Here is a 72,089-nt window from a genome sequence, read left to right on the forward strand (position 1 = left end):
CAACTGCTGGGGACTGAAACCTTTAAACCATGAGCCAAATACAACTTTCCACTTTAAGGTTTTACTTCATTGTCTTTATCTTCTTTGTATCTATTTCTTATTTTTATTAGTATATGTTGGTTTTACATAATGACTGCATTCATCATGGGGAGCGGGTACAGGTGCATACACACCTTGATTCTTTTTACTTTTCCTACTCTTCTCTCCATCTCTAGAGCCCCTCCCAATTTGCAAAAGACCTATTTCCTTGTTTCCTATTACCATCTATTATTTTGTTCTTTAAATCATTCATACTTTGGAGAAATCGTGTGATGCTAAGCTTGTTTGCCTGACTAATTTTACTTAATATTATGATCTTAAGGTACATCCATTTTCATATAAATGACTCGAATTTATCCTTTTTGATAGACCAGTAATACTTTGTCGCATGCAGATACCACATATTCTCATCCACGCATTTGTTGATGGACTTAGAGATTGCCTCCAAGATTTAGCTATTGTGAACTGTGCTGCTATAAACATGGGCATGTGTGTATCACCATATGATGACTTTAACCCTTTTGGGAAGATGCATACAAAGAGAATAGCTGGCTTGAGTGGAATACGTATTTTTAGTTTTTTGAGGAATCTCCATTTGAATGTACACACACACAGTTGCACTAGTTTACGCCCCCACTGACAATGTAGAAGTGTCCCTTTCCCCCCACATCCTTGCCAGTATTTGTTATTACTTGATTTCTTGATGATAGTCATTATCTCTGGAGTAACTTTTCATTTCATAAGCTACCTCAGGGGTTATGGTTGTTATGGTTGTTATGGTTGTTATGGTAACAAAGAGCTGACAAGCACACAGTTTTCTGTCTATCCTTGGCACACACTGTTACATCCTCTGATGCTGGCTGTCAGTTTTCCCACTCAATCTTCTTGCATACGTGCTGGCTGCCCCGTTCCAGCTTGGAGCAAAGACACCCAGGCAGCTTCTGCGTTCAGACAGCTCACCCCTCTTTCCTGGTTGCTGACTGCCTGGCACACATATACTTTCCTGTGGAGTGGTGGACAGTTGACTGAACTATCACATTCAGGTCTGAAGGGTTAGCCAGGTCTTGGGTTAGCCAGAAATACAGTCTTCAAGTTCATGACATCTTGATAGCTTTACTCTCAAGTAGGTTGCTGTATATGCATTCTCAAAGAATTTTGGCTTGGTGGCCTCTCTACTGTGTAAACGACCACAGACAAAGGTGAACTTGGTCTTTTTTTGGCTTGACAGACACTCACTTTTGTTACCTAGAGGACATTTATAAACTGTCCCTTAGAAAATTTGTAGGCATGAAGGAAGCACAGAGATGTGGAACTTTTCACTGACCTAGCAACTAGGGAAGAAGGTATAACTATCCGATAGACTGTCTGATAGACTGTTCAAAATCTGCCAACCCCAGACTCAGGACTATTGTGGGTCCTCGGGTCAGAGATGTCAGGGAATCAATTTCTTGGCATGTGAAGGTGAACATTGTAATTCACCCACTGGAATCATCACCAGGATGAAGCGGTGTGGGATGCGAATCTGGTGAGTCTTGCTCAGGGGATGTTAGATTCTTTGCTCTTCTCATCTCAGGAGAATGTGCTTTCTGTGGTGCTGTTGACAAATGTTCTTGAAAATAAAAAGCCTAAGCAACCTAATGTGCTTCTGTACATGAGGCAGCCCAGCTGCTGTTACACTCAGAGACAAACACTCTGCCATCACGGCTCTTCCTGCCAGCAGCTGTGCTCGGGTCTACTTGGGTCGGGGAAGACCTTGCCTGCCCTTCTTCAGAGCTGTCTTGCACGTGGTGTCCCCAGGGCTGCACGCAGCAAGGAAATGAGCAAAAGCAAGCAACACCTGGCGCGCTAAACAAATATCATCATCTCACAAATGACTTGTCTCTGGAATAATGATTCTCGCACATGTAGAGCTGAGAGAAGTCATCATCAGAACCTGGCACTGGAGAATAAATACCTAAAAGGCAATCGGAGGATCTACTGCCAGCTCAGCTCTTTCTGCAGCTAAATTCCATTCGGGGAAGGAAGAGTAGGGGTTGATTCCTGGGCTTTTAGCCACAGAGACACAGAGCCCACCTCTTGCCGCACTTTTGAAGACCCACCTCTACAAACCTGGAAGCAAGTTAGGCAGAGTTTGAGTGGTGCTCTGGGGTGCTGAGTGTGTGCAGGGCTAAGACAGCATCTCCCACCTGGCTCGTTAGCCCTGGGTATGGACCTTGCTAGTGTGCTGCTCCTGGGGAAGTATGCAGCTCCTGAGGGCTCCGTGGAGCATTATGCAAAGCCATGGATGTAAATAACTAAGACAGATGGTGTAGACCTTGCCTGCTTATTATGCCCAGCGCACACATGAAGAAAGATGTTAAGGAATCATTTGTAACATTTAGGTGGCTCCAATTAACCTGTTATTATGGTTTAGGTCTAGAATGTCCCCTAAAAATCTCACATGTTCAGAGGTGGGTCTTTTAAAAGGTAACTGGATGACAGGGCCACTATGCTCATCAGCAAATTGGTCCTTCAATGGGTTCGTCACTAAATGTGCTGTTGGAAGGTGGGGCTTGGTTGGGAGATGGATCCCTGGCGCACGACCTGGAAGGGTGCATCTCTCTGCTTAGCTCCTTGTTTCTCTCTGTCTCCGTTTCCTGGCTGCCATGGGTTGAGCAGCTTTCCTGTGCCAAGCTCTACCACTCTGCTATTTCTGTCTGCGAGCCAGCTAACCGTGGACTAAACCCACTGGAAATCACACCTCCTACAACTTGTGAGTGTTCAGGATTCTGTCTCACTGATAGGAAAGTGACTAAAACAACTTCAGTGGAATCCTCCAGATTTTGGTGGAGAAGTTTGTCTTTTGCATCCATTTTTGTTCCCTTTCCTCTTCACAAGATTTTCTCTTTCTTGAGTCCAGCCTCATATGAGGCACACATCACCTCACACCACCCCAGGTCACGAAGGACCCTCTCTTTAAGGTCCTAGACAAGCTTGCTACTGCCACACATTGCAAATCATGACACCGAGAGCCATAGATGTGTTTGGCTTGGCTTGTCCAGAAATTTGAATCATTTGTGGCACTGAAGAGATTTCATACAAATGCACAAGTTTCAGTTTCTCTGCCAAAAAAAACCTTCACAGGTTTGGCAAGAAGGGATTGACTTTTTCATATCGGCAGCAATTGGCTGTGTCTCAGGGGCAGCTGTTTCTTTTAGATGGGCTCTTGCCGCTCCATTTGCTGCTTGGTATCGTTGCCTCCTCACGTAGGCCGCATTTACTGCCAAGCACTTGACTCTCTTCCTCCACTTGTATTTTCCTGGCTTTGCAGTTTCCTGTGTTTGTAGTATCGGCTTCCAAATTTCCTGCCTCATATTAGTTGATTTTCTATTACTATAACTAAATGAGTGGGACTACATGACTTATAAAGAAAAGAGGTTTGTTCAAGTCATAGTTCTGGAGGCTGAAAGTCCAAGATTGGAGGGTTCCATCCTCATTGACTTGGCTGCTGGTTGTCATCTGGTAGAGCATATGTGAAAGGAAGAAATTACATGGGAATTCAGGAAGCCAAAGAGGGAGTTAGGGTTCAGGCATGCTCTTTTACAACAGATGTCAGGAGAAACTATCAGGGTCCCATGAGAGCGACATCGGTTCCTTTCATAGGCAGCATTCTCGTTGGTCCAACTATCTCTCAGGAGGCCTCACTTCTTAAGGGTTTCACCAACTGTTTACATCACTGTACTGGGGACCAAGCTTCCAACACACGAGGGTACAATCCATACGCAAGCCGTTGTACCTGCACCCATCTACACACTGTCAACTTGTGCCTGTTTCCTTGGGTTACCCTTTTTCAAATGACAATCACAGGAATAAAGTCACAGAGAGATGCTTGGTATTTAAGGGTATCTCTGTCAGTTAACCAGGACCACAAAAATACTGTTTAAAAAGCAATCACATCCTCTTAGCAGTACTTGAGAGAAGGCATTTAGGTCCTTGGTCATGGGATGAAGGTTGGCCCCAGGCTGGGTGCAGGCTGGAGTGGCCCTGCTCCTCCTGGGACAGTGGGCTAGACTGGATGTGTTCTTCCCAAGGTGGTGGCAGAGATGCACCATGGGAAGTGGAATTGGTATTCCTACTTTTTTGCCTCCTTCTATGACCAACAAGTCACATGAGCAAACCCAAGATCAGGTGGTGGGGAAATGTCTCTGTCCATAGTTTAGGGCACTACAAATTTACAAATTGACCTTGGTAAAGAGGTCGCTGTACCTGAAGAGAGGCCTGACCTCTCTTGGTCTTCAGAGGTGATCTCTGCTCTTGGACTATCATACCTGGAAGAAGCATTATTGTTTGCCTGGGGACTTGAGTCACTGGACAAACTAACAAGGGGGCTTATGATGCAGGCTTTTGGTGAGGTATTTGTATGAGTAATGCCTACTGAGGGACTAGACACTAATGGTCAGTCTTGTGGACAGCATGTGACTGAGCTCCAATCAAAACTCTGGAAAGCTCCCTCCAGTGAGCTTGTCTGCTTAAAGATATTCCATGCACATTGTCACACATTACAGTCAGGGGGACCCATCGCCCATGACTCCACAGGTAGAGGACATCTGGCCTCTCCATGACTATTCTTCAGGTTCTGCTCTAATGGCTCTTCCTTAGCTGAATTTCATCTTTATCCTTTCTCTGCAATAAACTGTCAGCAGGAGTATCGCAACTCCCAGTGACTCCTGGGAGTCCTTTGCATGAATTTGCAGACCTGGTGGTGGCTTGGGAACCCTCATACTTGAATTGATATGGAGAGTGAAGGTGGCCTTGAGATTATTCTCTAGCTGTGCTACTGGCCTGAACTCTCACACTCAGAAACAAGGAGGCGCAAACATGAAAGCTGCTCCAGTTTGATCTTGAATGCTTTTTGAAGGTCTATGTATTAAATAGTCCCCACATTGGCACTCTTGGGAAATGGTGGCACCTCTAAGAGGTAGCATCTAGTGGGCGACCTTAGGTCGTGGAGGGCTTGTCTTTGAAGGAGAGTGTAAGGCTCCAGATCCTAGCCATGAGGTAGTTTGTTCTGTGATGTGCTTCCTGCCATAATGTGCCACCTCATCACAGATCCAAAGCAATGGGGCCAACCTATCATGAGATAAAAGCTCTAAGACAACAAGCCAAAGCAACCTTCCTCTTTATAAGCTATTTATCTGAGGTATTTTATTACAGTACTGTAAAGCTGACTGGCACAGAAGCTGATAATTCAAATTATTATGGTATCCCTATCAAATATGTCTTTTTTCATCCATTCAGCAAACATCTATCAATCAGCTACCATGTTACCAATGCTATTCTAGGGCCTGAGACAAGAAGTGAAACATATGTGGCTTTAGCTTCTAGAGGAGGGCACAAAATATCAAGTAGACAAAGACATGAGATACTTTCAGATTGTGAGGTATACTATGGAGATCAATAAATAAAGTTATGGGAAGTGGTAAAGGTCAGTTCTTTATAGGGGGTAGTTAAGACTCTTTTAGAAAGGTGACATTTTAAAGGGCCTGAGAAAAATGTGGAAGTTGAACAGTGTTTCAGGACAAGAAGGTTCTAGAAAAAGGGAGAAACAAGCCCACAGTTGTGTTCACACACAACAGTGTGTGAATGGAGGGCTCCGGCATAGATCTCACCACGTTCATAGCACTTATCCAATGGGAAGTTCTCTTCCCCTGGTCTCTGGAGGGCCCAAGCTGAGCCAGTGGGAACCCAGAGGGCCTCAAATCAACCCCAGAAGATTTTCTCTGGGTTTTGTTTGTGTGTCTTTCTTCCCTATGCTCAACATCAGAATCCCCTCTGTGTCTCTTTTCTTCCTTCACAGAGGATGAGCAGTGTCTAATTACTGCTGCTTTCTCAAGAAAGAAAAAAAATGAGAAGAAATAAAATTATAAGAAATCAGACTTATTTCTATTTATCTGGTTTATTAAATGAGCAAATAACTCCCTAGCTGGAAAGTACAGAGTGACTAAGAAATAACCCGCAGGAAAAAACCTAGTGGGAATTTTTTTTTTCATTAGAAAACAGTTCCTAAGACCACACCTTTGGCCTTTTTTTCAGCCCTTCTGTGGTTCTCAAAGGCCCATGGGTGCTAGGATGGCCACACTGACAGGAGTGTGAAGGTCCTTCAGCCCTGAGGGAAGGGTTGTGGGAATGGGGGCCCCAGATCTTGGGGATGAGGGTTGCTGGGAGGCTGTGCCTAGAGGGTGCTAACCGCAGAAGCTGAGCTAGATGAGGGCTCCCTGAGTGGGAGATGTGGGGTAGACTCTTTGCCAGGACTAGGGCTTCCTTCCTTTCTTTCTTTCTTTCTTTCTCTTTCTCTTTCTCTTTGTTTTTGTATTTGTGAGATGAGTCTCTCTATGCAGTTTAGGCTGGCTTTGAGTTCACTTTGTAGCCCAAGCTGGTCTCGAACTTGCAGTGGTCCTCCTGCTTCAGATTCCCAAGTGCTGGGATTACAGGCGTGTGCCACCATGCCTCGCTTCTAGTGCCCTTTTCCCTGAGGCCCTTTTCTAAAAGGAGGCTTGGAATGCAGATTTGGGGCAACAGGGAACTTCCCTTTTGGTAGGACTTCCTCATCCATCCCTCGGGCCAGTCAAGCGAGGAGGCAGGAAGCTCAGTACAGTTTGCATATTTGTGATGTGCTCAGCATTTGGCGGATGTAAGGACAAGACCAGAATCGCGTTCACTATGGGCCTTCTTTAAAGGGCAAGCTTTGCTCTCACTTCCTTTTTCTTGGTAGTCTGTCTCCTCCTTCCCCAAATCATCTCTTTTTTAGTTATTTCTCTCCTGGCCTTCTGGGGAACTTCCCTCCATCCCACACCCCGCACCCCTTAGAACTCACACCACAACTCCAGAGAGAAACTATGCACAATGAGAGGCAACCATGGCTCACTCTAAGAAACAGTCCTCAACTGTGACCTTCTGGAGAAGCCTCTCTCCCAGAGTACCATGTCCCTCAGTAAACATGTAATAGTGGACTAACTCTTCCTCCTTCAACGTCCATCCTCACAGTCCATAGCTTGGAAGGGTCCGGTGAGAACTTATAACATTCTAGAACTTTCTTCCCAGTTGTGACCAGACTCTCAAATGGCTGCATTCAAAATGTCACGACGGGTTCCCTTGGTGTAGTCTCTGAAACAAAGTCACTAAGCCTCAGTCCTGATGTAAGAAGCAGACAAGAGGACTTGACAGTGAACACAGGCTGTCTCGGTTTTTTTACCCAAGGTTAATGAGTGTTGTCCTTGGCAGTGAGAATGTGTAACCACAATATTTCCTAATGATTTTGGGTTTTTCTTTCTGTGTGTTTTTTCTCTACAAAGCAAGAAGAACTGAATAATAGTTTCAGAAGGGCAAAAAGTATTTCCTCCGTGTTCACTTTTCTTTTCCAGTGAAAGTAGACATCCACACATCTGTGAACTACTCCCATGTTCAAAGAGGACCCCACTGGTGGCCTGGCAGCTGTCAGTTTCCTCTTCAGACACGGGCTGTGAAACGCTCCAGTGTCTCCTTGTAACATAGTCTGAAACTAAGCTGGAAATCCTTCCCAAGAACGGTCATCACCAGAAATCCCTTCAAACTCTGTAGGAGGGGATAGTACGAGCATGAGGGAGACTACAATAAGTGCAAAAATATCCTCTGATGCATCTGGTTTGAGAGGGGACACGCTTTCAGGTTATTCAGCAGTAGATCGGATTCTTCTTTTCCCAACAATATGGGTTTTCATGTACCATGAAAACGTATTTTGAAAATTTCTAGCAATGCCTAATAGAGTCTAACACAAGCATAGCTATACCTGTAAGAAAGTAAGGGATATCTGGAGAGCCAACATGAAGAAGCTGTGACTCCCAGGAGCCGACCCCGGGGCCACTGGGAGTGATGTGCGAGGGATGCATGGCTGGCCTTGAGGCCAGGTTGGCAATCGGGGTTAAGGTGGTAATGACCTGACCAGCAGAGATGCATGAGCAGATCTAGGGTTTCCTCGAGGAGGAAGTTGGAGCTGAAACCCCAAGGGATGAACACAAACAATTGCCATCCAGTGTGGTAGTGCAGACCTGTAATCCCACCTATTAGACACTGAGGGCAGGAGACCTGAAGGTCAGAAAGCAGCTTGGGCGACTTAATGAGACCCTTTCTCAAAATAAAAATAAAAAAGGGCTGACGAAGTCCAGTGGTAGGGTGGCCCTGGGTTCAGTCCTGCATACTGCAAAACAAACAAGCCATCAGATTCCTCACTCATTTAGGGGGGCCATAAGGAAGTTTGTTTGAAGAAAGAAAAAATGAATCCCTTAAAATCCACAGTCATATTTGTGCCCTCACATGGATATAATTTTTAAGTTTCTATTACAAGTTGTCTAGGATCCACCCCAGAAAGGAATTACTGCTAAAGCTGATGACACCTGGGGGCACCTGGTTTAAACACATCATAAAACATGTCTGGGGCCACCTCCTCAACCCAGGGCTTCTAGCATCCCCACACAGAAGTCCCAACTGAAGACTAATGTACAGTTCAAAGAAGCAAATGCATGAAGAAACACGGGAGGAGAAAGAAGAGTTAGCAAAAAGGAAAAAAAAAGAGCAAACAAAATCAAAAGCAATATTGAAACCATCAAAACTTCTGATAAAATGTAATTATCATATCAATTATAAAATGAGTACATTTAAAATGATAAAAGTAATAAAAATTAATAAAGGACACAAAAATAAGACCCTATCCAAAAAGACCATTTGGAGTTAAGACATGAACTGTAACTCAGAAATGAAACCATTCTAGTTTAAAACTGATTGTGATGAACTAAAGGTCACATATCGTGATTCAATGATGAGATAATGGAAGGATAGATCTGAGGAATATTCAGAAGCCTGTGCAGAAAGGGAGAGAAGGGGCACGTGGAGGAGGACTTAGTGACAAGGATGTGGGATGTGAAGGTCCAGCAGGTGTCACTGGAAGTTCTAGAAGCAGAATATAAAGGTGTGGTACTGGAGGTAAGGCAGTAGGTCAAGATGGAATATAGGAGAACAAATAAAAGCTGTGACTCCAGCAGGTCGACAGGCTAAGTAACAGAAAACCTTCTACTAGACACAGTACAGTGTAACTAAAACATTAGCAGGTGTAAAGGTCAAGATCCTACCATTTATAGATAAAAGGCTGACTGCCTACAGAGAAATGAGCATCAGAGTTTGTGAACTCTGAGACAGCAACAAAAGAAATAAGATGATATAATAATATAATCAAAGTACAGGGAGAAAAACATCGTCTTATAGCTAAAAAATCATTTTCAAATGTGGGTAAAATATAAAATGTGGATATATATATATATATATATATGTTGGATCATGGGTCATGGATGTGAGATACTGGACTAGCACATGACTGATTTAGCATAGTTCTGGGTAAGGATGATGGTGTGGGTGGCACCAACCAATAGGTTTGTAGCCTGCATGGAATAAAAAGGGAAAGAAGGGAAGCTCACTGCTTCCTGCTTGCCATGCCGTGCACTGTTTCCCCTCTGCTATGCTCCTCTGGCATGCGGCTCCAGCTGACTGTGAATTGAAATCTCTAATAAACAGTTCTTCCTTAAAACTGTGGGTATTGAGCAGTGTGTCTCAGTGATGAGAAACACAGACAGACACTATAAAATTTTTGCTAAAAAATTTACTTAAGAATATACTTCAGAAGAAACTGACCCCAAAAGAAAGAAGATGCAACATACTAAGTTTGAACAGATATCTAATACACAGAGCACTAGTTGGGGAGTGTTAAAACAAGATGAAGTGAAGACACTGGTTGTAATGGTATGTGAAATGGGGACAGAGGGCATCAGGGAGGCATCAGGCTTCTGGGACTTTTGGGCAGAAGGGTAGCAATACTGATTGATCATAGAATTTATGAAAGAAGTCTGTGTTTTAGAATATACCAAGGGTAATCACTGAGGAGAGAAATTGTGTATATGACTTCCAAATCAGTAGGAACAACAGCATTGAATATATAAAATTGATCAACAAAATGGTTGCGAGAAGGGAAAAAAGCAGAGAAATATTGGGTTCAATGAAAATCAAAAAATGAGATGACTGAAATAAATCCAAGCACAGCATAATTCAAAGAATAAGCTCTCAATTAGAAACACAGACTGTCAGTCATATTGAATCAGAAAGTCTAACTTTGTACTTAAAAAAAGTCTAACTATGTACTTAAAAAAAGACATTTGATATAAAGATGAATTAATGTATGTTGAATGTAAAAGCGTGGAAAATACCAGCAAAATATCAGTTCAAAGAAAGTGAGGTAGGAATCTTAGGAACTGACAAGGTTGTCTTTCAGGTAAAAAGGAATATTTAGAAAAAAATAAGTCACTAAATGAGGATAGAAAAAATTACTCACTGGAAAGATGTAATATAAGCACATAAGCATAGCATCAAATTAAATAAGCTAAAAAGTGACAGAATGTCAAAGATAAATTAACAATTATCCAGTTAGAGAGGCAAAATTGAACATAGCCCTTATAGGATGTGAGGTTTATAATGACAAAAAAACAAAACAAAACAAAACAAAAAAAACCCACAGAAGATCTGAGTGGCCCAATGAGCAAACTAGGTCGAAAAGAACTATGTCAAGAATACACATTCTTTCCAGGAATGCATGACATCAAAATGTCAGTCACATAGTAGACCACAGAGCAATTCCTGACAGACATGCAACCAAGAATTGAAGAGACTATGCTCTTAAGGGTCTTCATGGGTTAGACAAATAACAGCAACAGTTAAAATCAAATCATGTATGTGGAAAATTTTAAATAATTAATGATTAAAGAAGTATCTGAGTGTGGAATCCAAGAATACCTGGTTAACACTAATAAGAAAGTCAATTTACAGTCACTGGATACCTAGGAAAATACAGTTTGGAAAATATATGTGTGAAAGGAGCAACCAGAACAGTGAAAGTATTTAGCAATAAGTCAATCGAAAGATGTGAAAAACTTCTGTATGAAATCTTTAAAAGTCTTGGAGATCTAAATGAATGGAAAGATGCCTAGTACTGGTGGACTGTGGAAATATGTCAATTTTATACAACTGTCAACTTGAATGTATTCATATTAAAATTCAAACTAAAGTTTTACTTTGTTTTTTGTTTTTGGGTTGGGAGGTGACTAATTTATGCGAGGTAAAGAATCAAGAATTCCAGGACAGTTCTGAAGAGGGACTTCAACCAATAAGCTCCCCACTCTACCACCTTTGCAAGAAAGTGTCATAGGAGCACAGAACGGTAGCGTAGCACACAACCATCAACAGGGCCCACGTGTATGTAAATTTGTAATACGGCAGAGATTTCATTTCACATACACAGAGAAAAAAGGATTTCTGGAAGCAGCTTTGGAACAACTTGCTATGTACATGGCAAAAATTAGGATAGATGTCTACTTATTTAAAACCATATTTAAGGAATTAAAGACCAATCTAAGAAAAAGCATGACTTTAAAAGATTTGGAAGAAAATAAGGGGGAATGTTCTTGTGTTCTCAGGATAGGAAAGGACTTGTTAAACACAACTCTGAAAGCACAAGCCATAAATTAAGAGAGAAGGATACATTGAATTATATTAAAATATTTCTGGAGATGCTTTTGTACATTAAAGATAACAAACAAAGTGGAAAATACAAATCTTAAACCTGGAGCGGGAATTTGGCAGGCATATAAGAAAGAAAAGCTTTGGCACAGAATTTTTAAACTTCTCATGGAAAAGGTCAAAGGATTTGAATGGGCAGCATGAGAAAATGACACCCAGTGGCCTCAGAAATTCTATAACCTGTGTAACATAAATTAAGCAGAAAGCACTTAACAGCTCATACTCAACTAGATTGGGAAAAATGAATAAAAACCACTCCGACCAGGCTAAGATCTGAGGGGATATAATCAGGTCCAAAGGCCAGCTGTCAATATGGAGTACAGGCTAGCACACGGGTGCCGGGCAGGGCTGGCCCAGCCTGGGCTCTCCAGCAGCACAGTGTAAAACAGAGGAAGCCTAGACACCCAGATGCGACCCAGCCTGGGGCATCCAGAGGACCTAAAGCCTTTCAGTAAGGTTTCCTTTCTCAGGAATATATCACATATTGTTGTGTTCCATTCTGTTATTTTCTAGACTTATTTTTGTATGCCTAAAATTTTCCTAATGAAGAAGTTTAATTGAGTGAGCGTTAGGGGGGAAAGGCATTCACGTACAACTGGTCATTTGGTACATGCTTATGATTTATATCTAGATGTCCCCACAGGCCTTATGTGCTCATAAGTGAGGTTTCTGGGAGGGGATTGGAGCTTGGGGGCGTGATACTCATCACTGGTTTAGTGCTCCATGAGTTTATAGGCAAATGTGGTGTTGGGGAGGTGGGTCACTGGGGTGTGGCCTGGAAGGGTGTATCTTCTGCCCTGCTCCCTTAACCGCTCTGCCACCTGCTACCCTGCCATGGACTGTTTTCCTCCACCACGCCCCTCTTCCAGGAGCCAGCTAGGTGCGGACTGAAACCTCTACAAACTGTGAGCCAAAATAAACCTTTCCTCCTTTAATTCGTGAGTGTTGGGTGTGGTGTCTCGGAGATTAAAGAGTGACTAAGACACTACAGCAAGGGTAGATTAAACCTCTCCACCGTGACACAACTCTTTTTAATGGACACTACTCCTTTAGGATGGACTAAGCTGAAAAACAGATTTGCTGTGATGATGTAAAGCGGGTGCAAGTATTGCGGCTAAAAAACATCTTAAAGCAAAAGTTTATCTACACAAAGCGCCACATGCAATCACAGCTTTTATTAGAGCTATTAGTAACAACAACAACAGTAACAACAACACAGAAAGCCTAAATGTTCCACACTATCTAATTGCTTCTAGTATGCAGTACAACTGAGCAATGGAACATAACGTGGACATCGAAAATATGGTGCTGAAAATTTCAGTGTTGTGGAATAGCTTCCAAAATATTAAGCTAAGATAAAACAGGATGCGGAATAATAGGAAAATTAAATCATTAAAATATCTACGCACTGAAGTCAATCTACCAGAATGTTAACGGAGCTCACTATTGGAAAGACTATAGGTGACTCACTGTTTCCTAGAATTCTTTGCCTTTTCCAAAAACCGTGTGTGTGTGTGTGTGTGTGTGTGTGTGTGTGTGTGTGTGTCTGTGTGTGTGTGTGTGTGTGTGTGTGTGTGTGTGTGTGTGTACATATTATTTTTTAGTAGGAGCGGTTTTCCTTTGCAGAAATCATTTCAACCGACTGCAAGAGAGCCCCCGGAAGGCAGACAGACTGCAGACTCTTCCCATTCCCATGGATGTGTGTTGACTGACTGTCGCAGAACCTGGTGAAAAGTGTGGATTTGGGTTCGCGAGTGACGTCAGCATGGACTGCCTGGGTTTTGGTGGGGGAAGCTGCCCACCCTCTCTGATCCTCGTTTCGCTTCCGTAAAATGGGCCCAGCCGGCTGGATGGCTTGGTTCCCAGCTTCGTGTCGAGGGTCCCGGGCCGGGGTCACGCGTGCGGGCGCAGGGCGCAGGGCGCAGGGCGCAGAGCCCCACGCGCGGGCGTTCCGCGGGGATGGCTGTGACCGCCGCCCAGCCGCAGCGGCGACGCCGAGCGGACTCGGGCGGGCGCCCGGGCGGGAGGGCGCGGGGGCGGGCGCGGAGGCGGGGACTCGGGCCGGGGCGCCGGCGGGCGGCGGGCGGGGATCCCCCGGCGGCGCGAGGAAGTCCCCGCGCGCGGGTACAAGAGCGCGGGCGCGAGCGAGGAGCGGCACACCTCAGCCATGTCGCGCGGCCTCCGGCTCCTGCTCCTGAGCTGCGGTAGGGCCCGGGGCGCCTGCCACCCTCCCCGCGCCGCGCCACCCTCTGCCCGCTCACCACGCTCTCCCCTCTCTCTTACAGCCTGCAGCCTGGCGCCCGCCACGCAGGAGGTGAAGGTGGCCTGCTCCGGGACGGTGGACCTGCCCTGCCCTGCGCCCTGGGACCCGCAGGTCCCCTACCAGGTGTCCTGGGCCAAGGTAAGTGGACGGGCGACAAGGGTCGCCAGGCTCTCACCGGGATGGGGGGGGGGCGTCTCCCGCTGCCGAACTGGAAGCGCGGGCTCATCACGACCCTCCCTCCTGTCCTGCCCTCCCATCCCTGGGTCACATCCAGTTCTGGGCAGCTTTAGGATTTGTTCCCCAAGGGCCTTGTCCTGTGCCTGTTTCTAAAGCTAGCCCACGAAGCCTGTTGTCATTAAGACGTTCTGAAGAGCAGAGGACCTGGCATTGTTAAGTCTAGGGGCCACCTGTGGTTGCAGGCCACACAGAAAGCTGGATGTGGCCAGTGGACAGCACGATTGTCTCCAGACTCCTGATTTCTTGTGTCTTGTGATTGTGATGCCCACAGAACACCGGCGGGGGAGGGGCAGCTTGCCAGAAAGGGGTCAGACAAAAGTGACTTAGGTTGTGGTTACCAGGGGTTACCTCCTTTCTGGCACCTCCTGGGCCTCCTCCCCAAATCTGCTGCATCTCCCTCCTGTGGTAGGCGAGTGCAATCCAGCCATGAAGATGTAGATAGCGCACAGCGTGCAAGCAACCTGTCTGGCCCCTACTGTGACAGTATCCAGGTTTCTTTTTGATTAGATCCTCCTCTGAGTCTGAGACTGACATCCTAAAACCCAGTCTCAGCGGTTTGCCAGTACTGGTGTTTTGCTCCCCTTCTTTAAGCGTGGCTACTGTCACTGGGCACCTCCATTTTAAACCACGTGAAGGCAACATGCCAGCATCACTTGGTGGCTCTCCCTGAGTTGCCATCTTACCTTGCAGGAGCTCCTTGTCTGTGTGTAGTTTTCCACAAGATGCAGGCCTTCCTTCTGTCCCGCATAGACCTGCACACATGCCTGGCAGTGTAACTGGATTCTCAGTTACCCCGGGGCAGTGGCTGTACCAATGCCTTTGTGCACATGTGCTTGCCCTCTGGATTGCAAAGGTGTTCGGTGAATCCAGACCTGCACCCTGGGTGCTATTCAGTGGAGATGCCGCAGCTGCCTCTGCCTGCTGGCTGGTGTAGGCGAGTAGGTGTTCAAATTGCCCCTTCATTTCTGCCTTGTTCTCCTTGGGCGATCAGGGAACTCAACTCCAAAACTGTTTGTGGAGTCAAAGCAATGACACTTTTACAAACATGGTAGCCGCACAAATGGTGGCCAATGCTCCTAATCCCAGCACTCTGGGAGGCTGAGGCAGGAGGAGTGAAAGTTCAAGTCCAGCCTGGGCAATTTAGCAGTTTTGTGAGACCTTGTCTTTAAATGAAAAACAAGCAAACAAAAAAAGAGGTTCAGGGCTGGCATGCTGGAGGTGTAGCTCAAGGCAAAGGCCTTGGGTTCAATCTCCAGGAATACCAAAAAAACAAACAAACAAAAAAAAACCAAAACTGTTATTTGAGTGTTCACCATATGCCACAGGTAAATATTTACATATACTACCCATTTCCATCTTTCCAGTTTGGACTCAAGAGATTGGTATCATTAGTATTTTATAGCCACCAATCATGGTTTATAGGTGAGGAACAGCTGGGGGCGGGAAATAACACACTCACTGTTACCCAGCTAAGTAGTTGGAAGAGAGCTTTGAACCAACTGGTAGCTCTTGAGTTGTTAGAAATCTGTCTTGATATCTCTGTTTTCTACCTTGATTACTTACGGTACAGAAAATAGAAGTGTTCCCGGGCTAGGGAGGCATGGTTATAGTTATCTCAAACCAGGAAGAAAACATGAAACCACTGTCCCTTCCAGAGCGTAATCAAGAGAGAGAGAGAGAGACAGAGAGAGAAAACATTATTAATATCCCCGGGGGAGTAATTAAAAAGTACTCATGAAACAAGTGGATGAAATTTCAGACTGTAAAGTTCAAACAGTTGTCAAGTTAAATCTTCTTGCACAGGGTGGCTTGGAATGGTTCAGTAAACCGTAGCAATTAACCTTTGGCTTCTCCGCGGATGTCAGCTGATGATGTAACTCTGTAATGCATGGGCTTGTCTGCTGGATGCAGCTCTTGCCAGATTTATCCTGAAGGGCTCTCCAAATTGTTGGAAGAAAAAGCCAGCAATGTTTTAGGCACTCTCTTATTTTTCTGTTGGTCCATGGAATAAGATCATTGAAAAATCACGTTATCATTATTTTTAAAGAAATCCGCTATGAGACTGGGGAGAGCACGTAGTTACCATGTGCAAGGATGTCGATTTAAACCACATTAAAGAATAATTAATCTGTGGTTGAGATTGGTGGTTAGCACAGTGGTGTTGTGGTAGTAAGCTGAGCAGGTACCTTCAAAGTGATATGTGCTGTTGCTTTAAGTATTTTTGAACAGGTCTCAGCATATTCTGTGGATATTTGCTGTTTTCCAGCCCAATAATTAATTATACTTTTGCGCCGATTGTGCTTGTGTAACAAAACCTTCTTACAGAAGGTTAAGCGTTTGGTTCTTTTCCGACAGCTTTCTTGTAAGATATTTCAGGGAAGTAGAGATGTAGCCATGTGGGAATTGCACCCAACATCGTGGTCAGCTTAGCTCTTCTTGTGTTCCTCTGGCTTTGTGGAGCCGTCCCCTCTGCTGTGTGCTGGGTGGACAGGTAAAGCAAGGTCCCTTGGAGGGGTTTTCCCTGTCGGCCTCTTTGAACTCATTCTTGCAGGCTGCCTGCATATCACAGGGCTGGTTTTAAAGACCCACAGTTCTAGACCTCAGTGATGCTGTCTTCTGGCATCCTGGAGGTTCCTGCAGCATCCGGTTGGCACTGATGACTTGTGATTAACCAAGGACGCACGTCAAATATGTCATTCACCTTTTACCGGAAACTCTAAGCAGGATGTCCAATTAGTGTTTGTATCCTTAGGATGAGCTGGGAAAGAACAGTGTCTTTTTATTCTTCCTGCTTCAAAAATGCAGTGTAAGGAAGCCAAGGGGGTTCAATATAGACATGCGCAGGAGGTCCAAGGCAAAGCCAGAAGTGGACAACGTTAGCCCAAGTGGGATTCCCAAAGGGTCCCCTTCCCATCCCTTTCTCCCTTGTGTCTTTTGAAGAAGGAAGAGTGATTGAGGGAAAAAAATGAAAAATTAATAAATGCCATCTATTGGGTTCATATTGGGCTCTCCAGGGAGGTGTTTTGAGAACTTATGCAAATAGACCTTGAACCTTGCTCTTCCTGCTTCGGCTGTGACCTTTGTTTAAAATCTACTAGAAGAGGATGTAAAGAGGGCTGGGTCTGTGGTGATGTCCCTGTGTCCACACTCCTCAGTGAAGCTGCCAGGTTTAGAGGAAGAACGTGACTCCACATGAAATGCTTTGAGCGTGGTCGCCACCCTCCACTAGGAAGAAGTCACTTATCCAGGAGATGCAGCGCCGTCTTACAGGAGCCCTGACAATGTGCGATGATGCAAAATGAAAGAGGATATCTAGTGTCATTTGGGTGATGCTGCGGGGGCGAGGACAGCTGTGCATCACAAGACAAGGGCCTGTTGTTCCGAGGATTTCCAAAGGAAGGGAGAAAGGGGAAGTGAGCTCCCAGATCAGACTTGAACTTTATAATATTTAGAAGAACCGCAGCTGTGGCAGATCTGTGGAGCGCTCCAGCTCTGATGTGAATGCTAAGGGAACTGCTGGAGAGCAGGGCCGTGGCTTGCAGAGGCTACTTGCAGTGTCACCATGCGTGTCCCTGGTGAGTCGCTTGTCCTCTACCCGCCAGAAAGCTGTCTTCCCTGTATGTTGAGAAACTCCTATGGAATGGAGTTATAATTTCTGTCTCTCCTGTCTTCTCTGATGATGAGCTGTAAGACTTGAGGCACCAAAGAGAGCACAGTGCCTAGGGAAGAGATGGAGTTACGAATGGCCCAGGATGTGCCATCTGTTGTGCCACAAACCCTAAAGGACCTGTGCAGGAGGAGACAATGTATGTCATCAGTGTGCTCCTTTGGTTCTAAAAATGTCATGTGTTGACAGTGTTTTTAAGAATAAGTTTTTAGGAGAAAAATGAAATATTTCTATTGTGAATATAGAAAGATCAAAACATGAGAACAATGCATTAGAATAAAAGAAAAATAATATTGCCCCCATTGGCACCTGTGTAGTGTGGTCCTATGGACTCACTTTCATGGGCTCTTACCTTAGGTCAAACTATGAACAAGGTAAAGTTGGTTTTCATATTTCTCTCACACTTATACTTTCACACTTTAGTAAATCTTTGTGTGTGCTGAGTCCTGGGAATGATACTGGCCATCAAAGATCAATATAAAATTTTGCTAGAGGAACATCTGGAGCAAAAGCACGAAAGTGGGCATCCACACAGGGTTTGCGAGGGAAGGGGTCAGTGGCCTAACGAGTGATCTAGAAGGGAGAATGGTTCAGCGGTGACTGGAAGGTAATGTCAGAAGGTAGGCTGGGCACAAACTGAAGAACCTTGAATGTCAACCAGTACCGCCTTGAACTGGGTCCTTTGGGTAGTAAGGAGCCATTGAAGGATTTTAACAAAGAGCATTCTATAATGTGAAGTGTATCTAGGAAAGGTGTAGTTATCATGATGATGAACAGAGTATAATTCAGTCTAGAAGATGAGTTTCAGAAGAGGCTCCATTCTCTCCCTGTAGTGGAATTCTCATCAGGTTAATTCAGCGATGGCTTGGACACATCTTTGGGAGATTTCTTGCTTCCTTGGATTTCTTGGTTCTCAGGCCTGGGTATGGTATGTACCAGGAAGGATGCAGCTTTCACAGAAAGCTGGAAGAAGGTCTTCACCAGGTGAGAATAATGGATTATTGAGGTTTGAAATAATGATGGACTAGAGTAAATTAGATTAAAAACTTTCAGCTTGAAAGAGGGCAGGAAGAAGGCAACTGAAAGTTAAATAGAAAAACAAACAAATAAAAATCCCCATGTGTTTTCCTTGAATGCCAGGGGGAACCTGGATCACATGAGGCCTGGATTGTCTTAGTTATTTTTTACGTGAAAAAGGGGAAGTTTGCAGCAGATCTCAGTGACGCAGAGGAAGGTTTTACACAGGGCAGGACTAAAAACAGATTCATTACCTAAAAAGGGTTCTTCCATCTAAAACTCTGCATAATCCCTTTCTGACTATTTCTGCAGTTATCCAAAATTTTATAAGAATAGCCTCTTTGACTCAGCTGCTTCTTTCGTCCAAAGAGAGCTGGACCAAAATACTTCTCAGAGATTCTGACACATCCCTAAACATGCTCTTCTTTTTTTGTTTTGTTTAGAGGTTTATTGTATAAAATTCCAGTGTGTGCAGTGAGGAACTAGTACAGTTTTGGGAGCCCAAGATTTGTTAATATTGCTTGATGTCTTAGAACAGTGAGGGGTCTATGCATGATCTTCAGAGAAAGGCTATGTCCCAGAAGAGCCGGTCTACAAATACTGATGCAGATAGGGAGGACCTTTAGAAAGAAGGATTCTAGTTACCATAAATAATTCATTATCGCCTTGGACCAGACTTCGTGGGTTCTTATTGTCTGAGGGTGGGAAACTTGGATGTACAGGGCTTAAAGTAGGATTGGCCTAGAAACGGGCCACTGGAGACAGTTCCCTGTGTGTATGTGTATTAATGTGGTGGTGCAAACTAGCCCTATCATTGGAACTCTTGGAGTCATAAAGGATGCCAAGTCTATCAAATCACTCTCAAAGGAAATATATTGACTGATGTATATATATAATAGAAAAATGTTGAAAAATCTAATGTAGTCCACATTTCAGTTATGGTTGGTGTTGTGGTTAAATTTTTACCACCCCCCAAGATATTTTGAGGTCCTAACCCCTGGTTCAGTGGTACCTTAGTTCCTAAACTTAACTCTGGGGAAAATGGCCATGTTTGTGTTGGTGCAGGAAAGATGGCCACAGTTGTGTTCATGACCTGATGCAAAGTTTACAAACGAAAACAAAATTTTGCTGAATGCTTCTGTTTATGAACCAAATTGTTCATAAACTGAGGCACTAGTGTACTTACATTGTGACTTTATTTAGGAAATAGAATCTTTGCAGATATAGTCCAATTAAGATGAGGTTATACTTGACTAAAGTGAACCATGGTTCACTATGCAAGGGGGTGCACTATGCATGGTACAGTGTCCTTATAAAAGAGAAAACAGATATAAACACAAGCAAGGAGATACCAAGATGCATGCAGATTCAAGTGATAGGTGTCTATAGGTCAAGGAAGCCAGCAGCATCAGAAAGGAAAAGCACAGAAGAGATCCCCTCTAAGGCCTTTGGAAGGAAACTGTGGCCTGCAGAGTCCCTGCCTTCTGAACTGAGAGAGAATCCATTTGTGCTGTGTTAAGACCCTCAGTTGGTTGTACTCCTAACAGGCAAATGCCACTAGACTTAGAGGTTGCTGACTGTCCCCAGGGCTCAGTGATTTTCTGTCTTTCAGTGGTTTTTGCTTTATATTGGTTTCCTTGCCAGTTTCTACATGGCAGTGAAATGTACAGATTTGTATATCTTTCCAAAACACAAATGCAGAGGAAAAGATATGCCTCCCATCTAACACATCTGCAAATGTCTGATGATTCTCCAGAGACTTTCACTGGGCCACGTGCCCATCAGTCTCAGTCCCTACGATCATAGGGTATCAGGTCGGTATTAAATGTGTTAAAGCCAAGTGGGGAACTCCATAAAGATTGTCACCTCAGAGCTCTGTCATCTATGGCACTTTCATCTGTGTTCTCATTTGATTCTTATATAATCTTCTATGTGTTCTCATTTAATTTTATAATAATCCCCTTCCAGACAAGGGACTGAACCTCAGAGGTGAAGTGATTTCCTGGAGATGATTTAGCTAACTTATGGAGAATATGGGACTTGACTTTAGTTTTTTGATTCCAAAGATGATGTTCTTGTAGTTTTTCCATTATTTCTAAAATCTACTCATTCACTAGAATACAGTTTTGCATACTTCCTATGGGCAAGGGACTGTTTAACGTACTGAATAGAACCTTGGCTATTTTAGAAAAAGAATTGTAATGTTTATAGGACTTTCCATGGGATTGGTATCATGTTTAGGGTATGCATACATCATTGAAAATACATTTCCACCAAGTCAGAAGACACAGTCCTCCCAGATCCCTGCGGGGAAAGCCGGTCTGAGCTGTGCAGCCAGCTGGCCAAGAGCAGAAAGAGCCTTGGTAGGGCTGGGGTTTCGTTTCAGCGCTGGCCAACTCCAAAGCCTGAGCTCCTCATTATGCTGCCTCCGCTCTACTCATAATTCTTGTTAACAGCCATAAATCCAGCTCTGTCTTTCAGACTCAGTAAATTTCAAAGTGGAAAATCATTTTTCTAATAAAACTACACTTAGAAAAAAACGATGTTAATGCTCATACATTCTATCCTCATTATGACATCAACCTCCGAGCCAAACTATTTTGCACGTTATAAAGAGCTGTTTTTATGATGAATGGGGATTATATCGGCACTTTAATTGAGTTAGAAACTAAGGTACATGAATGTTAGTGCACAAGAGATGCAATAAAAATAAAGCTGTTCCAATGTGATTGGAATACATCAAATTAATTTAATGCCACCTCAGAATACTTATAGCCTCTCCTTTTAAATATATTTTTATCAAATTTTTAGATGAAATATTTATAGGCATATGTATATGCATACATTTTTCCCTGTCAAAAGAAATCTCCTTTTCTTTCAGTTAAGCATCTATCATATTTTTAAACAGATCAGATGTATATATGATAAAGTTTGTGATCAAAACCTTTTCTTTACTGTGGGAATGGAATGGTTGTCTTATACATAAATACAGTAATTAAGAGATTGGCACATAGTTGAATAAAATTATGTAAACTTTAAAAGCACTTGCTGCATTAGAGTTTTTGATGGAATGTTGGTTCAGTTCCAGGTCTGTCTATATATTTACTTACTTTATTTTCTAGTTCAAGTAAGTTCATCATTGACAGCAACAACCTAATCTGCTTACTTCCCATTTCCTTTAAAATTAGTATAGTCCTTGTGTTTGCTTGTTGTAAAAATCAGCAAATTGGAGACAGTTTATTTTAATTTAGGGCTGTTGGTTTCCTTCAGGTCAAATCTCTAATTCGGAGAAAGAATATGGTATTTCAGTTATTTAGTTAAATTGGAGGCCTTGACACAAGTCAAAATCCAGAGGCTTTCTGAAAATGAGATATTTTGCTCTTTTCTAATTCCTTCAAAAAGCAAAGTTGCCAGCTCATGAAAGTTAATGCACAGAGTGTGGATTTTTAAAATAGTATTGGGATGAGTGTTTTGAGGAATTAATTTGCCCAAATTGTGTTGTGCATTCAAAGGCTGGGCAACAATATTAGCATTGTGAAGTGTGCATTAAATAATTTCTTCAATTATGCTTGGCTGTGAATGATTCTGAGGGTTCCTTTTGTTATAAATTACTATTTCCTAAATGCTTTTGCAGAGAAGCAATAAAACCCTTTTAGATTTGGAATATTTAAAGAGGCTTTCTTGCCAGTGGTTGATTTGGAGTGAGTGCCCATGAAACAGTGAAGTTGAAGATGGCCCATTCGCTGTTATTTTTTGCTAAAATTTCTCCTTCAGTCCTCCTGCTAAATCTGCTACATGTAACTCATCTGATGGACTGATGGACGGGGTGAGGTATCCTTGGTGCATATGTTGAAAGTGATTTGGAGTTTTGCATAAAAAGTTCACTGGCCATGTTAGTACCCTGACCCCATTTTTGAGCACAAACATCAACAAAAAACCGCTACTGTTTTATAAACACGGACACATTGCATATTTCTCAGGTAGAGTGACATGGGAAAGTGTAACTTAAAATGCCCAAATGAAAGGTAAATGCACATCGTGTTCATACCTAGAACTTGTAACTGGAGGGAAGGCTATGAAATATTCTCAGGCACATTGTATGTCTCTGAGACATCACTTGAGAAGTTTACAAGTTCAGTGAAGTGATTCAGCAGGGTGCCAGAGTCCTCACTTTGTAAACATCCTCATCCTATACAAGAGGATGGCAGGGAAATGAGGTGAGTGCTATACCTGCCCTAGGAGGTGGTAGTCTGCTTACAATATAAGGGAAGAAATGAGGCTTGCTCACCCCCTTTTGCTGCTTTCTGCTGCCTTGAAGTAGGGCCCCTGGGCTGGTTACAGACTGAAACTTCCACAAACTGAGCGAAATAAACCTTTCCTTGCTTAATTTGGGGTGTTCGGTGTTTTGTCCCAGCAACAAGAGAAAAGTAACCAAGACATCAGGGTTTTGATCTCTTTTGTTTCAGTTATCCATGATCAATCATGATCTGAAAATATTAAATGGAAAATTCCATAAATAAGCAATTCATGAGTTTAAAATTATTTCCTGTTTTGAATAACAAGATGAAATCTCATGTTTTCCACCTTTGTTCCTCATATCCATGTTGTATATGCTACCCACCTGTTAATCACTTAGTGACTGTTTTCATTATCAGATCCACTATGGTGATATCAGGCATTTATTCAAGTAACCCATATTTTATTTGGTAAAATGACCCCAAAGTGCTAGAATAGGAATGCTGGTGATTCACATAAGTCAAAGAGAAGCCATAAGTAAAAATGTAAAAATTCTCCAGTTAACAAGGAAAGAAACAAAATCTTATGCTGAAATTTCTGGAAATTTGTGATTAGAACCGATCTCCTATCCCTGAAATTTTGAAAGAGAAAAATATATCTTGTATGACTTTTACTTTGTACCTCAGTCTCAAGATGGAAAAGGCATACATTTGCAGGAGGAAGTCATGAAAACAGTGAGGACCTGATTTGTAAATTAAGCTTCATCACTGTTTGTATTATATATAGGAAAATTGTATATAGGGCTTAGTATTATCCGAGGCTCCAGGCAACCGTGGGGGTCTTGGAATATACCCTCCTTCAATAGGAGGGGATGCTACCGTGGTCAAGTTACAAGACAAAGAGTGCTGTTCATTAGGGTGGCTGGAGTTCCCCAGATAGTTTACTAGTTCTCTGTTTCACTCAGGAGAGAGGGTCTTTGGAAGATGACCCTAGGAGAGCTGAGTTGTTTTGTCCTGATCCCGCAAATGGCTGCACTGATTCAGCAATTCAGAATTCTGCAGGAGGTTGCTTTGGCATTTTCTTTACAATTCCCTTCAGTTCTCCTTTCTGTCCTTAATATCTTGCCTTGCCTTTATGTTGCCATTTAAAAATAACCAGAGGCTGGAATTTTTGTCAAAGGCCAATGGAAGTCCGAACCTCCACAAACAGGTAGAAAGCTGTTGCTCACTGTCTCTGATCACCAGCACCTCGCTGCCTGTGCTAGCTGGGTAATGGAGCCATCTTTATGTACTACTAGTGCCTCCAGGGGACTTTGGAAGTTTTGATCCTGCCTTTCCAGGGGCCTGGATGGGAGAAGCTCCCTCTGGGAGAAAACTAGAGGTTGATCTCTCCAGATGGTTGTTGGAGTCATTTGCATCTGGAGATAAATCTAGAAGGGAGAAGTGGGGAGTGCAGAGCCTGGAGTGGCTTAATCAGCTCACACTGATTAAGGAGCAAATCTAGCACTGAATGGCATTCTGTATGGTCAGCCAGGACTCTGCCTGGTAGGAGGAAGCACCCAGGCTGGCCAGTGGAGGTGAGAGCAAGCAGAGCCCACAGTCTCTGGTTTCCTTAGACTTAGAAAGGAAAAAAAAACTTGCTAAATTCAATGTGTTCTGGAATCATTTGGATGCCTTTTGCTTCCTAGAATGTTCCTTAGCCACTTAACCTTTTCTGCTTTATGTTGACTACTGGAGGCCCCAGCGTTTTAGCTTCTTCTGTAGATTCTGGACTCTTTGGGAAAACATTTTAAGCCCAAGCAGGGACCTCAGTAAATGGGATTTATGTCCAGAGACTCAGCTTTTCTTTTCAATCACTGCAGAGTGAGCGATAAATCTGCCACCAGGTGTCTCTGCAGCCCACTTTACCAGCCTGAGAGCACAGGGAAGGCAGTGGGACTCAGCTTTGTGTGACCCTGTGGTGCGGTCCCTAACCTAATATGTGAAGCAGAAACAACTCTCATGTGTGTTGTGTGCATGCATGTCTTGCTCACTCACACCTGCATGTGTGCATTTTCTTGCAGAGGATGTTCCCTGAATGCCTTGATTGTCTGTTCCTCCACCCTGAATCCCTTCTAAAAGTCATATCAGAGCTGCAGACTGCTCCCCAAACATGGGCATTGCCAGGTGCCACCAAAGACACAATTGATGGTGAATAGGGTGCGTGCCGCATCTTTGAAGTAGGAGATGGTGTAGGATGAAGTAGGAGACTCCACCACTTGAGTCCCAAAGATAGTTTGTCTACCTGGGTATGGAGATGTAACCGTGCCTTCCTACGTGTTGTTGGCTATGATCACCTGGTGATCTGACCAGAGACACTGCTACATAACTCAGCTATCTTCCTGCCTTAGCAGAAGGAAAAGTGTGGCACATCCCTCGATGTGGGGAATGGCCATACACACACAGCCTTCAAGGAAAAAGGTGACAGTTCATACGAGGCCTTGCTCAGCTGTATTTCTGTTTGCAGTTGAGCTGTCTGGCAATGATCTTAACAGATTTAGAGTTTTTCCAGATAAAAAGCTAGGTTCCAAAATTAAGAACCTGTCACTCTCTCGCTTCTATGGGTTGGAGGTTAGGATACTGGGCTAGAATCATAAAATGCAGCCCTGATCTTATTCCATAGAAAATACAGAGTTCATACATACAAACTAAACCAAACAACAACTTCCTGTTTTAGAAACATGAATTTTGGAAGGGTTTTTTAAAAAAACGATATGCAAAGCCTTGTAATTAACACAGTGCACCGATTGCTTCTTCATAGCTCACAGAAGGTGGCGAGGAGACACTGGAGTCGCCTCAGGATGATGTGCACCTCAGTGGACAGAGCTATCATCGCAGGGGGCAAAATGGCACTTTCAAGGCCCCTGAAGAAAAGCCCTATTCTCTGAAGATCCAAAACATTACCAGCTGCAGCTCGGGGAAATACAGATGCACCCTGCAGGAGCTGGGAGGACAGAGGAACATCAGCGGCGTGGTGACTCTGAAAGTGACAGGTAAGGTGACCTGCTGTATTTGTTTTCTTCCTGAAAAATGCACGTGTACTTTTTGTAGGTCCTGAAACTGATATTCTCTGGAGCCTAACTCTGCAGCTTTGGAGCACATCTGTGCTGACAGCTGAATTCCATTACAAGAATGTCATAGCTTTTTCTTTATGCGGTCTGGACTATGCGTTGACTTTTGCCCAACATTTGTTAAGGGCTAAAGCCAGCAATGACAAAGATGTTGTCCTAGAGCCCCTGGTTTTGCACAATAGCTACTTTCTCTTGATATCAGTTATCCGAGAGCACTCAGGGTAAGATAATATTCTGCAGCTCACAAAGAACTCAATCACCATGTCACACACTGACTCACACACACACACCTCCCTACTGTCCCCTCCCATCTCCAGCCCTGCACCCTTTCTCTGTGCGTCTTCATGACATTTTTACACCGGACATACCCTACACGGATTTGTTTACCGTCCACCTCTCCTAAGAAAGGCAGAATTGTTTTGTTTTCCGCTTGCCCTGGCACACAGTAGGCCCTCAGTGAACATCCCTCACCTGGAAGGGAAATGAGAGCCACCTTGCAGGGAGAGGGGCAGCGAGCCCTGTGGGGAGCAGAGCTGATTTTCTCCCCTTTCCTCTGCTAGGCAGACCAGGATCGCTTAGGTCTGGATCATGTGTTGAGTCTGCTGCTCATCAGCCTGTGGCCTTGGGCACAGCACTGAGCTACTCTAAGCCTCCTTCGCTGTATCATCTCTAAATAGGGACAAAAATGTCTCCCACCTGGCTCCTCCTTAAGGTTAAATAAGCCGGTATTAAAGTGCTAAGGGCAGAACTAGGAATATACTGAGTGCTCTATGTGAGGCTTCCTCCTAGCAGTGGCTGTCAGCCTCTTTAATTGAGGCACAGAGCCCAGTGAGAAGCCATCCCTGGGCTGTTGCATGTAGTTTGGGGTCCAGTTTCAAAACCCCAGGAGCTCCCTGGAGTCATCTGCCCACCACCTGCTGCTTGGGCCATGAACAGATTCCCTTAGCAGCCACACCACAGCCCAAGCCAAACTTGCTGCGTGGTGCACATAGTGTCCCCTGGGTGGCTGTTCCTGGGCGGGGCCGCCCTCTTCCTCGAGTGTTGCAGCCACAGCCCATAAAGTCCCTGGGGTCGCTGTGCCACAGGGTCCAGGAAAAGTTCAGGTTCTTCCAAAATGCGTTGCCTTTTTTGGCCATAGCAAGGCAGTTCCCATCTCATTTCATAGTTGACTCATTTCATGAGTCCTCCCGAGGCGAGGACACATAACCGTGTACCTAACCAGAAGAAGTTAAAGTAACAAGGGGGATGAACAAATGGGGGCCCATCTGAGGTGCAAGCAAAAGCCCAGAAGGCCTGACTTTGGGATAGAAAGCCTGTCCCTGTCACATGCCTCAGTCCTCAGCCTCTCTGAGCCTCAGCTGCTCAGCCCCTATAACGTAGGGACCCAGCTGCTCTGAGGATTAGGGACACAGTGTGTGTGTATCCCATGATGCACAGCTGGGGACAGAACAACATGACAATGACTGTGGTCCTTCTTGAAGCACAAATTTGAAGGAAGGTGTGGGTGACAGTGGGTCGGGCTGGAGGCAGCGTTGTATTATGGTAGCAAAATCCTGTTAGAATGGTTTCATGTATTACTTCTCTTTAAAGGATGCTTTAAGGAACCTAAAGAAACAACTTTAAAGAAATACAGAGCTGAGATTGTCCTGCTCTTCTCTCTGGTCATTTTCTACTTAACACTCATCATTTTCACTTGCGTAAGTACCTGTTTAAAACAACTCTTACCTTGAAAAGATCACCTGGGGGCACCGATGCCAATGTTTTGTGTTACTGTGAATGATTTAATAATGGGCTAAATGAAGATTCTCTTACTCCTGGACATATTGAGGCCCCCACACTGGAAAGATCATGATAGGAAGCTCCCCAAAAGAGTTAAAAAAATTTTTTTTAATCTACATTTGTGAAAAGCAAATGAAAACAGATAGGTAAAATAAGTTTGAGAAATGCCAAAAGATCCTACATGTAGTAACATTTATTACAGTGGTGAGGTCACCTTGCAGCCTTTCACTATCCCAGGACAGAGGCCCGGTCTCCCCCATGGGTAAGGGTGCAAGTCCAGAGACCCAGAGATAGATCTGTCCCCTTTTCCAGACATTGCATTGTAAAGCATGAGTGATGTTAGCCTCTTGTTGGCAAATGCCTGCTTTCGCGGGCACCAGCTTTCCATACAGATCTCTCACAGAAGTCAGTAGTGACTGCAGTCCTTAATCAGGAATCTCCTGGCCGAAGGGTGATAGGGCAGGGGAATAGCACCAGTGTTTGGTAGAACGAGAGAAGTGAGCTGTTTAACCGGGGTTTCCCAAAGGACTTGCCCCATGATCTTTTTTTTGGACTGGAGATTGGACTCATGATGTCGCGCTTGCCAGGCAGGTGCTTATGCCGTTGAGCTAAATCCCCGGCCTGGCCCCATGATCTCTTAAGGAGCTGGTGCCCACTACTGCATCTACTCAGTTATTCATATCTTGACTTTTATTTCAACTTTTTTTCAGAAATTTGCAAGACTACAGAGTATTTTTCCAGATTTTTCTAAACCTGGCATGGAACGAGCTTTTATCCCAGTCACATCCCCGAATAAGCATTTGGGGCCAGTGACTCTTCACAAGACAGAAGTGGTGTGAACGGGATTTCTGTTGTTTTTGTGAAGTCAAGGGCTCCGTGGTGTTACCTAGATACCACCCTGGACAAGAGAAGAATGAGCCCCACCTTGAAGATGATGCCCTGCCTGTGAGGTCCTTCACCTGACTGAGAATTCTTGAAAGTGGAGCCCACCCCACTTTCTGCTTGCGGGGTCTTAAAAACCATCACATGATCACATAGCATGGGGCCATTGCTACTTCTCCATGGCTGCCATTTGGCATTTAATGCAGCTATCTGGTCAACCTCTTGGACATTCTTTCAGTCATATAAAAGCTATAGACAGTTGCAGTTGGAAAAAGGTCTTGGGAAATTGGAATGCCCAGAGCTGCATTGTGATTGTGATTGACACAATGTGATTGACTCCTGAGGACAGCTGGCCTCTTCCACATCTGGGAAACATCTCTTTGAGTTTGCTGTGTTTTGTTGCACCAGCCCAGATGTCTTACATCTGAGAAAGACAGGCCAAGCCGTAAGACAGTGAGAAATATTTGGCAAATAATTTCCTGGTGTGAAGGTTCTGCTATTACTAAGGATTATGTTTAGATAGAAGTGAAAGGTCTGTAGACTGGTCCCCAACAGGTCCTTTACATCTGCGGAAGACACCCACAAAGGAGCAATAAAGAAGAGTGCCACGTTTATTTTTATATCTATGTGTACTTGTCAGAGAAGGACTTGTGTTTGTCCTCTTTTGAAATCTGTATCTAGTTAGATAGCATTGCTAGCTGACAAGCAACTAGATACAGATGGAGAATGAGAAGAATTCACACAGTAACAATAGGACAGAGAAGACAGAGAATTATTGCTGACCTGTTGGAAATACTAGACCAACCATGCCATCTGATTGTAGCCCCAGGTGCCCCACTACCTAGCTGTATGAGTCTGGACAAACTTTTTTTATGGTTTCTTCATTCTCAGTTGTAAACTGGGAGGCTGTTGTATGTGTTGATTAAAATAATGTATGTGAACGTGCTTCGAAAAGGTATAAAGCACTATACAAACTCAGCACTCCACTGGGTCATTATCCTTGCTGTTATCATGGTGAATTTCTTGTGTTCTCCATCATTCAGAACAAAGAAGGCCGCAAAGAGAATACTCCCATAGTCCTCCACGTGGATTCCTTTGTCTAAACCAATAATAGACAGTGAACAGGATACTGAGCTGAGTTAGTGCTTTTTTGTCTCTTTGTCATCATTTCCTGGTATTAAAGGTGTGCATGTGAATAGGAAGTGTTTTTGCTTTTTGTTTTTATAGCTACTCATGAGATTTTGTGATGAGTGTAAGGATGCTGATCTGTTCTGGTGGAGAACAGAGTCTGAGATGAATTGGAGAGATGATAGGTGGGCCCAGGTGCCCCTTCCTCTGGGGAGTAGTGCACACGTGGTGGATTGGCCTGGCGGCAGCATCCCTCCCTTCCAGGACCCTGAGACTGCACATGGGTCAGCACACGGGCGGCTCCCCCACGTGCGAGGCCACAGGGATGGCATGGGAAGGGAGCGTTTCTGTCTCAGAAAGATGGGTAATGTGTAATCCCAGGGGCTTTGAACCTGGGATTCATGGGATTTCGCTCAAGATTCTCAAATAGGTCCCTTAACTAAAGTTGAGAATAATCTGTACAAGTGATTTTAATAATCATAAAAGCATCATAAGTGAATGGCTCTTTACAAAGATCAATGCACATAAAATGTCTGTAAAAGCTGTAGGTTTTGGACTGGGGATTTAGCGCAGGGGCTTAAGTGCTGGCCTGCCTAGTGCTAGTGAGTTTGATGCCTGGTATGAAAAAAAAAAAGCTGTAGGTTTCCTTTCAGTAAAACTAACTGCATTCTCAAATACTTTACCAAAAGTTTTGGAGAGATCATTTAGCATAATTAAGAACTGAGCTCTTATCCACCCAGAATTGTACTACCTTGCCTGGGACTTAACTCTGTACAGTTCAATTAACAGATCTTTAAACAGGAATAGTATTGTCTTAGTTACTGTTTGCTCATCTCTGGGTCAAAATACCTGATGCCCAAAGTTAGGGAAGGAAAGGTTTATTTCTTATAGTTCTTGGAGGTTTCAGTTCATACTCAGTTGGCTCCAAGGCAGGGTGGGATGGTGGGGCTGCAGTTCATGGCAGCTGCAAACAGCAAGCCTCAAACCAGCAAGAGAGAGAGAGACATACACACACCTTCCTGTCCTTACATTATATCCTGGCTCCACCCCTAGGTGGGTGTAGCACTCACACCACCAATCCAAGCCCTAGGCAATGAACCAATCACAACCACATAATTGCGTGAGGGCCACTGACATAAACCATGACAAGTATCTACCCAGTAAGTATATTGTGAAGATTAAATGAGATGATATGTGGAACAACTGAGCCCAGGGCCTAGCAAGTAACAAGTTAATACCAGAACAAGAAGGAAGGGAAGAATGTGGAGATGATATCAGAGCCTATGAATCTTCAACAGAATGATTTCATTAAAAGGAATAAACTGACATGGCAGGTGCCCTTTTCGCCCTTGACTATGTGGTGAGGTAAGTGTTTCATGAGCATCAGAGAGACCAAGAAGGAGGCTGGTTGGTTTACACTGCCTTCAGGTCAACTCAACAATTCTTACCAAGTATTTGATATACGAAAGGCAAGGAAGGCAGAATTTATGAAGAAGAACGAATGGATTTTCCTACTTGAGTCCTACCAAGAAATTTTAGAGCAAGGTAGATTCTCACAGACCAGATTTATTCTATATCTTGCCATCAGGGAAAGCTGCTGCCAGGCATCTCCTCTGTCTGTGGAATCTGATCTGCATTTATAATTACATTGCCCTGGGACGTCCCAGGACACGAAGACAGACATGGGGGTCAGCATCACATCCTTCCCGTAGATGACCTGTAGTTCTTTGTGTTCTTAGTAATACTTAGCAGCCTTAGTCATAGAACAGACTGAGCCGAGTCCTGCAGCCCCACAGGATTGTGGCTGTGGACACTGAGGCAACAAAGCGAGGCTGAGCGTCCACCTCGTCGCACAGGGAACATCAGGAGGCTCAGGGTCCTTCACTCTGCTTCCCTGGCTCCTCAATGCCAGTGTCATCTGGTTGCATTAACTGGATAATAGTTCTATAATTTAGCTTTGTAAAAACAGGCAAAGACCCAAATGTCTTAGCATAGGAACTGGGTGCTTACTTCACCTATATTTTTTTCCTCATGATTATTAAACTACCAATTATTTACAGAGGACATTGAAAAGCCAGTGTGTAGGAACCAACAAGTTCCCGCCTATCTGTCTTATAAGCTGTAGTGACAGCTGGGGAAATTTGGAAGATTTCATTTTTAAATCTTTTAAAATAATAAAATAATTATTATTTTATTTAGCATCAAACTTAGTTTGATGCTTAATTTGATGTAACTAATTGGTCAGATTGTCAACCAGTCAGTTCAAAGCCTAGTATTCCCATTTATTGTCCTCTCAAGACTCGAAGTGCTTATTTCACCTTAAAATTATATAAGAAATTAAAAATCTACCACATGCACTTTTGTATTTGTGTGTGTGTGTGTGTGTGTGTGTGTGTGTGTGTGTGTGTGACAGAGAGAGAGAGAAAGAGAGTTGATGGATGAAATTAAACAGAAGTGTACTGTATTGGCTGGGAATTTATTCAAGACAAGATATAGTCTGCAAACGTTAAAAAGAAGCTTATACTATAATGGACAGAGGAATGAGATCAGTGCTCTAAGCACTGTTACTTGCTTTACTTAATATACTGGGGAGTAGAGACACACATGTGCAAACACATACACGCACAATACACAGTGTGGAAGTGTCCAGATTCTTCTGCGAACACCATATAAGGCTTTGTAGAACTGATTCCACCTACTGGGATTTGAAAGATAAGCAAGACTTTGATGGAATTAAGCAAGCTAGTGATGGAATTGATGGTGGCAATGGTGAGGCCCGGTCTTCGAGGGGAGAAGGTAGAAAGCAGCTTGAGCAGAGCTTGAGAAGTGGAGGCAAGGGGGCACTGATGGAGGAGCAGGAGGAGGCGGTGAGCAAAGATGGGCACGTTCTCAGGGAGTGTGAAGGAGCCTGACCTGGGCCGCCAGATCCTTAGATCCGATTTTGAGAGAATAACCGGGAAATCGAGGAGGACTAAATGAAGGAGGTGGGGGAGATGGGAGGCAGGAAGGCCATGTCGGACACTGGACAGTCCAGAGAAGTGAGCGTGAAGGGGAGAGGACAGATGGATGGGAACCAGGTGGTTTGCACACCTCACCTGTTCAATGTTCGGGTCCTGGGTTTCTTACAATCCTAGCTGCCATACGTATGTTTCTGTTATTGTTGTTCGTCTTTTTTCCCCTTTATTAAGATCTCCTTTCCTTTTTAAAAATAGCAGAATGGAAAGAAGCGACCTTTCCCTTCTATCTTTGCCTTTCCACAACAGGCAGAACTTAATCAATCAAAGCCCCTGAAAATGTCCCCAAGGTACCCAGCTGTCACCATAGCTAATGAGACTGTTACTACGATAGTCTTAGACTTTCCATGGTTCTAGCTGATCGTATTCCTCTTCTCTCTCACTCACACCCCAACTTGCCTGTCCTGGAAGAACATCCCTGGTTTTCCTCTTATATGCTTTGGTATTATAGCTCATCAGTGATTAGTTGACTAAGGAAACATGCCAGACAGTACCTGAGTTCTTTTGGCTTATTAGTTTGTATATTTACAACCAAATAACCAACACTGGTTCTTTCCTGGGTTCTGAGCCTTTATAGTTTTGTCCAACTGGTTTGGCATTGTATAATTGCTTAGTGATCTTTAAAAATGAAATCTTCAGCAGTTGGGTGACTAACAAACATCCTGACAAAGAATGATGGTAAGTCAAGAGACACCTTCGGGACAATGTGTTGGCGTGTGTGTGGGTAACATGGGATGCGTAAGCACACATCACAGGGAAAGGCAAGTGGTGCTGTATGGCGTTGTGCGTTGCCACAGTGATGTATTATTACATATCAGCCCGCTCTGTCCTCCAGAGACAAGGCATTCCACTTGCACACAGGCCTCTTTTCTTTTCCACCTTTTATTTCATTCTCCCCGTGGGATTCCAGGCAGCACACAGTTAGGCAACAAAGGGCTGCCAGGAAAACACCATCTAGGCCTGGTGTATTTGTTTCCATGGTTCCTGAGAAGCTAGGATAAAGGAAGGAGGCAAAACTTGGGCACTAAAAGCAAATCCTCTATTCCTTTCTCCTTGCAATACATAAACACATCCAGTATCCCTCTGGGCAAGGCAGCCAGAGATCACTTAGTGGTTCATTTAGATTCTGCATGAGAAGGGGATATTGTTTTTTCTTCATTATCAGAGGGGCTATTTCTCCAAATTGACCATTTCCCCCTCTCCGTCTTTGCCAAAGTAGCCTGTTTACAATCTACTCTTGCAGATTACAGTACTTAGTAGAGACAAGTAGAGAGAAATCCAGACATTGAAAAGCTTTGAGGTATCCCACAGAGTTGGAATGCATTTTTCAAAAGGAGAAAAAAAAATTCTGCAAATGTGTATGTACTTGCCCATGTCCCCAAAAGAGCCAGCTGGACAGCCCATAAACGGTGCTCATTCAGAACAACAAAAGCCCATGTCAGAAGTCAGGGGACAGGAGGCTGAGGACTAATAATAATTTTGCACTTACACAGCAGTTTTCATCTGCAGACCTCAGAGTGCTTTATAAACATTAATTAAATTGCCCAACAGCCCTGTGAGGTGGCTGTGTATCACTATTTTCAGTTTGCAGGGGGTGGAGGGCAGAGAAGTGAACGCACGGAGGGAAGCTGGAGCCAGGCCATGCTACGATGCATGTGGATGGTGGAATCAGAAAAAGGAGTGAGAAATCTTCCTCGATGACTCCAAGGCCATGGGAAGGCATGCGTGCAACCTGGCGGACTAAGGAGATGGTTTGGTGACTCCTTGGCAGGACTGGGCGTGTGTATCAATAAGGGGCATGCCTTGATGTCCCCCACAGCTCATCACTGTGTGCAGACTGCCCCCGGTACAGACGCCTTCCTGTAATAGAACTCATGGTGGCACCCTGCTTCACCTCAAGTGTTGGCTCTGCTCGCTTGTAGGTATGACCAGGACAGCTATGGGGGCCTCGTGGTATTTGGTCTGTTCCATAGAACATCTGGTGATGGGTAGTAGCTTCTGTGTTGTGTGAACTAAAGTAGTTATGTTGAATTGTACTCTCCAAGAAGATAGGGGGTGTGACTGAAAAATACATATGATGAATGTTTAAAAGTGAATTACAGTAAAAGACACACACTATTGATGCCCTTCAAAATTCTTCTCCTTGCTTCAGAAACACTCATCCCATTTCCTACACTCGCTGTAGCAGTTCTGTAAGTCTCTTTCATGAGTGTCTTTAGCTGTGCTGTCATGGCTACCTTAATGTCCTGACTTGATTCAAACCATTTACCCTTAATGGTCATTTAACTCTGGGCAAGAGCAAGAAGCGGGGTGGTGCCAGGTCCAGTGAGTAAGGTGCATTCGGGCACAGAGAAGAGCTGCCTTCCCATGGGACAGAACTGGGCAGAGGCTTCACTGTAGTTTTGATAGTACCTTGTAAAGGCACTCGCCAAACACATCTTCCAGAACTGTGTCAGAAGGTGGCCGAGAACGATGGAATAAATGTGCTTGAAGTGAGGGGGAGTATTTTGAGGAGGATGAATGGCACTGTGTCTTTTACTGTACTAAATTTTAAAAATTTAAACATTTTCTATCTATTGTGATTACAGTAATGAAGTCCTGATCCCTGGTTTCTGTGGCTGTGACCCTATTTGGCAGTAGAGCTTTTGAAGATGTTGTCAAGACGAGGTCATACTGGATTATGTTGGCATCTTGTAGGAAGAGAGAGATTTGGGTGTGAACACTCAGGCAAGACCAGTTCCTGTGAAGGAGGAAGCAAAGCATCTAAAAGGAAGGGACACCAAGCATTGCTGGCTGCCTCAGAAACTGGGAGAGGCCTGGTGCAGATCCCCCGGGTGCCTTCAGCAGGATCAAGGTCCCAGAACACCATATGTCTCCAGGTTCAGGAAGGACTGGGTTTTGACAATGGTGTGCTTGCTCCAGCTGACCACGTGGGTGGGTGATGCTCAGTGGTTAGGGTGAACATGGATGTCACTCTTCTCCTCTGGCATAGCAGGCTGAGGCCTCCCAGACTGCAATTTTGGACTCAGCTTGAGCAACTTAGTGACTTAGCAAGACCCTGTCTAAAAAAATAAAAAAGGGTTAAGGATGCAGCTCGATGCAAAGGCTCTGGGTTCAGTCCCTAGCACTGAAAAAACAAAGCAAAGCAAAATAAAACAAAAGAAAACAAATGAAATAAACATACCCAGAAGCTGTTGATACTAGATCAAATGCAGTAAAAAAAAAATCTTCAAAAACTGAGATCCAAATTCTAGAAATTTCATTAATCAGGCACAGGTGGAATTGCACACATCTTTTGTTGTATGGATCTTTAGTCTTTCCCTTTCTGGGTTCTTTCTTTAAGATGTAAATAATCCCAGGAGGGGTAACACATAAAATAGTGTATTCAGGATGATACACCCTGGCCTGAAAAACCAAAGGTCCTTGGGACCAGACAGGAGTGACTTGGAATAAGGCCCTGTCACACACTAGGTCAATGGTTTCAAACAGGATGCTTGACTTCTGGGTGCCTCAATTTAATGTACTCATCTGCTAATGGGTGTGATAATAGTCTCACAGACTTGGTGTTTGTGTGAAAGGCTGGTGCACAGCATGTACCAAGTTGTCAGTAGTGTTTTCTTCTGTCCATAGCCGATTTCCCTTTCTTGGAGGGTGGAAATGGATGACATTGGACAGGCTCAAGAGGTCAGCGGGTGGGGCTGGAAGATGCCCCTGTGGAAAGAGGCTGCATAACTGAATCTGCCACAAGGCTGTGGCTCAAGGAGTTGCTTGTGTGTCCAGTTGGCTGACCTCCCTCTCCCAGGATCTTCATTTCGTCCTTATGCAGGGTCCCCCAGAGCACTGGGAGTGACGGGTCAGCTTGCACACTGTGGTATGGGCAGTAGAGCTGCTTCCTTCTCTACATTTTCTCACTGAGGCCAACTTTGTGTGCTGGGAAACCATAAAACTCAGATAGAGAAGCTGCGATGCCAAGCTGTTCATGGAATCCTCTTTCCTCGGAGCCATGCAGTACAAAAAGGAGAAGTTGCTCTCATTAGCCAAAGCCATACTCTGGCCTCTCTGCAGAGAGGAGAAACCAGCCTCCTTCCTGGCTTTGCAGTTGACCTCTGCACCCTGATGAAATCCAACTATTCCCCTTTACCCATATCAAACAATCATCACCCAAATGGCCCATCATCTTTTTATACTTTTTATACTACTAATAATGTTTGAGCGTAACTTTATTTCCCCAGGATCTCCATCACCAAGGACAGTTTTGACAAAAACACCTTTGATGCTTCATTCCATCACCAAATAAGGCTGGTATCCCAAATACTAGTCTTGGGGTTCTCCAATGCCCTGGCTCCATCAATGTGTTTTTCTTGGGGCGGTCCCTGCCCTGCTCTCTGGTGGCTGATTCAGCACCTGTACCCCATCCCTCCTGCTTAGGTTACAAGACACCGACCATCACCTTCCTGCTGCCATGGAGCCCACGAGGATTGGAAAGGCCTCTGCTGCCAATAAAGTCCCCTTGGCAAGAATCTAATTTTTTTCAGTTCCTGGAATTTGGACACACTCTCCACTAACCCTGTGCTGCATTCAGAAACACCTTGTTTCCTAACAATTAGCCAATTGGCCAATATGGCACAAAAATGGATCCATAAGAGAAGGTAAAAAAGAAGCCCTCTAGGTAGGTCTTTGCTTGGGACTGCAGGACACAACACCCACGTGAGAAGGGTGGGCTTTGTGCCAGGCACATTGAATCCACTGGCTTTGGCTCATTTTATGGATTAGCTAACTGAACCTCAGAGAGATTACAGAATGTCCCAAGGAGCCATAGCTAACGTGTACAGCCAAGATCCAGACTCAGGGTGGGGGTCTATTTGACTTCCAGGCTCTTTTCCTTGAGAGTCCCACTGAGGGGCATGTGTGCTCTGGGGAATAAAAATACAGTGCTCACTTGTTTTCCATGGAAAAAGCCTGGCTGCCCCTCTGTGCCTGCAAGCATTGATGTTGATTTCCAACAAAATATTTGCAGTCATTTTTGACTGCAAATATTGATGATGGTTTTCAGTTGATTATTTGCATCACGCACTGAGGTGACAAAAATGCTACCAGCGTGGTAATGACTGAGACAGTCCAGGGTTTCAGAGGCCACTGGCATAGGCTTTAGGCTCAGCCCTGTACCTGCTGTAGATCATAGATGGCTTGAATCAGGTGCCCTTGGCAGGAAGGTAAATGGGCAACCAGACCTGGGAGGTATCCGTGGGAAGGAGGAGAGCGCCATGAGTTATGTCTCTTTGGTGAGGCCAATCTGAGCAGCACGCCCTTGGGGAGCAGCTAACTGGGTCTGACTAGTGACCTTGTGAAAATTACAGCAGTAATCTTTTCAGTTGGTTGGAGCCAGTCTTGGCCGATTTCCCCAGAGTGTTAGGTGCAAACATAAGCTCGTGGCTCCATATCGCACATGCATGTGTTTGCCTGAGCCCTTTTGCTGTGTTGTGTGTTTGTCCTGCGGCTTGTACAAGCAATGTCTCTCTCCTCCCCGGTGAGAGCCGGTCTCCAGACCTTCCTGCCCTTTGCTGGAAGTGCAGCGAAGCAGTGCGGACAAGGATCTTGTTCCAAGCCCATTGAGCAAGTGCCTGCATTTAGTGACCTTCTGCACCAGTAATTCTGTCCTTCGGGGATTGAAATTGATTTTCCTTCTTTCTGCGTGTGAGCACAGCCCAGGTGCACAGCTCTGTTACACATACCGATCTCAGGTGTGCATTCAGAGGTGACACTCTTAAAAAGACAAATGAGAAAAGTTGTTTTAAGAATGCCCCCAATAACCTCTCCAAATGGACAAGATGTGTGATTAAATTTCCAGAATGGCTTTTAATTTTTCCATGCCATTCTCTCTTTGTGGTGTGTGTGTGTGTGTGTGTGTGTGCGCGCGCGCGCGCGTGAGCATGTTGGGGTTGGGTGTCGGAGGCCAAGAGTGAGCAGTGTAAAATAGCCCACATTCTTCTGCATGAGGCTAAAGCCAGAGTAAGGAGAGCGCTTGTCACTTGCCATGATATTTAAGGAGGGATCTGAAAAGTCAGTACAGAAAGAAAGAGAAAGACAGAAAAAAATGTGAAAGAGAGAGTGTAATAGGTTAGCAACTGGTGGTCAACTTAAACACCAGCTGAACTGAATCAGCATGGTGCTGAGCGTAGATGGCCCAACTGAGGAAAGTTGCCAGCGTGAAAAGGAGATCTGGAGATGAAGAGTAGAATTGTGGGTTCTCTGAAGTGAGTGTTGTTGTTTGGAACTGTTTGTTCTTTGGAGCTGTTGGTTCTCTTAGAGGAATTTGTCACGCTGGCTCCCCTGACATGAACTTGGCTGTTATCATCAGAGGCGCTCAGGACATTGTTGCTGAGAAAGGCTGCGGTTGATTTTGGGGGGGCTCTGGTCCTTACTTTGTGCGTCACTTCCTGTCTCTGTGCGTCACGCTGGCTGTGATGTGTGCTGTTCAGGCTCCAGGAAAGACTTGTCATGCTGGCTTCCTGGTATGGATTTGGCTGTTCTCATCATCGGAGGAGCCTGAGACTTTGTTGCCATTGAGGATGGTTGTGCTACTTTCAGAGGAGCCCTGGCCCTTATTTTGAGCATCACTTTTAGGCTCCAGTGCAAAACCCTCAACCTACTGGCACAGATCCTTCACCCTGCTGGCATAGACTTTCTAGCCTCTACCACTGACCATTGGGCCTTCCCAGTGCAAATCCATGAGGCAGACTTGCATGAGTCATTGTCATGAGCTCTAGGTCTTCAGCCCTTGGCTGGATTCTCTAGGCCTTTGGTGTGCAGACAGATTTCTTGCACTTCTTGTATTTGACTCTGCGTGACTAGCATAAAATACTACTATAAATTATGTGTCCTGCATGTAATCATTTTCCTTGCAATCTCCTGACTACAAAGGGAAGAAGCAGAGAAATATTTTAATGTCCTAACTTTTAAAAGTCAAAATGAACACCAAAAATATTTAGGATGTTTGATCCTTTGCTTTTGGTTCCAATATGACCAGCAGGACATTTACTTCTTTGTGTAAAATATTAATATTTGGCTCATCATGACTTTTAAAAAATTTTTGCATTCATTTTGACTTTTAAGACATTCCATGAAGATGTTAGCATCCTGAAGACTGAGTTTTGAAAGCGTCTTCAGGTTTTGATCCCAGGTGTGTTCCCCTCCTTTTGCCCCAGTGCCTTGTGGGCCTCATATTAGTCTGGGGCAGGGCTGCTGTTTGATTAGCTAAAGAAAAGGAGCTTTTGAACTAGTCTTCTAGTTCATAACTATTAACACCAAAAATAGTGTCATACTGCATCATTTGCTGTGGTGCCCTGGAGTCATCTTGAATGCTGCCTTTGTCTATTTTCTGTTGCTATCACAAAATACCTGAGTCTCCAGATGCTTTATGAAGAAACTCTAGAGCATATTTAGTTCACAGTTCTGGAGATCTCAGAGTGTGTCACTGGAATTAGTTTCTGGTGAGGGCTCAAGGTGAATGGCTTCCAATGTCAGAATCACATGGGTCGTAAGAGAGGAAGTGTAAGAGTATTGATAAGTCAGAATCCCTTACAACAACGTGCTCTCATGATATCTAAGTCCCATAAGACTCAGATAATGGTGTTAGTCAGATTTCTACTGCTGTGACAAAATGTCTAAGATGAGCAAAGAGATAACAGGGAAAGGTTTATCCCAGCTCATAATTTCAGAGGTTTCATTCCACAGTTGGTTGGCCGATTGCTTTTGGGCCTGTGGCAGGGCAGAACATTACAGTGTGGAGCAAATGGCAGAGGAGGGCTGCTCACTTTGTGGGAAAAAAAGAGAGAGAAATGGGCTGGGGCCCCAATATCCCTTCAAGGCCATGCCCCCAGATGACCTAACTTCCTCCCACTAGGCTGCACCTCATAAAGATTCTACCATTTCCCAGTAGGGCCACAGGCCAGTAACCAAGATCCAAGCCCTAATACTAACCCATTCCCACAACATGGGTGTTTATCTGTACATGTTCTTACTGGGAATTCAACCCAGGGGCTTTGCACTAAGCTCCACCCCCTGTCCTTTTCATTATTTTTTTATTTTGAGACAGGGTCACGCTAAATCACTTCAGTTATCCAGCTTGCACTTGTGATCCTCTTTCCACTGCCTCCCATCTGAGAATAGTGCACAGGTGACTCAATCACCTCTCTTGGGCTGTCACCTCTTGGAGTGTTTCACCATCTCTCGGTACATTACATTGGGACCAAGTCTCCATCCAACACAGGAATCACTGTGAAACTTGCCACATGTGAATCATGGCAAGTGGTCATTAAGAGGAGCACAGGAGAATTAGTTCTGGGCATGGTGCCTATTCCATGGATTGTCCAATAACTGTCTCAGCCATGGAGAGGTACAGTGGTTCACAAGTTTCTTTGGGCTACTAAGGCCTTAGTGATGAAGTATATGGAGCCTAATCTCTAGTCAACCTGTCCCAGCTATCTGCATGCAAGCAGCTCTGTGTCCCTAAAACATTCCGAATACACAAATCATTGTCCCTGGTGTTATCACCACTGACAGGCTGCATGAGTACAATTTTAATAACTGCCTTTTAAAGATATGACTCAATGATTTCTGGTTCTTCTTGAGAAGCCAGCTATTTCATAATTGTAAAGCTGACCTCTATTCCACAGCTCTAGTGCGCACTGGGGTATTTCCTGGTGAATCCTTCCAGCCTAAAATGAAATGACATTTCTTGGTGAGAGATGGAGAAAGGGTTGGAAATATCACAGCCACCACTCTGTAATAGCGTAGGATGTTTTGGGTCTCTTAAGTGGCAAGATCACATGGGCAACAGTGGGGACTTGGAGTCTGACCTTTTGGAACAAGAGGTCATTGAGAGATTGCCTCACTGTTTTTCAGGTTCAATTTTTCCTACATGTTCTTTCTCATCTCGCATCTGCCTTTCCTCTACCTCATCCTCCATTTTTCAGGCAGTGGCTTCATTGCCTATAGCCAGCTAGTCGTCCCCAGTTCCACCTCCCTAACCATTAGTGGCTCCTGTGGCTCCAGGTGAAGCCTGTCAAATGCTGACATAGTCCTGTCTTTTATCAAAGAACCTGCTGCACCTCCTTCTGGTCAAGCAGGCAAGGTGCAATATCCCTGTGTCAACTCTGTCCACCTTGCTGCACAGCACCATCTCAACCTCTGTGCTTGGCATACACCTTCATGCCATGCCCCAGTTGCCTGCCTTGGGCTGGATGCCACTCTTTTTAGAGCTGGGCACTAGTAAGGTTTTAGGGCCCTGCAAAGGAAGCTTTATTGATGTTGGCTCGGTGCCATGCCCTTGCCCTCTCTGACCTACCCAGCGATCTTGATTCTGCAGCCACCCCTGTCCATTTCACACCCGGATGATCCCTGCCCCTCCTGGTGGCTGGGCATGGACAGCAGTTGCCTGGCTTCACAAGTAGGGTGAGAGGACTTCCTGCCTCTGTGTCCAGTGTCCTGCTTCTCTCCTTAGCGACACTTGGAAATTTTAGTTTGTGAATCTTTCTGGAGCTTTAGAGAGCAGATGGGCTTATTTGCCACTGGCTTCCCTTTCTTCAGGGACCTAAGTGATAGCACTTTCAGTCTGGAGAGCACCCTTGGTCTGACCTCATTTTTCTCAACTGTAAAATGATAAAAAAATTTTACTTTATTTTCAATTCCATTAAAGGAGTAGAATGAGCTAACAGTCCCTCGGGGGGCTTCTAAGACCCAGATTACCTTATAAGCAGCCAAGGAATTTAGGATTGGGGGTGTCAACCTGAAATACCTAGAGGTAAGGCATCTCTGAAGATTCGTAAATTTATGCAGACTGGCAGAGTAGTGCGTGAGAGTACACGTGGCAGGGTAAACTCTGTGTGCATCAAAGGGGGGCTGAATCAAGGGGAAGTCTTTTAAGACAAAAGGAGAAGCTTTACATCAGGTATTTTGAGCAAAATTCTTGGCTACAGGATCAATAATAAGTATAGTATCAGTCCAGGACTCCACTGAGAGTCTTGGGCAGAGGTCCTTTGCAGAAGCATTTTTCTGCAAAGTTGTATGGTACAGATTTTGGTGACAGTTCTTGTTAGCAGATGTACAGGCATGAGATCCCTCCTTCAAAATCTGCCAGCTTTTTGGTAAGGTTTGACAAAAGTGACCCCATTTTAATTCTGACAGCTTTCGCGGTAGAATGTTTCATGAGGTTTTTTTTTTCCTCCCCTCTTTGACATAGGCCAGTGGGTGCTATAGTCAGGGGTTATAAGGGGGAAAGATTTTATATTTAATAACTTATAGGATTATTTAATAATATTCACCCAAAGAGTCAAATGGAAAGAGTGCAGGAGATCTGTCCACACACTAGGAACACAAGGAATCCAGCGGAGGGGCTGAGCCATCAGCAATGTCGTGCGCAAGTCCAGCTGAAGACCTAGAGCTCATGACCATGTCCTCCAGGAGTCCAGCTGGAGGCCCAGAACAAGTCTGTAGCAAGGATCTACACTGAGAAGGCCCAAAGGTCAGCGGTGGAAACTAGACAATCTGGGCCTGTGGGGTGCAGGATCTGTGTCAGCAGGCGGAGGGAGCTGCACTGGGACCAGGAAGCGACACTCAAGGTAAGGACCAGAGCTCTCCTGAAGAGAACCACAGCCATCCTCAGTGGCGGTGAGGTCCTGAGCTCCTCTGGTGACAACAACTGAGTTCATATCAGGAAAACCAGCCTGACGAGCTCCTCCAGGAGACTCAACAGCACATCATCTTCTCCTCGGAGGCAGTTCTCCTTTTAGGCTGCTGGCAGAAATCTTCAGGTGAGCCCTCTGCACCCAGCTGCGTGTTGCAAACTGACCATTCGTTAAGCCGACACAGAGGTATTGTTAACTAAGGACAGTGTGAAATTAGTTTGCATTTGTTTTCACTAGGTATGATGAAAATTTAGTGAATATTTAAAAATTTATTACAATAAAAGATAGTACCATTAATCCACCTCAATATACCCCCACACTTTGAATGTGCTTATTCCTTAGTTCATGCTGCTTTCTGAAATGGTTTTGTAAGTTCTTTTTTGAGTTTTTATAGTGGCCAGGCGAGCAGAGCCACAAGCAGCGAGTGTGATAGAAACACGGTGAGTGGTACAGTGTAGTCCCAACTGATCAAAGGGCAGAGTCATAAAAATATGACCGAGCGTCCTCATGCCCTACTCCCCAGACACTGTGACTTCTTCCACAAAGCCAAATAAGTGTGAAAGACAAATGTTTTAAAACAATTCAAGGCATTGTGGCAGCTGTGGCAGCCCAACTCAAGACACTGATGAAAGAGGACTTCCAGAACGGCTTCAGAAAGTGGTGAGAATGATGGGATGAGCAGATTAGAAGGGAGTATTTTAAAGGGGATTAATGGGGGCTGGGGATTTAGCTCAGTGGCATAAGCGCCTGCCTTGTAAGCAGGCAGTCATGAGTTCGATCCCCGGTACCGATAAAAAGCGAAAAGACCTAAATAAATAAATAAATAAATAAAGGGGATTAATGATAGTATGTCTTTTGCCATAATACATTTTTTAAAACTAACATTATTTTTATATATTTCATAGGTGGAAGTAAAATGTTGATTTTACATGTGAACTTCTTAAATGATTCTTCGTGTTGGTAGACATTATGGCTAATTGACTGATGAACGTGACAATGTGTCTGATTAGAGGAGGTTTGGGGCAAGGATGTGATCAGGGACTTATGCTGGAGTGGAGCTGAGTGAGTGCCACCACCTCCCATCTCCAGGCAGGAACTGTATAACCTGGGTCTCCTTTGTGACCTGGAGGGTAATGGCATGACGTTCAGGGACAGATGTTATTAAGCCAATTAAATAATTTAGAGTCTGTAAAAAATACCATATTTTTTATTTAAGCAGACACAAGCTCCTGAAGTCTAAGCTGCATTCCTTCTTAAGGTAAGGAACTGTCCTTTGGTGGAGGGGAGAGCACCCCCGTGTGCTACTTGGGGACCTCATGTGGCCCTGCTGGCAACAGCGGAACAAGAGCAGCGCTTTCCTGACAAGTGTGACCAGGGTCTCAGAGCTGCGATGCTGCTGGAAAGGAACCCAGCAGATGTGGCCCCCTCCTGACTTGGCTGCTGCCCTGGGACTCATTTGCACGTTCAATGGGGCTCAGATCCCCGAAGGCACACAGTTGCTTTTGGTTAATTGTTATTACTGTGTGTGTAAGAGCCCTGGGTGAAAAATACCAAGCCTTTTACTTGGCCCTGAAATGGAAAAATCTTTCAAACAGAAAATGAAATTTAGTTTGGCGTCCTCATAGATCATTAGCCTGAAAATGCACGCTCGGCCTTGCCAGGAGGTTTGAGGGAAGGAATGGCAGCTATGCAGTGTGTACTTGGTGCTCTGTGAGGCCAGTCTTCTGTCCATGAGTGCTGCAGAGCCCGGAGTGGGCTGCATCTCCCCCTTGGAGCCCTCTGCTCCAGCCCTGTCCCATTGCTGCCCAGGGAAACACTGGTCCTGGCGGTGTTTCACGGGCGTTCGGCTTTGCTGGATGTCACACTCCTGCTGCTTGCTGTGGCTTTGATGGCTCCCCTACCTGCCCCTGCTGCCTCCCACTCCCCCGACAGCAGCAACACCAGGAAATTAAAAATGGACACAGCTGTGGCTTCTCCTTCTCCCTTTTGACAAAGCTGCAGTCTCAGAGGATTTTGTTTGACATGTCATGCAGCTCCCGCGTCTGCACTTAACCCAGTTTCTAATGTGGCCAGCTTTTGTCTATGTGGATGATGCGCCAACCTGTGGCCATCCCCAGTTGGGTTGAGATGTGCGGCTACTCAGATTGATGCCCGGGCTTGCTTGGAAAGTCACCCCGAATGGCCACGGCCCCCTGCGCTTTCCAAGCTGTAACCAGAGCTGTCTGCATCTATCTTAGTGTCCTCTGAGCAGAGGTCAACAACTTTGTTGAAGAAAACAGAAACTGTAAGTGAGACTCAGGCTGATTCTGTGGGAAGGAAGAGGGAGGCTAGGAGCTGCTGGGCTCTTGGGGGTGGGGTGGGGTGAGATGATAGCTTGAGGGATGAGAGGAGGATTCCGAGGATACTAAAAGGGCTACCGGAAGATGGATTCTGGGGCTTTCTGCTGCCGTAGTGCGTAATGCATAGAGAAACTGAAAACAACTAGATGGGCCTTTACAGCCTGGACACTAAATGTGTCTGTTAGTCACTTACCTGTGCCTCACTTTCTTCTGTGGTCAACCCCAAGAAGAGTACAAATTCCATCTTCATGATTGCTCACTGGCCCCTGTAGGAATCTAGTTGCAGTGTGGACTGGGACATAGTTGCAAGGTCATAAAGATGGGTGTCATAACTAATGACAGAAAAAGAGCTCAACAGAAATGAGGCAGAGAAGATTGGATGATAGGAACAGCTATTTTGGAGAAAACGATGTCATAATAGGTAATGCTGATTTAATATCATCTTGTTTTGAAGTCCCATCAAGCTTTTGTTCTTCTGTCTCCATAGGTCTTAACATGTTGTATCTTATTGGATTTTATTATATGTGATAGTATAAACAAAAACTTTTATAGACAAGGAGATTATACAGAAACCATAGTTCATTATCTGTTAGTTGATTCTAAATACCCCGTAATACTGTCATTCTCTTGAATGGTTTTACATTGTTTTAATATATTTGATGCTACAGTATACGAGGTTATACTCAAAGATTTCAAGGAAAGAGACAATATGGTAACTACTTTTATGTCGGGATTATCTTGTGGTGAAACACTATTTTGCTTAAATGGTTATGCTTTGATCTGCGCTGTTTTGTTGTTATGCCCTCTTTTATCTCAATCTCCATTTTATTATTTACTTTTTTATTTTTATCCTTTTAATTAAGGGAAAAATAAATAAAAAAATAGCAGGATATATTATAGTAAAAAAAAAAGATAGGTGACTCAGCCCTGAGTTGCATGAGCTCCCCAGGATAACTGGAGGTTGGGCACTAGAATTTCACCAGGAATGCAACAGTGGCACCATATGTGCATGCACCAGGATAGAGTGTAGGCAAGCAATTATGGAGAAAATATTTTAGGAAGAAATCTAAACCCTAGTCAGCCCGTGCTAAGGAGCTAGGCATGTTATGTCAACTCTGCCTCTCCAGAGGTGACCCCCAAAGGTGGCACTGGCTGCAGAGACCACTAAAGAACTTGCCACTGCATTTGGATCTAGGGATTTAAACCTTTATTGCTACAGGATTTTTTCCCTCTTCCTTCTCTGCCCCTTTTTTTCTTTTCAGTATGTGTTATACTGTTGGTTTGGGTTGATTAGAGATTATTTGGAGCAATATGTAAATATACAGCTAGGCCACTTCTTTATGTTGTATTTATATTGGATTTGAATAATTCTAAATACAGTATTTTGTATTCAGTCCCACCGAATTTCATCATGTTTGTTTTGGTTTATTACTCCAACTTGCCAAGATCTTTTTGAGACTGAGGTCTGTCTTCCAATGTGTTATGGGTTATCCACAGCTTTCTAATATCTGAAAATTTGATTTTCATGTTTGATATGCTTTTATTGACAAAAACTGTGAAAAGATAAGGTTTAGGAATATGATCTGTATAATTTCATTAAAAGTCTCCTTACAGCTTAATATCAACGATCTATTAATACAATCCCTTTGGACTAATGGACCTGCCGATCATTGATCTTCTAGCCTGACATGCGTGGTACAGAGCCTGACCCTCCTTCGGGGCTACAGGTCATGCTGGCTAGGCCAAGCCAAGAACAATAATCCTAGCTGAGTGCGGTAGCACATGACTGTGATTACAGCATTTGGGAGGCTGAGGCAAGATGACTGAGAATCTGGGGCCAGTCCAGCCTACATAGGGAGTCCCAGGACAGCGTGACTACAAAGCGAGACTGTGTTTTATAGAGATTACAAAAACAGACACCTAATAATCCTTCTTCCTTTGGCCAGATGTGAAAAAGTTGGATTAATCAAATTCCTTCATTTTAAAGTTTGAGCTAGAAACATGAGAATAATTTTGTAATTTGCAGTAGTTTTGGAATTAAAAAGCTATCTGGAGTGAGCTGGGGCTAAGGCAATTCCAAGCTCCCTGACCTCTTGGAAGAGAAAGGGAGGTGGGCACATTCAGCATTTTTCTGGCAATCTTATAAAAGCTAGGGACTGTGTCCACAGAGAGTCATTTATATGCAAACATTTCGCATAGTTTTGAGTGCTCACAGTCTGTGTCCCGGGGTTCTAACTTTAGAGAAGAAGCCAATGAAGCTGGTAGGCACGGAGAGGGTGAAGGGGACCCACAGAAGAAATGGGGGTGGAGAAAGGCAGCAGCTCCCAGGTGGCCTCATTTCTTGAAGTGTCCAGGTCAGGCTCCAGAGCTTCCCAAATGCCCACTCTTCTTGAGGTGGATTGAGTCCTTTTTCCTGCCACACGGGTCAGTCTCCAAACATCACTCTCCATGCTTCATCCTGACCCCTCATCTTCTCCCGTGGTGACACTGCAGAGGTGAACCTGTCCCTGCAGAACCACTGAGGTGACTAGTGACACTATGCCCAAGCGTTAGACCCAGTCTCCCACTCCCTGCTGAATACCCACTTGGGTGGCCACTCACCCTGTCAGTGCAGCATGATTAACTCTGATCTCACAGTCTTCTTCCCACAAAAAAGCAACAGAAAGCAAAGCCAAAAAGGGCACACAGATTACTGTTCTCCAAATACGCTCTGTCGTGTTCTTTGCCAGCAGAATCCGTCCCATGATGCTCAGGCAGCGTTGCTGACACTTGACCTTTTTCTGATCTCAATCAAATCTGTCACGGCAGCTAGCAGACTCCATCACTTGAAGAGTTCCTGCATGCGTTCATTTCTTTCTGGCCACTGCCACCCTTATTCTGCCATCCTCATCCATCAACTGGATGAGGTTTGTTTTGAAATAAAACCCACATTTGTCTCTCTGTCTCCAATCTTGACCACTCCAATCTGTCCTCCAGAGGCAGCGACATGGTCAGTTGAAGTTGTGAAGCTAAGCCACTTCTTTATAACTCTTGGGCAGCCCCGTATAATCTCTGAGACGAAGGCCATGCATTCCCCATGTCATTGGGACTCTAAGATGTGTCTCCTGCGCTTTACCTGCTAAACTTCGTCCCCTGTCCCTCTCTGCCCGTCTCTCTTTGCTCCAGAAAACTGGCATTGTTTCTGGCCCACACCATTCTGTCTCCTATCTCACAGTTCTGCCAGGGATGCAGTTTTTAAATGAAAGTCTTTCACAGGCTTATTTTTAGCTAAATTCTCTGTGGAAAGGACAGTCTGAAAAATGCATATGTATGTTCACAGTCACTCAGGCTTCCATGAAGATTTGGACAAGACTGTACCTTACATGGTTCACAGCCATGAGGAGCAAAGGTCCCCAGTGGGTCTCCTCTGTGCAGGTCTCTTCAAAGATCCCTTCTGTCCCATGACACTTACCTGCACCACCCTGTCTTTGCCTCCTCTTGTATCTCTACCCATCCATCCCAGTTTCATTATTTTTACTTTTTAACATAGACACTAGTACGTCTTCTCTGGATTTTTGAACTGGTATCCTTCAATTTAGCAGAAACAAAATAAGCAGAAACATTTTGTCAAGAATTAGTCTTTGGGAGGCAATGTGAATCCAAAATATTACATGAATTTTAGCTAATAGGTGAATTTTAAAGATTATCTGAATTTTAAGATAGCAGTATTTTGGTTACAAAAGACATTTCTGTTCAATGCAGCTATATAAGAAATTACAAAAGAATGTAAAGGAGATTATAACAACAACAACCACACCGACTACCACAGGCATAACAACATCTATAAACCTCTCATTTTTCTAGAATCCCCAACAGAAACCAGGAAGAACTTCTCCTAGGATAACATGGAAGCCCGAAATTTAGTGTAATTTACAAAAAATTCTGAAGAAAATTGTCTTAATTTCTTTTGTTATTGTTGAGACAAAATATTCAACACCCAAAGTTAAAGGAGGAAAGATTTATTTTGCTCACAGTAGGTAGAGGTTTCAGTCCATAATCAACTGGCTGTAAGGGAGGGTGGACGGTAGACTAGCACTGTAGAGGAGAAACGGTTCATGGTGAGCAGAAGGTAGCAAAGCGAGCAAGCAAGGAACAACCGCAACTCTTTCTATCCCTTAAGTCTTATCGAGGTTAACTTAGGGTGGTAGCACTCACATCCTTAATCCTAATGCCTTTGATCCTGGCATTGGTGCAATGCCACGTGCATTGATTCATGGTACACCATGAATGAATTTCAGTACCATATACTCTAGGTCTAGCCACCTTTGAAAAACCCCACCGGAAGCTTTGGGGAGACATCTATACACAAGGCATAACAAAAATTAAACATTTTATTTTAATAAAAGCATGCTGCTGCAATATGAGAACTCACAAGTATTCATTCTCTCTTGTTAAATATTAATGTGATAAATATTTGAATAGGTCACATATTCACAACATTTAGAATTCTTGAAGTATAGAAATTTAGTGTGTGTATGTGTCTGTATTTGAGACAGGATTTCACTATGTGGTTCAGACTGGCTTTGAACTCACTTTGTAGCCCAGGTTAGCCTCGAATTCACAGTAATTCTCCTGCCTCAGCCTCCTGAGAGTTGGGATTACAGGTATGTGCCACCACATGTGGCCAAATTTGGTTTTAACTATACCTGCAAGTCATTTGACACTCTTGTCAAAAGGAAGCATCTAATTCCCCTCCACTCCAACATGTTCTGGCCTTAGTGACCCAGCTTCCTGGTATTCATTCAGGTGTCTTAAGAAAGCCTAGCTACATAATCTTTCCCCCTATTTTTTGTTACATTGGTCCATACCATGTTTTTTTCCCCCTGCCTTCACCTTTCAGTATGTATTGGAGATCTTTCATTCTTCTTTACAGTTAAATAATATTTCCTTTTCTAGGTCCCTTTTAAATGGAAATTTCAGTGTTTTCATTTTTCTCTTTTCCATGTTGCCACAAATAATCTTGTACATATATCACTTTGCATATGTATGAACATAAGCATAGGATAAAGATGGAATTGTTGGGTCAAATGGTGGGCACATTTGTAATTTTAATAGATATTGCTGTGTTGACCTTCAGAGCTCTCTGATTTATTTCCCTTTGGTGATAAATGAGCCCTCTTTATTCCAAGTCTCACTCAGTATGTTAACAGACTTTTTGGATCTTTGCCAATCTGAGTAGCAGAAAAAAAATTGGTATCCTAGGACAGTCCTAATTTGTATTTTTAAATGAGTGATATTGAACATTTTTCATACTTTAAATGACCTTTTTATATTTATCTTACAATGAACTGCTTATACCTCTTGCATATTTAAAAATGAACTGATGGTTTTTAAAAAGTTAATTTGGACTACGTTAGGGAAGTAGGCCTTTGTAATGCAGAATAATTTTTTTCTGATTTGTATTTTTTCTGTTTTGCTTCTTCTTCTCATCCTCCTCCTCCTCCTCCTCCTCCTCCTCCTCCTCCTCCTTCTTCTTCTTCTTTGTTATAGGGTCTCACTCTGAAGTCCACGCTGGTTTTGAACTTGCAACAATCTTCCTGCCTCAGCCTCTTGAGTGCTGGGATTGTAGGTACTTTGTCTTCAACACTCACTACACAAAGAATTTTCTTTCTCTTTTCTTTATGATAAAATTTTATCAGTCTTTCCTTTTATATCTCCTCACTTTATGTCCCAATTGGAAATGTGTTTCTCATCTTCAAGTTAGTAAATTCTCTTGAGCTTTTTTCTACCACTTTGAATTTTTATCCTTAAGATTTATCGAGCTGTATGGTGTGAGGCATGGATTCAACTTTAGTTTTTCTTGATGATTCTATGCTGAGCTGACTATACTGATCAAATGCACTTTCTCTTTGCTCATTTGAAATGTCATCTATATGATGTACTTCATTCCCAGGTGTATTTATTATTATTAGTCTATTTTCAGACCATTTGATTTGTCTATTGTGATCAGTACCTTAGCAGCAGAGATTTTAGAATATGTTTTAATAACTGATCTACACATTCCCTATTCATTGTTCATTCATCCCCTCCTTCTGCCTTTTCTTTCTCCTTTCCTCTCTTCCATCCCTTCTTCTTTTGCTTTTCCAGTGCTGAGTATTAAACCCAGGCCCTTCATCATGCATAATACCAGGAAGCTGCTACCGTCTCTATAGGTATCTGCCCATGCCACTCTTTTGGCTTGTTTTGCAAGCACTGGCTGCAGCACCATTAATGCCACAAGCCACATCTCATACCCTACAAAGCTGGCTTTTGATGTTCTCTGCTTTTGATGGCTTCTCTGTAGAAATGTCACATGCCCTTGCCACTGGCACTCCATGCCTCAAAGCAATGCCTTGGCATTCCAGAACACTTTGTGACTCCTGTGACTAGACACAGACAACGTGTTTGATTCCAGCACCATGAGAAAGGATGAAAGAGCATAATCCTTGAAGAAAGGGATTTATAAGAAATAGAAGCCAGTTCCTGGAGAAAGCAGAGAGTTTGAGAAGGCTTCCTTGGAACCATAGAATTTGCTGTAGTTTTAATATCTGAAAGAATAACTTGAAAGAAAAACACAAATTGCCATATTAAGGTGAAACTCTAGGTGTACAGCAGCTTTAAAATATGCATTTATTCACACATACAAGTACAAAGCCTCTTGGGTTCTTCTTCCTACAATTGCTTTCTATTTCACTCTAACTCAACAGCTATAAATGGCTTTGGTAAATCACGCTAGTCCATTTCCATTAACATTAGCAAAATTTATGTCAACTGCACTGACAACAACTGTCAGCCTTGAAAGACCCTAATCTTCTCTTGCACGGAGAATACACATCTGTGTCACACCTACAGTTTCCCATGCATTACGGTACCATTTGTCTATCTTGTTTCCATTTTGTTCTCCTCTGGACTCCGAAGGCTCCTTGCTCATCAATCAGCTTTAGTGTCAAGGAAGTGTATTCTGACTCCGCACAGCTCCCCCTTCACTCCCTCCTGTGGCATAGCTGGCTTTTAAAATCAGCGAATGAGGCTTTCTTTGCAAAGCAGCTACATTTGTATGCTGCAGAAATGGATGATAAATTGGTTTGGAATCCGCACCATACTGCAAAACTTCAGGGTAATGTTGATTATTCCATGAACAGAACATTTTTTTTCTGTTGAAACAAATAGAAGGCTCATGTTTGTCACCCCCTGGGAATCATTGCCCCAAGTTTGCAGTGTTTCTGAACATCACGTGGCCTGGTCCTCAGGTGGACGAGCTGTTTTATGGACAAACCGAGCCCCCTCTGCATTTGACTGAGCCAAGCACCAGACTGCTGCTTTTCATACTGTTTGTGGTTAAGAACCAGCAATTTTTATTTCCTTTCTATCAGGGAGTTGGTACTTTATTTTAAAAGTACAAAAATGGATGTTGTGGCAATGCCAATAATACACAGAAGTTTCTCAGTGGTTTTTTTCACATTCTTTATGCATTTAGCTGTCACATGATTAGTTCATGGAGCAGACCAGGTCTGTGATCCCACGTGTATGTGAGTAGCATGTGGTCTTGGTCTGCTGGTCATACCACTCTGAGACTCACCTGGCCAAAATGACCATGTGATGTAAGATGCTCTTATTCTTGTTTTTTACAGCGGGATGGTTGTAGATCTACAAGTAGGAAAATGATCTAAAATAGTTTTTTAAAGAGCTGGGGCTATGTGGGGCTATGTGTGGAACCTTGAGTCTCAAGTAATGAAGGCATAATGATGCATCATGTTTAGATGGGGAAGAATGAGCAAAGAAACCCACAACACAGCAAGCAACCCATTAAGTAGCCAAGCAAACACGAGAATCACAACCACAATTAGAAAGTTAGAAAAAAATGAAAAAGAAACTTTAAATTTATTGAGTGAGGGATATAACTCAGTGATGTCACATGTACCTAGAAAGCACAGGGTCCTGAGTTTGATTCCTGTACCCAAAACAAAGCAAAAGTCCATTTATTTATTCACCCACCTGCAAACATGGGGTATCTATTCTGTGCTTGTTTGCGTGCTGGACATCTAACAACAGACAAAGCAGATGAACACGCTGTTACTGTGGAGCTTATACAGGAAGGCAGAAAATGATATGGGTGGAAAATGGGAAGTAAGGATTTTAAATATCAGACTTTTCACCAGAACAGCTTTCTATATGGTCCCCTGGCAGAATAGAAGCATTCATCCCCTTAAAAATGGAAAATATTGCTTGAAGGAGACCAAGAAAGTGCATAAAATGAACTTGTCAGTTAGAAATCAGTACTAATTAAGGGGAAAGAATTTAAGTAGATGCATTACTGAAACAAACTTAAAACCAATAGTAAAAGTTTCTACACAAAATGAAACCAACACCAGAATCAGAGGTGCATTGAAGAACAAGGTTACAAAGGATGGTTTGAGACCAGATGAAAAACAGAGAGAGGCTCAAGGAGGATTTGTTTGGGTTTCCATATTGGAGAAATTCACAGTTCTAAAATTTCTATTGTAAATTGGGCAGAAGTATGAGATAATTACAAGGTCACACAGGCTGTTCTAGAACTAAAAATCTGATATAAAAAGAGAAAAAATTCCTTGGTTCCCCAAGTGGTCCATACAAAAGTTTAGATGTGACCAAAGAATAACATTGTGAAAGTGTAGGCCATCATACATGATATACAGAACTAAATAGCCCCTGTGGATTAACTGATTTGCAGAGATGAGGCAAATTATCTAAAGGACTCCCATCCACACCAAACTCTAAATGAATTTCCATTCTATATGTGGCAAAGAAGTAGGAAAAATTGCAATGAAAGCAATGTAGAACACTCAAAAAAATGCTTCCTTTTAGGGGAAGGATATATCTGACCTGCTTGTTAGAGGCATTGGGGTATGTTATGCTTTGCGTCTAGATGTTCCTCCCTACACCTTAAGCAGTCATAGGTGGGGTTTTTACAGAGGTGGCTGTCTCTAAAGTGTGTGATTAATTCATAGTGCAATGATATGATTAAGGGTAGTCTTTACTAAGTACACTGACTGATACTAAGTACTCTAATCCTGGTAGCCTAGACATCAGATAAGGGACAGAAAGAGGCTTGTCTCTTTCTTCCAATGTTGCTTTGCAACCTTCTGCTCACCATGAATGTTTCTGCTCTGCAAGGCCTGTTTGCCATGACATGCTGTCTTGGAGCCAGCTGATTATGGACTGAAACCTCTACAAACTGTAAACCAAATAAAATCTTTCCCCCTTAACTTTGGGTGTTGAGTATTTCGTCTCAGTGACAAAAAGAAACTAAGACAGACTATAAAGTTCTAATTACCCTTTTCAAGATTCAGAAGGGATCTTCCAGTACTTGACAAATACAGACTTTTCATAGCTACTCCACTTTTGAGATAGGGCCATGAATTCTTTGTTACCTCAGGGTACTGGAGTAAACTAGAATATAAATTCTAGAAGAGCAGGGATTTTTTAAATTTAACTTGTTGCTCGAGATTGTAATCTCTAGCATCAAACATAGAGTCACATACCGAGTGGTCAATTAGTATCTGCTGAATGAATTGAACAGGCTCAGGATCTGCCAAAGCTCATGCATCAGCTAAAGAGAGATCCAACAGCATCAGCAAGAACAAGAGGAAAAGCTTGTCCAGGGAAGGCAGGTGTATTAGGAAGCAAGAGGCAGGTGCAGTGGGTGTAAAGGGTTTCAAACCTTTGGTTTTAGTATACATATACAATATTGGGTTCTGAAATGAAGTGCAGACAGGATTGGGTTTGGAAAGTTTGACTTCCTTAGAGCAGGTTGTAAATCTGTAGATGAGAGCTATCTCTGCAAAAGACAGAGCCGAAAGTTTTGGCTTTCTCTCATACACCTGGACCTAAGGACCTGTCAAGAGGCAGAGGTAAAGCATACAGTTCCAGGAGAATAATGATGAAACAAATTTATTACCATCATATATTATTTAAGATATATTGACGGTCCCAGTTATATCTCCAGGAGGGTTATGAGGTTACAACATTATTATCCATTAGCATCCTTAGCTGATCCTTTCAGAGAAATAATATGGGGGGGGGGGACGATGCAAACAATCTAGGGAAAATCGTCTCCTGACTACTGCTGTTACAGAAGACAAACACAATGCAGCTTGAACGAAATGTCAGTTTTAATGTCATCCAGAAGAAATGGAAGCCTACTGCATCAGCTCTTCATTACTGTAACAAGATCTCTGAGATACTCAACTTATAAGCAGGAAAGGCTTTTTTTTTTTTTTTAGCTCATAGTTCAGAGGCTCCAGTGCATGATCAGACGGTTCTGTTGCTCTAGACCTGTGAGGAGGCTGCGTATCCCGGTGGGACTTGTGTGGCAGAGAAATCTCAAGGCAATATGAGAGTAAGAGGATAGTGGGGTCCCAGTATCTCCTTCAAGTCACACCATCACTGACCTCACTTCCCCCCACTGGGCCACACCTCTTAAAGGTTCCACCACCTCCCACTAGCATCACAGGCTGGGGACCAAGTCTTTGGCACATGGGCCTTTGAGTAGTTATTGAAACTACACCACCTACCATAGGCAGACCCATGTCCTGATCTGATGTTTTATTGTCTGCCCTTATGCTTTACTTATATTATTTAATTTTATTTTTATAACAACCTTTGTAGAAGATATTATTATAGTCCTTTCAGACATAAGAAAATCAACCAGTTACCAATGGAATTAAAATGCACATTTACTTTGTCCCAAAGCCACTGCTTTTCCATTCCTAATGCTAAATATATTGTTGAAAGCCAAAAGACAAGAAGAATCTTCAATGTAACAAGAAAGAAGTGACTGATTCCAAACAGTGGCCCTCAATACGATTTACAGCTGACTTCTCATCAGAAATCATGGGAGGAGGAGGCAGTGGGAGGCCACTTTCAAAGTGCTGCCAGACAAAAGCTGTCAATCAAAAGTTCTCTATCTGAAAAAAACGATCCTTCAAACATGTGAGAGAAATAAACCAAATCTGGGTTAATTTGTTGTCATCAGATATATTCTACAGGAAATGTTAGAGGGAGACCTTCAGGCTGAACTAAAAACTACTAGACCATTACTTTAATCACAAGAGGGAATTAAGAACACCAGTGAAGATAACTACATAAAAATTACAAAAGGCAATGTTAATGCATTTTATGCTTATAACTCTTCTTTATTATTTGATTTAAATGAGAATTGCAAAAGGTGGTACACATAAATCTATCTAGGTGGTACACTATAAATTTATAAATCTATGTTGGTGAGGACATAATATGTAAGAAGATATAATCTATGACCATAAAAAACATAAAGTGAGAATACAGAGCTCTATAGAGCAAAGTCTTACTATATACATTTTTGAAATGCAAAAATTACCAAAATTGATTAAAGAAGAAGAAATCTGAAAAGACTTTAAAAAAGAAAAGAAAAACTCAGGACAAGGCTGTGTCACTTGTAAATTCTACCAAGCATTAAAAAGAAGAATTCATGGTTCTTCTTCAAAATTGCTTCCAAATGTAGAAGAGGAGAAAATATTTCCTAACTTATTCTACGACATGAGCATGACAAAGACATCACAAGAAAACTGCTGGCCAGTGTCTCTCGTGAATGCTGAAACAAAGATCCGTGTGTCTCCAAATGAGTAAAAATCCTAAATATAAGTGTAACACTATAAAGTTTTGAGGTATAAAGATGTAAATCTTGGTGAACTTGGATTAGACGTTAGTTTCTTAAATATAATATCAAAAAAGAAGGAATAAAAGAAAAAATAGACAGACTAAATTGCATAAAAATTAAAACATACATAAAAAGACACTCCAAGGAATGGGCAAATATATGTGGTAAGAGTTTAGTATTTAGAATACTATTTTTAAAACTCTTGCAACTCATCAACAGAAAAGAAAAATAACAATTCAAAAGTGGGTAGAAGACTTATATAGACATCTTCCCAAAGATAACAGGAACAACCTGTAGACACATGAAAACATTCATCATCAGTAGTTGCCAGGGAAGCACAAGTCAGGGCAATAATGAGATGCCACTTACACCCACGAGGGTAGCTGCCATAAGAAAGAGGAAGATAGCAAGGGTTGGGAAGAATGAACAGAAATGGGGATCTTCAAACACTGCTGGGGAGGATACAAAAAGGTATAACTTAAAATTTTTGTTTTCATCAACAATAAGCTATCAGTCCTCAAAAAGTTAAAACTAGAATTACTGTACTGAGGATCCGGAAATTTCTCCCCAAGAGAATTGAAAACCTATGTCTATAAAAATGCTGTACAGAGCTAGGTGTGAGGGTGCATGCCTGTCATCTCAGCATCTAGGAGGCTGAGGCAGAAGAATCACAAGTTTGAGCCCATTCTGAGCAACTTAGGGACTTTGTTGAGACCCTGTCTTAATTGAGAGAGACAGAGAGACAGAGAGAGAGAGAGAGAGAGAGACAGAGACAGAGACAGAGAGATAAGATAAGGAGGAGAACAGAAAAGAAAAGAAAAAAGAAAAACAAAGCAAAGCTAAGGATATAGCTCAGTGTGAAGTCCTGGGTTTAATTCTGAGACCTGAAAGAAAAAAATGTACATGAGCGTGCACAATAGAATACAATAATAGCTCCACAGCGGAAGCCACCCTAGTGTCTGTCGCAAGATGACTGCATACGCAAACTGTGGTCTGCTCATACAATGGGCTAAAATACAGCCATCAAAGGAGTGCGGTACTGATGAATGTCCCAGCATGGATGAACTTGAAAACATGCTGAAGAACATGGGACAAAAGGCCACAGATGACATGATTCCATTTAGTGTACACAAGACAGCCTGAATAGACAAATGTACAGATAGAGAAAAAAAGATTGCTGGGCGTCAGGAGACGGAAGAACCCAGAGGGAAGGCTTCTTTTTGTTCTGGGATGTAGGGATGTCTGCATCACATTGCAAATATTCTTAAACTACTGAATTTTACACTTGAAAATGATCATAATGGTGAATTTTATTCCATGGGAATTTTATCTTAATAAAAACAGTTTTTAAAAGTGGTATATAACAGTAGTGGATTGGTAACTGGTGGTCAGTTTAAACACCAGCTGAACTGAATCAGCGTGGTGCTGAGTGCGGATGGCCCGCCTGAGGATTATTGCCAAGATATAAAAGAGAACAGGAGAGGAAGAGTAGCACTGTGGTTTCTGCTAAGTGTTGTTGCTTGGCACTGTTGGTTTTCCTGGAGAAGCTTCTTCCCTGAAGTGAACTTGGCTGTTATCACTGGAGGAGCTCGGGACCTCACTGTCACTATGGTACTTTCTGGGGGAGCTCTGGTCCTTATTGAGTACCACTTCTTGACTTCAGTACGGAACCCTCAACCTGTTGGCACAGATCTTTCTCCCCGTTGGCACAGACATTTCAGCTTCCTTTGGGCCTTCCCAGTATATATTCATGAAATAGACTTGCATGAGTCATTGTCGTGGGCTCTAGGTTTTCTGCTGAACTCATGCAGGTTATTGCCATGGGATCCAGGCCCTTGGCTGGATTTTCTAGGTCTTTAGTGTTGTGGACAGTTATCCTGAATTTTGTTTTGTTTCATTTGGGATGATCATTATAAGATAATACTATAAATGATGTGTCCAATATAATTGTTCTCTTTGCAATCCCTTACTATGACAATACCCTTGATGAGTTGTAGGTAAATTCAAATGTTTAAGTCCTCCGGCTGCAGTTGCCGAATGGATTGCTGAGAGTGGCTATGCAGAGACCAAGCCCCAGAGATCAGAGAAGCCCAGGTGTGGTCCAGGACTATGGAAAAAGCCAACCGAGTCCCCAGGCCTAGCATGCACTATGTGTGAGAGAGTAAAATGTTTTAGTTTTAGTTTATCATAAATCAGAATTTAAAATGCATGTAAAATAAAAACCCAGCAAGATTACATTTGCTTACATGTCAGCGATCATAAACATAGTTCTGAATGTGTTTAATGACAGCTAGGACCCAGGAAGGCAGAAGTGGCTGTGGCTGCTGAGGTCACAGCTTGGCTCTGGCCATGTGAACAGAGATAAAGCTACGCTGATGAACCCAAGGGCTGTTTAGAAGCTGCGAACCGGTTGGGCGGTGGCTGAGTGGTCTTCACACAGCCGAGTGGACAGTGGTGTTGACCGCTGAGACGGAACACAGAGCTTGCAGGAAAGAGGATAAATAAAGGTTTGGATACACTTAGTCAAAGGCGACTGTGGCGTTGGATGCAAATGGGCAGTTTGTGTGGAAAGCAAATGAACAGAGTTATTTCTTTGCTCTTTGCAACTGGGTCATGCAAATTACTTTACTTCACTGAAGCTTCTTTTGACATGACTTTCATTATACTGCAATTTTTACTTACCTTACATTTATTATAGTAATCTGAGGTCTGGGACAATTGGGAGAGGTCTAAAGAAGTTATCATTCTTTTGCTGAAATGAACACACTCTATTAGTACTGATTACATTTTGTAAGATGCAGAAAAATCATGTTGATTTAAAATGTTTTCAAAAAAGAAGGAAAAACAGAAACAGCTATTTACCCAGCTTTTCATTGCACTTTTAGGCAGATAATGCCATAAACGCTAAAGCATTAACACAGATTATATTAAACAAGCCATGCTCTGTACATCTCCATTTGCAACAGGTTAGAAAATGAGACTCAATAGCTGCCTGCTGTACTAAATGATCAGCTGAGGGGTAAATAAAAATCTTTTTGAAGTGCTACAAAAGGATTTTACAACTGAAGCATAAAAAGAACCAGGGAGATAATATACGTTTGATAGTGACCTTAGAACTATCTTAGATATCTTTTGACAACTTCAGTTCGTGTTTCAAAAGCCCTTTGGTTTCTTCAATTACATATGATAATGTGGCACATTTTGTAAATTAGAGAGAAACCCATGTCTTTTGCAAAGTGCTGATATAAAAAAAAAGATGGCATCCAATTTGGTCTTTTTGTAATAAAATATAACCTAATCCAACACATCACTGAAGGAAAAGCTGAGCTAGATAAGATGATCTGGTCCCGAGAAATGCCCTAGTCATCGTTTTGATAATTCCTTTTTTTCTGAAACATCAGCAGAAGTGTATGTGTGTATGTGTGTGTGTGTGTGTATTTCATAGAATCAAACTCCATGCTAAGAATCTTATATTTCTTTCTGACAATTATTAATTTTGGGGTTCAAGCAGAGGCCATAAAATCTCTCCCCATTCAGATCTAACCATCTCTTTTATTCCTTTTGACTCTGATGCCTGGAGTAACGGTCAGGCCAAAAACAATTAGGTGGAATATAGGTCAATTCGCCAGGTGATAAATTTACCCATTCCTTTGGATCCTCTGAAGTTTCTGTGGCTAACACGACGGCAGGTGCTATTTTGAGCGAAGATGAAAGAAATGGAATCTTCAAAGAATAGGAATGTACAATGCATTGGGGTTTAGAGAGCACGTGATAGGCCTGCAGCCAGGGGTGCTCAGTTCCCAGAGAAACCTGCTGTTTCAGAAGCAGCCAGGAGGCTAACAGGCTACATTTGGTGACATGTTTCTTTTTAAAGGGACTGATCGTTTTGCAGGAGGCACTGAGCTAGGAACTGGGATTCTAGCCCTCATCAGGGCACTAGAGCCCTGGGCAGCTGTGGCAAGCAGTCTGCCTCCCTAAGGGTCAGTTTCTCATCTGTAAGAAAGGGTGGCGATCATTTTCTCCGGTTCAGTTCACGAGTGTCTTAGTCCATTTTCTGGTGCTATAACAGAATAGCTGGCACGGAGTGATTTATGTAGGAAAGAGGTTTATTTAACTCACAGTTCTAGAGGCTGGAGCTCCAAGAGCACGCTGCAGGCTTCTGCTCAGCGTTTGGGGACGACCTTGTTAGTGCGTCATAACACAGCAAAGGTGTCACATGGCAAGTGAGTGAGAGCAATGTGTGTGTCATCTTGGGGCTCTGTTATGTTTCTTATCATGTCATTAGCTTTGTGGCAAAGGCCCCAACCTCACAACTTCATCTAATCCTAATTATTTCTAAAGTCTCAGCTTTAGAAAATACCAACATGTGAATTAGGGGATTGACTTTCCAATGCGTGAAATTTGAGGGACACATTCAAACCATGGCCCCAGGCATCCATGAAAATCTTGACAGTGTTGATTAATTAACTCCTTTCTATTAGTAAGCTTGTCCTCGTGTATCATGTGGCAGACAGAAGAATGATTCACCAAATATGTCTGCATCCTAATCCCTGGAACCTAATGAATATGTTTACCCACACAGCAGTGTAATTCAGTTGAAGATCTTGAGATAGAGAGATTGACCCAGATTATGAGCCTGGTGTAATTACAAACTCCCCATAAAAGGAGGCATAAGTGTCAGAGATAGAAATACAGCTCTGAAAGTTCTCCAGTGCTGGCTTTAAAAGTGGAGGAAGAGCCACAAGCCAAGTAGTACAGGTGGACCCTAGACACTAGAAAAGCCAGCAAGTGGATTTCCCCCTAGAACTTCTGGAAGGAATCTCTACCACCCTGTTGAAGACTTTTGACTTCTAGAATTGCGAGATAGTAAGTTTGTGTTATTTAATGTCACTAAATTCGTGCAAATTTGCTTCACCAGCCACAGGGATACATCTAGACCGGATGAACTCCTGCTTCTCTATCCTCTGGTAATCTGTTAAATTCCACAGTGTCAGCGTGGCCATGTACAGTGCCTCCATTCCTTAGCAAAGATCTTTCATTCATAAAAGAGACAGGAAACCACCTGAGAGGTTGAACATTAGGTAATGGAGGAGAAGGAACCACTTTGTCAAGAAAAAAAATCTTTTTGTTCACCAGAAGCTGGAGGTGTCTACAAACCTCCCTTCTCTGTGGAAGCAAGAGCCCATAAGTAGTTGATCTGATTGAAGTGAGTGAGGGGCTCCCCTTTCAGATGTAACTCAGGGTTGTGCGGGATTTACCAGAACAGGAAGCACAATAGCAACAGACGCACAGCTACACATTTGGTGTGGCTGCCACAGGAAACCAGCAAAATAAGGCAGGAATTTCAGAAATTGGAGACAGACAGGAAGACAACAAGGTGTCCACAGTGCATCAGCTTTACACTCACAAAATGTCTGTGTCAGTGCACGATGAAGTGGCTGTGCAAAGGCAAGGGACAGCGTGAGGAACTGAGAGGAAATGGACCCACCAGGAAATACAGAACAGTTTAGCATTGACTTCTCACTGAATATCTGTAATAATGATTTCATGAGGAGGGACTGGTGGTGAATATCTGGAAATGTCTCAGTTGATCACCGACACTAAGATTTAAAGGTTCATTATATTAGAGAGAAATGTTTCATGTAACAGTTAAGCTGGATTGTCAACTTGATTGATTCATAAGCTGCCAAGGAGATTAGTCAAGCACTCTTCCAGGTATGTCTAGGTGGGTCACAGAAGCATGACTCTGGATGTGTATCTGGTCCCTGACCCCTTCCTCTCTGGCTCTTCCTCCTTGTGCTTGGCTTCCTGATTGCCATGAATTTAGCATCTTTGATTTGTTCCATCCTTCTAGAGTGATGTTCCTCTTGGGGCCAGCTGATCATGGGCTAAAACCATCAACCAAATTAAACTTTTCCTCTTTTAAATTGTGGATGCTCTGTATTATGTCCCAGTTACAGAAAACTCGGCCAATACACTTCAGTTAACCTCCAGCGTAATCCACTTAGAAGTGCATGTGTTCTAATTTTTTAAAAAACTAGCTCAATCTTGAATTTATAAAACTCTGAAGTTATTCAGCCTTTGTTTAGTGAGAGTAACTTGACCATTTAGATCCAAATAGTATGAGTTGTTTCCATGAAAATACTCTAAGTAGGCAGATGAGGGGAGGGGGCCTCCATCTAAAGGATCATGACTTTTCTTCATTGGGATAAAAAGTTTGATCAATATTATTTCAAAATCAGCAGGTCACCAAGGATGTGCATGTGAAAGGGGGCTGTTTAAAGGAAGTGGCTGACACTATGGGGCAGTAGGTGTTGCTGCAGAAGGACAGAGGCGGAAACAAATACAAAGCGAAGATGAAGCTTTATCAAAGGAGACTCTCGTACTGGTCACTATCTGAATGGACCGGGCAAGTTTCAGGCACAAAAATAAAATACAAACAAAGAGATTCCAAAAGAGCAGGGCTGAAAGCCCCCATATTAAAAGTGGATCTTGGGTTAATTTAATGTGTGGCAGTTAAGGTGGCTTTTGATTTAGTTCTTATGCCACAGCAGTAGGCAGGTTGGGAATACATCGGGGTCTCAGTAGGGAATACATAGGGGTCTCAGTAGAAGTTTTAGTTAGTGTTTAGAAGTTTAGTTTAGTGTGCCAGCATACACACCCATCCCATGATAGGTGTTCGCTAATGACCTGTAGATTAATAATGTGCCTGGGTAACAGAGGGAAGGGTAGAGTATGTTCATGTTTCTCTCTGTTGGTTTGATACAGTGGAGTAAATACTCACAATGGAATCCAGCAAAGGTGCTCATGAAGACCACATGGCATATGCACTAAAGAACAAAGTCATGTCTACCAGTGAGAGAGTTCAAGGTGCCACACAGGAGCTGTAATGAATGAAAGTGTTCGCTAATATTCTCAAGAGACCATCCTTACTGGAAATTTCTCACATCTACTGTGTCCTGCATGTCAGTGTCCCTAAGACATAAACTCAAGAAAAAAGGGCCACCCAAGAGATGGCCCACACATGCTTTAAGTAGATAGAAAGCCGTGATATATTGAAGGTAATACTTGGCAAAGCATATTAGAAGGAAGCAAAGATTTTTGAAGCAATCAATTGATACTAAGTCAATGTTTACAAGGGCTTGATAAAAGAGTTTGACTTAGGCTTGTTAGCAAGAGACATTCTAAAGCAGACTATGTTCATTACATGTGTTGTAGTCAGGGGTTGTACACAGAGAACAATTCAGATCAGGACATGGAGTTCATAATATTTTTATAATGGTCACCGGGAGTTAACACAAGAAAATGCAGGAAATCTATCCGCAACACCAAAGATGTAGATTATTTAGTCAAGAGCCTAAACCCTACGGCAATGTCCCACATGAGTCCAGATAAAAACCCAGAGCTCAGGACAACGCCTCCCGCGAGTCAAGCTGGAAGTCCAGAGCCCATAAGAAGGACTCATGCCAGTCTCTTTTACGGATTCGTGCTGGGAAGACCCAAGGTCAGTGGTGGAAGCCAGAAAGTCCATGCCAGCAGGATGAAGGAGCTGTGCTAGTGGGATGAGGGTTCTATGCTGGAGCTGAGAAGTCACACTCACATCAAAGACCAGGGCTGTCCTGAAAGGCACCACAGCCATCCTCAGTGACACAGAGGCCCCAAGCTCCTCCAACGACAAGCACAGTTGGGTATGTGCCAGGAAGCAGCATGATGAGTTCATCCGGGAGACCAAGCAGCACGTCTTCCCCTCCGGAGCCAGGAAGCAATGCTCGATGTGAGGACTAAAGCTTCTTCAGGAGAACCAACAGCTCAGACAGCAACTCGTAGGAGAACCCACAATGCCTCCTTAACACCTCAACCCTCCACACCTCCCTTCTTCTCCACCTATTTATCCTGGCAACTTTCCTCAGGTGGAGCATCTTTGCTCAATGCCATGCCATTGTAATCCAGCTGGCATTAAATTGACCACCAGTTCCCAATCCATAACAACATGGGACAAAGATTAGGAGCGACATGCATGATTATTCATGCAGCCACCCTGTTTATCTCTAAGATGACTGGAAAGGGAACATCAGAGTCTACTCCAAAACTCTCAGAACATATTGTCTGTAAATAGCCACAGCAAATCCCATCATTCTTGCTGCCTGGTTGTAGTTAGTTGAACTCTTTTGTTGGCTTCGTGAACTGCAAGGTAAAGTAATCTTTCTAGGATTAATAACTATAGGCAGCTGGCCTGCTTGGGTGCTGCTGGCTCTCAGACTGCAGCATTCTCTGAGAGGCAGCATTATATTGAATGAAACAAAGTTTTGGTTATCAGAGAGCACAGATTCACAATTATACCTGCCACTTTACTGCTTCTTAGTGGTAAGCCTCGATCTCATTTCTCTGCTCAGCTTTGTTTTTTCCCATTCTTAAAATTGGGTGAACACATTGTCTCCCTCAAAGATGCTTATAAGAAAAAATATAGTTGATGCATATTGTATGCTAAGCAAAGTTAATGCCTAACTCAGAAGAGGCATGCAATGCACCTGCATTATTATTGACAATGACTCTCAACATTGATTATTTTCACCTATTAGAAGCTGTGAATTCAGAATCATAACCAAGAATGATTGTTTGTGAAAAAGTGGAGCATAATGACAAAGCTAGAACTACAAAATATTCAGGAAGACTTGAGTACTGTCCTTCTGATGTCATGGCGTCACAGCTTCTACCAAGTTCTTTGCCAAAAGTTGCCATCATTTTGTGGTAAAGGGTTACACTGCCTTCCAACATCTTCAGGGGCTTGTGGGTCGATTCGATATGGAAAAACTAGAGGGAAAAGAATGTTTTTCTTTCTCAGTACTGAGAAAGTATGGTTGATGCTGTTGCAAACACAGAACGAGGCTGATGTCCACTTTTAATCCCTGGAGATGAGATTAGCAGTCCTCAGGGGTTCTGACCATGATGTTTGTGTCCTGAGGTAAGGGTGGTCCCTCCACAGACCAAAAGAATCTACAGGATGTTCCAGAGGCCTGGGGACAGTGTCCAGAGCTCCGTGGGCAGAGCACTCTGCTTTCCATCTCCCATCCCTGATCCTGGATCACTGGACTCATCTCTGTCTTGCAGAGGTGAATGCTAACCTCCCCTTCAGTGGCCTTCCAGCAATGCCTAGTGTGGGTCCCTATCTCTCCTTGAAATGAAGTCCCAAATGCATGCTGGGTTGACCAGGGAGAAATAGCAACATTACAATTTTTCTGTGACACAATGCATTGTCTTTAAAAAGCAATGGGGCTTGGTCAAATCATAGGAACTGCAATGGTTTGGATATGGTTTGTCTCTCAAAGGTTTGTCTGGGAAGCTTGGCCTCCAGGGTGACCATAAGAGGTGGTGGGACCTTTTAAGAGGTGCAGCCCCTCCCCTCCCTCTGGTTTCTCATCTCACCAGTTGATCTCCCACAATTTCCGAGGATGTGACCACTTGAGACTTTTATCAGTGCTGAGCTGACAGTGACACCACGCCCTTAAGCCTCTACAACTGTGAGCTAAGTAAATCTCTTCATTAAAAGGTGAGGCAGCCCTGAGCATTTCATTAGAGTAGGGAACAACCCACACAAAAGCTTTTCACTTTGTATCGGTGTGGCCCAAGTGCTTGATGGGGAACAGGCAGGTGCAATGGAAGTAGCATCAGCCCAGCTGACCCAGGGGTTTCTGGCAGCTCTCTTCTTGTCACCATCAAAACCACCCCATTCATTTCAATAACTCCTTAGAACTCCCCATGCTGATTTATGAGTCTTGTTTAGTCCACAAGATAATCTTGTGCACATGGAGAAGGGAAACTGCTCATCTGTTACATCCCATACTCCACTGTGTACACTGGAAGAAGGAGGGGAAAGGGAGCTGACACACTTACCATGTGCCAAGCTCGTGTTAAATACTTCTCAAGACATTTTCACTTGACTCTCACTGCATTCCAACAAAGAGGTGTCAAGTCATTATCCCCCTTTTTATAGGTGATACCTTTAGAGATGTTTTAGAGAGCAGGGGTCTGAGTTCAGTTTAAGGCCAGCTCCATGATAACAAGGGCATCCTCTTTGTTAAGATAACACATCTCTTTCATGGTTTTGAGGAATGCGTATGGAAAGTTTGCAATATGGGAATCATTATTCATATTTTATATGTGGAGATCTCTGTCTCATTTAATCATGATCTCTCTTTGTGGTTCACTTGCAGTATTGGTCCAAGTACATCTTCATTTATTCATTTTTTATTTAACAAGTACCTATGATTTCATTACTCAGTGTAAAACTAGATCTTAGTAACGACTTTTATTGTCATCCCTAGGACAGCCCATTTCTCTTTCTCTGTCCAAGGAAAGGAAATCTATAATCTTATATTCCTGATTTTGTTACTTTCATGTTTATATAATTTTACCTTATCCAAAAGAATTTCCAGAAAGTATATTTTTTAATTGCAGGGTTCTTGTTAACTTAATATTAAAAGTACAAACTTGTCTTCAAAGAAAAAAAGAGAACAAAAGGCTTTTCCCAGAGGTATTAACTTATAACCAAGACTAGGTGAAGCCCAAAGAGAATCTGATTTCATGGCTATGTATTTATGAAATTATTTTCATTTAACAATTGTTTTCCAAATATTGTTAGGAACCAACGTGGAAGATATTTAAATAAGAAGGAAGAAAAAGAAGTCAGCTCTCATTAAAATTTTTGTTAATGGTAAATTACTGCTGAGAATTTGGAAGAGTTTATGTGAGCTTTAGCGTGGAGGAACATTTTGAAACATTCATGCAAAGCCTTCATTAGAACATTTGAAAGGGCTTGAAAAATGTGTTAAAATAACAAGAGGAAGAGGGAGAAAGGAGAGCGAGAGAAAGAGAGAGAGAGAATAATTACTTGATGCAGAGGCTTTTTATATGACCAGAGTGATAAAAACAGGCTGGTTATTAACCTGGCAGGTAGAGAGAAAGCCCATTGATGGTAATTGGGGAAATTAGCACTCAGGATGTAATTCTTCCTTTTGCACTATTCTTCAGAGGAAATAAATGCTCTGTTGAAGTGGTTCCATGAGAATCTTTACAATTTCTTGGAAGAGTTGGTGATTCAAGAGGCTTTTGTGACTACAAAACAGTTATTTAAATCATTTCCTGAGGAAAGACGTTTGGAGGAGGATTTAAAATGATCAAAGTATATTATGTGCATGTACAAATCTGCCAGAATGAAACCCATTAATCTGTAAATCAATAAAAAGTGAGAAAATTAATACCCGCTTAGCTATTAAGGTGGCAATTGGTGAGGACCGGAAGAGGAATTGGCCGGCTCGGGCTCCTTTCGGTGGCTGTGAAGTCAGTGCCACAGACTTGGCAGACAGAAGAGTTGACCTCTACAGGGACAAACGAGGGACGCCCTCCATTCCAGGTCCAGTTCCGTGAGGCGATGCCGAGAGGGCTGCGGAAGAGGCAGGAAAATCAAGAAGGGGGAGAGCCAGGTGAACTCCATTTTCCTTCCTAAAGGATCCATATTAAAAGAGAAAAGGACTTGTCACTCACATTTGCCCTTTAGCCTCCACCTGGAGATGACCGGAACTCGAACTGTAAGCTCATTTTAGTGTAGGACCACGAGCATATGATGCATATAGAAAGAAGCAAATGCATCTAGGAAAGAATAACATAACCATGGCTGGACTGAATTTGCGTGATTTCTTAAGTATGTTAAGTGAGTAAGTGTGATTTCACCAACTCAGTGAGTTAAGTCGCTGAATTTTCACTTCCGATACAGATCATCATGGATTGTCATGAATTTCTTTTTATAAATGCTGACTAAATTGTAGACATTTGTAATTGGGCTTATCTTTTAAACAGCATGTTCCTAATTTCCTGTTAGAAAGAAAACAACCATGTGGATGCTCACTCTTTGAGTACTTATTTTTTTCAGTACTGGGGACGGAACCCAGGGCTTTATCCCTGAGCTGTATCTCTAGCCTTATTTGTATTTTATTTTTTCTGAAAGTTACCAAATTGCCTGGACTGTGATTGGATTTGTGATCCCCCTTCTCACCCTCCCAGGGTACAGAGATTACAGGCATGCCCCACCACCATCAGTTATTTTCCCTTTGTATATCAGCCTTTCCTTGCCTAATTCATCCAGGCGCTTAATATTCGTGTGTGTATATGTGGTGTGTGTGTGTGTGTGTGTGTGTGTGTGTGTGTGTAATTACGTCTATTTGTAAAGTGATAAATTGGGTGTCACTTTGAACTAGTCACAATGTATCATGTTCATAGTTTGCATTAAGTTGCCAGTTAATTAAATAACCCCTGTCTTTTACCATAAAAATATCTTTAGCTTTATTAAGTTAGAAAATTTACAACCAATAGCATAATCAATAAAACATTAACAAACATGTCACCCTCGACAAACCTTTCATATTGATTTTCACACTTGTACAAAGCCTGCCTGCAGCCTGGGGTGTGGGGGCACAAAACACCAGTACAATGGGCACAAGGACATTAGCCAAAAATGCCATTCCATAGAGCAGTGGTGAAACTTTTGTCCTTTCTGACAGTTCCAATTTTTTGGAAGTCTCTACTTATCGATGCTTTCAAAATGGCCCCACTGCAAAAGAACCCACAGCTGGCTGTCACATTAACCTTCGTTCACAGGTGAGTGCAGACTAAAGGAAGAACAAAGTCATTTTCTTACTGGTGCAAACACTTTCAGCTGTGGCCATAGGTAGGTGCTTATATCTTTCAGGAGGCCGTAATTCTTTTCAGCCTAAACATTCCATGGAAATTTTTACAACCCGACATGCGTATCAAGACATCTTTTTTAGGAGCTCCACGTGAGGCAGTTGGGTCCAGGGACACTGGAGAGAAGAAGCCATGAGTTTCTCCTGCACTGTCCCTGTAGCAGCCACAAGAGTTACAGTGCATCCCTGAGCACAGCTGAGACCAGGTTACACCTGCATGAAAAGGAAATTAGTGGCTGGAGTTTGCAGTCGAGAGACTGGCGTTCACCCATGAGGCCTGGAAGAGAATCCTGCTTGTGGATTCCCCTAGTCCTGTAACTCTACCAGGCTGGTGCCCTGTGGAGATGAAACTGACTGCCCAGAAAGGAGGAGCTGAGGATGACAAGGAGCATCATGGGCACACAGGAGAAGCTGAGCTGCAGATTTCTGTATCCTGGCATTCAGAGGGCAGTGGACTGCAGCTGGCAAGATTGCAAACAATGTGTTCTCCTGGCAGCTTAGTTCCAGAAAACTCCAGTTTGGGGAGGAAGTCCACACATTTATGTATATAAGTTGCCTGAGGAAACTGTGATTGCTGGAATCTAAATTTTGACTCTCCCTGGATCACACACTCACCATTCATTCATTCATTCATTTATTCATTCATTCACACCTGCTGAGCTCCTCCTCCAGGTCAGCACTGTGCTTACAGTGTGATATGCAATTTAATAGAAACCCACATCCACTGGATGACCTAAAGGAGTTACAAAGGGATCCGGAATCCGGTAGTTCAGCTTTTTAAAATGAAGCTGGGATATTGTGTGGTGCAAGCAGCACTACTGCGAGTGCTCTTGTCAAAGGCTGCCCGAGAGATGAGCTATTTTGCAAATAATGTCAGTCTTCCTATGCTATTTGGGAAATGGCTATTTTAAAATTTTTTTTCATGTCTGGAATTGAACTCATGGCCTTACACTTGCCAGGCAGGCACTGTGCCGCTGAGCTATATCCCTGACCTGGGGAATGGCTGTTTGTTAGATGAATACAAGATGACTCCTTGGAAAAACAGAAAAACAAACTGAACTTTGATGACTATGAAGGACTTCGGGGGCACAGTTTTACTTTATCTTTTATTTTGAAAGAATTCTTGGTAGGATTTCTTCTGTTTCCCTCAACTTCTTTTCCTGATTTCAGTGGTAACCATGGTGAACAGAAATGCCGGTCTCCTTAATCATAGTGATTCTTGAGATGATGATCTTAAGTAACAATTATTTACTTAGATTGAAAATTGGAAAGCAGGTGGCTTCTAATCCAATCAAGTGTCTTCGGAAAAAATTTTGGAATAAAAACTTCTCGGAGACTGGGGAGCTGAAGTGGGACCAAAACTACACTTGTGTGTTGCACATTAAGTTGGAGCACGTGCATTGCAGTGGGTTGAGTAGAGGCCACCATGTTTAAACACTTAGTATATGTTGAGTTCGCCTTATATAAAACTTGGACCAGAATGCTCTGGACTTCAGAGTTTTCAGATTTTGGAATATTTATACCTACATAATGAGCTAATTTGGGGGATAAGATCTAAGTCTAAACATGGCATTCATTTATGTTCATGTTCCATATATACTTTATATGCATGGCCTGCAGGTAATTTTTAT

At 43.2% G+C, this 72,089-nt stretch overlaps 1 protein-coding gene across 2 annotated transcripts; it reads left to right on the plus strand.

The window, feature by feature from the left end:
* The first annotated feature begins 13,420 nt into the window (after window positions 1–13,420).
* Window positions 13,421–30,056, plus strand: Cd83 (CD83 molecule). 2 transcript variants are annotated; one of them, XM_063259903.1, is made up of 5 exons: window positions 13,421–13,454; window positions 13,956–14,071; window positions 25,890–26,121; window positions 27,790–27,896; window positions 28,689–30,056. In XM_063259903.1, exons 1-5 carry the CDS (start codon window positions 13,436–13,438, stop codon window positions 28,815–28,817), a joined length of 603 nt encoding a protein of 200 aa, XP_063115973.1. In that variant the 5' UTR covers window positions 13,421–13,435; the 3' UTR covers window positions 28,818–30,056. The 2 variants fall into 2 exon arrangements, with proteins under 2 accessions (XP_063115973.1, XP_003468796.1); XM_003468748.5 differs by lacking the exon at window positions 13,421–13,454 and adding an exon at window positions 13,717–13,874.
* The last annotated feature ends 42,033 nt before the right edge of the window (window positions 30,057–72,089 follow it).

Source organism: Cavia porcellus, unplaced genomic scaffold (genome assembly GCF_034190915.1).
Source record: "Cavia porcellus strain 051 isolate PalLab524CR breed Dunkin Hartley unplaced genomic scaffold, mCavPor4.1 scaffold_13, whole genome shotgun sequence".
Classification (NCBI taxonomy): Eukaryota; Metazoa; Chordata; class Mammalia; order Rodentia; family Caviidae; genus Cavia; species Cavia porcellus.

What these genes read in the sequence shown, in the direction of transcription:
- Cd83 (XM_003468748.5), top strand. Translation starts at nt 13,838, where the DNA reads ATGTCGCGCGGCCTCCGGCTCCTGCTCCTGAGCTGCG. An exon ending in GGTGACTCTGAAAGTGACAG is followed by an intron (nt 26,122 to 27,789) that starts GTAAGGTGACCT and finishes TTCTCTTTAAAG; the next exon opens with GATGCTTTAAGGAACCTAAA. An exon ending in CACTCATCATTTTCACTTGC is followed by an intron (nt 27,897 to 28,688) that starts GTAAGTACCTGT and finishes ACTTTTTTTCAG; the next exon opens with AAATTTGCAAGACTACAGAG.